Source organism: Lactuca sativa, chromosome 4 (assembly GCF_002870075.4).
Source record: "Lactuca sativa cultivar Salinas chromosome 4, Lsat_Salinas_v11, whole genome shotgun sequence".
Classification (NCBI taxonomy): Eukaryota; Viridiplantae; Streptophyta; class Magnoliopsida; order Asterales; family Asteraceae; genus Lactuca; species Lactuca sativa.
In genome coordinates, this window is record NC_056626.2 from 30,511,566 (window position 1) to 30,583,654 (window position 72,089).

A 72,089-nucleotide genomic window follows, 5' to 3' on the forward strand; every position below is an offset into this window, starting at 1 on the left:
AATAGGGGTCGAAAACGACTTTTCGACAAAAGATTATTTAGAATAAATAATCTAAACCAAGTTGTAGAATATGTAACAAGGTTTCCGTACATATAAAGAACGCCGAAATCCGAGTTATAACGAAGAAGTTATGACCCGTCGAAGTTTTACGGCAAAACCGACACGACACCAGGAAGCGTAAAAAATCAATTTATGACAAAATACTTTTTAGCCTTAGAAATCTAAACGAAAGTTGTAGTATATGTTAAACCAAGAACATACAAAAAAAGAACGCCCAAATCTGACTTCGTATGAGGAAGTTATGAATTTTCTAAGATTTTAGCTTAGCAGTGCACGGCCGGAAACTCAAATTTTAGTTCGAGCGGTTTTTGGCTTACGCGACCTAAATGAGAGTTGAAGATCTCATTAACAGGAACTCAACGGTAAAAAGATAGACGAAAACGGAGTCCGTATGAAGAAGTTACGAATTCTTCGCGGTCATTTTAACAGTCTAAAAACCTCCTACTGTTAAATTTGAAATCGGTCGAGAATTAGCCGACGGAGTCTAAATGAAAGTTGTAGATCCTGATTTTACCTACGTGTTGAAAAAAAAGAACGTCGAAAACGGAGCTCTTATGCGAGAGTTATGATTTTTCTAAGTTTGAAGGCTGATACGTGATATTGGGTGACGTGGCGCGATCACAACCATTGCTTTCTCTCCAAGGAAAGCCATCAGATGATGACACGTGGCACCAACTCGGCGATTAGGTCCTCCTACTCGGCGAGTTCGTCAGGATTTCACCCTATAAATAGAAGTGTCGGGTTTCTCTCATTTCTCACACATTTCCCCACTTCTTTCTCTCTCTACACTCTCTCTAGCCTACCTTAAGCCCCTAAAGCCTAGGTAAACCCCTAGCACCCGAAGGAAGCCCCGAGAAAAGAGCCTTTTGGCTCGGAAACGCTGCTCCAGCGAAGCCTGGTTTTTGAGAAAACCCGCTGTAAGTGAGCTATGCCTACCCTATCTTTAGTATTACTTATGTTTTAATATAGTAATGTTATTAGGACCTTATAATAAGTATTTGGGCTATTATTATGAGTTATATTGAGTGTTATTTAATGCTTATATAATAATAATAATATCTGTACAATTAATTAGTCGCGGTTAACGCCGGACTAAACCCTAGTCATATTGATACTAGGTTTTGTCGAGGAAATTGTTTTAAGAGTAACGAAGTGTTGTCCGAGTGACGAGTCACCACCTAATTAGGTGAGTGCATGGTCCCTTTCATCTTACACATAGATATGAAATATTTTATATAAATTACGTGCTATGTGTGCATATTATCCGAATACTTGTTGTCTATGATGGATGAATGATTTTACACATGTTTTAAATGATTTAAACTGTATATTTTATTTATATCTAAATAATATGTTGGGATAAAACATGGGTAGATGAAATAGTTGATGTGTGAAGAAATAAAATGATGAGAGATAGGTGACGATAATTAGGTGATGATAGATAGGTGATGATAGATAGGTGATGATGAATCGGTGATGTAGGATGAAAGATACTATAACCTTGTCTGACAATTTGGAGATGTAGTCATCTACCAGAGTATAGATGGCGACCACAGACTATTATAGACAACCCTGTGGAAACACCAGCAGGCTCATAACCTGTAGGTGATGAATTACGAGTTCAGGCAATGTTGTAACTACGTATTCATGTGATGATACTCTAACACCCTTACTATGAATTACGAGTTTAGGCGATGTTGTAACTACGTATTCATGAGATGATACTCTAACACCCTTACTATGAATTATGAGTTCAGGCGATCTTGTAACTACGTATTCATGCGATGATACCCTAACCCTTGGTGGTCACGTATTGAGGGAGTAATCCCTAAATCAATACTGTCCATGCGATGTAGGCGATGATCCTTAGGGAGAGTCCTTAGGAACAAACATATAAGGAAATGCGATGTAAGGAGATGAGAGGTAAATATGATGTAGAAGACAACCCTTAGGGAAGGTACTTAGGAATAAAGAAGATAATGAGGATGGGTAATTGGGTTAATTGTTTGATGATTGAACATAATAATTATATTATTGTGGGTTGAAAACCCTATGTACTCACCAGGTTTCCCAACCTGACCCACTCCAACTTATTTATATCACAGTTGTCGATATGAAGTGACATTACACTGAGAAATTAAAAAGATGTAGATCACTAGTGTAAATAAATGTAAGTTCTATTTATGCTTATGTTCCTGTATTGACAATGACATCCCAAATGTTTTAAAATGAATAAAATACGTTTCTTCGAAAATGTTTTGATAACGTATTTATCGTATTTTTCTGGGAACAAATTCCGCAACATTTTTATGAAAAGTACTCTGATTTTTATAAAGCATAAACAACATAGGTCTTTTCTGGCCGTGAAAATGGGGATGTCACAGTTGGTATCAGAGCATTAGTTTAAGCGAACTAGGAATTTGTAGGAAATTTCTAGACTTAAACTTAGAATGCTAAGTGATGATTGTGAGGTGTGAGCACTAGCTTATTTTAGGAATTATGCCTAAAATGCTTTTATGTGCTAAATGCTTTATGCCTTATATGCTGTTATTTATTCGGATCGATGGTCTGTTGCCGACCGAATCTGGAAACCTTATGTGTTTAGGATTCTAAATGTACGACTACGATATTAGAGCTAGCATGTAAACGTTTCGGAGTGATAATGATGATTTAAATGTCTATCCTAAATAAAGATCTGGATTCACCTTATTCGGTGTATAGATCAAGATGGCAAGGACCCGTAGCGGAAACGTGAATGCAAATGAGAATAGGAATCAACCCCTGGTGATTCAGCAATTACATGTCGTAGTAGAAGATGTACCCGAGCCAATCACCATGGCTAGAGTTCAAGCCATGATTCAAGCTATACTAGCTGAACAAAGGGAAGAAATGAGACAGATGTTCCACAAAAATAGGGATGAACCTACCATACATGCTGAGCCGACCGAGCCAATTCCCGAGCAATCTGAGGAAGGGAACTACAGTCGCCAAGTGAGTCAAGTAGGGACTCAAGGTGAACGAAGGGATGGCCCGGAGAGGAGAAACGACTAGGATGAGCGAATGTACAAAAATTTCTTAAGTGCAAGACCACCAAGAATCTCAGGGATCCCGAAGCCTGTGGAAATTATGGACTGGATCTCCGAGATGGAGATGGTGTTTGAGAGTTGCGACTGTAGCAACAAGCCGAAAATCGTCTTTGCGGTCAGACAACTAAAGACCGGAGTCTTGAGCTGGTGGAAGTTATTGGCAGATACGATGCCCAAGGGAGAAGCAAGCAAGATGTCTTGGGAAGATTTCCTGAAGCAACTGAAAATGTAGTACTGCTCTGAGCAGGATCTACTAGAGATCAACAACGAGTTTCAGAACCTAAAGAAAGGAAAAATGAGTGTCACCGAGTACGCTGCAAGTTTTAGAAGATGAAGCTTGTTCCTTACCTACTTCTAACGGAACTTTCCAAGGTCAACAGGTTTGCCAATGGATTACCAGCGGACTTTGATCCAATGGTCAAACAAGCAACCACTTTGAAAGTCGCCATCTGGGCAGCCAAGAATGTTGAGACCCAAATAAGGGAAAAGGGTCTAGAGAAAGCTGAAGTTGGTGAAAAGAGGAAGTTTGAAGGATCCTCTAGACCTGATAATAAGGGAAAGTTCACGAAGTCTAACCTGGACGACTGAAGGAATGGAGCCAAGTTGTGTGAGAAGTGCAAGAAGAAGCACTTCGGAAGATGCGATGGAGAAGTGACGTGCTATAAGTGTGGTAGGACCGGTCACTATTCCAGAGATTGTACATTTGATAGCAAGAAGTGCTACGAATGTGGAAGTAATGGACATATTTCAAAGGACTGTCCAAAAAAAAAAAGGAACCACAAAAACCAAATGCACCGCCAAAACCAAGGGCATTCCACATGATCCTCGACGAAGCAGAAAACCATGCGAGGAATCAAGGATGAGGACTTCATATCCGAAGATCAAGTTATGAAGTAGCCATTGTATCGTATGATGTAGCCTATTAGAGGCATAGTCTAGGGCGAAGTTTAACACCTATGTAATAATTTCGAGAAATAATAAAGCCCTCATTTTGTTATGTGATGTGTTAAACTGTTATGTGATTTTCCTGTATGTTGACTTGGAAAACTGTGAGACAATACTTGGAACGAGTATGAGTAGGTGTGAATGGTAGTAGAGGCCTATACTACCGGAAGCACATGACTCACACTTGGATCAGGGAAAGTCACAAGGTTACCAAGAAGCTAGTAATTGATTTCGTTTTATTCAAGTATGTCGTTACCATTGTTTCGGTAACAACTAAGAAGATTGTTGTTATCCCGACCCTAGTGGTCATATCACATTGAGTCCGACTACGATGAGTAGGTTACGTGGTTCAGAGAACCAAGTTTGATGTAGCGTCCGACTTAAACCAAACTATTAAAATCAAAGCGATCAATAGAAGTATCGCGCTCGTTGTTAAAGAAGTTGGTAGCTAGAAATGCTACATGTTAAAATGTGATTATATAACATTAGACGATGTAGGAAGGCATATTCCATTCCGGAATTTGACTCTAGGAGACCTGAGTCTAAGCGTTGCTATATACGATGATAGGTCATTAGAATATGACACATCGGTCAATTGTAGTAATCAAATTAACTTATCCTAAGTTTGTTAAGAATAAGAAGGAGTCTCTGATAAAGAATGAGGTTGTGACACGAAGGTCATGATTGAAAGTTTAACGAGCAAGTGCAAGATCGAGCACCGCCTACAGTCAAGGAGTCCAAGAGATAGATACTCATTCGAAGAAACAACGAAGTTACGATTATTACCTAGGATGAAGAGATAACGTATGGAGTCATTATACTATCATGTTTCGTTGATGATTCCGGGACGTAATCATCCTAAGGGGGAGATAATTGTAACGCCCGCAGATCCGGGCTAGTCAATTTATAGGCAATAGGGGTCGAAAATGACTTTTCGACAAAAGATTATAAAGAACGCCGAAATCCGAGTTATAACGAAGAAGTTATGACCCGTCGAAGTTTTACGGCAAAACCGACACGACACCAGGAAGCGTAAAAAATCAATTTATGACAAAATACTTTTTAGCCTTAGAAATCTAAACGAAAGTTGTAGTATATGTTAAACCAAGAACATACAAAAAAAGAACGCCCAAATCTGACTTCGTATGAGGAAGTTATGAATTTTCTAAGATTTTGGCTTAGCAGTGCACGGCCGGAAACTCAAATTTTAGTTCGAGCGGTTTTTGGCTTATGCGACCTAAATGAGAGTTGAAGATCTCATTAACAGGAACTCAACGGTAAAAAGATAGACGAAAACGGAGTCCGTATGAAGAAGTTACGAATTCTTCGCGGTCATTTTAACAGTCTAAATACCTCCTACTGTTAAATTTGAGATCGGTCGAGAATTAGCCGACGGAGTCTAAATGAAAGTTGTAGATCATGATTTTACCTACGTGTTGAAAAAAATAACGTCGAAAACGGAGCTCGTATGCGAGAGTTATGATTTTTCTAAGTTTGAAGGCTGATACGCGATATTGGGTGACGTGGCGCGATCACAACCATTGCTTTCTCTCCAAGGAAAGCCATCAGATGATGACACGTGGCACCAACTCGGCGAGTAGGTCCTCCTACTCGGCGAGTTCGTCAGGATTTCACCCTATAAATAGAAGTGTCGGGTTTCTCTCATTTCTCACACCTTTCCCCACTTCTTTCTCTCTCTACACTCTCTCTCTCTAGCCTACCTTAAGCCCCCTAAAGCCTAGGTAAACCCCTAGCACCCGAAGGAAGCCCCGAGGCTACTGAAGCCCCGATAAAAGAGCCTTTCGGCTCGAAACGCTGCTCTAGCGAAGCCCGGTTTTCGAGAAAACCCGCTGTAAGTGAGCTATGCCTACCCTATCTTTAGTATAACTTATGTTTTAATATAGTAATGTTATTAGGACCTTATAATAAGTATTTGGGCTATTATTATGAGTTATATTGAGTGTTATTTAATGCTTATATAATAATAATAATAATAATATCTGGACAATTAATTAGTCGCGGTTAACGTCAGACTAAACCCTAGTCATATTGATACTAGGTTTTGTCGAGGAAATTGTTTTAAGAGTAACGAAGTGTTGTCCGAGTGACGAGTCACCACCTAATTAGGTGAGTGCATGGTCCCTTTCATCTTACACATAGATATGAAATATTTTATATAAATTACGTGCTATGTGTGCATATTATCCGAATACTTGTTGTCTATGATGGATGAATGATTTTACACATGTTTTAAATGATTTAAACTGTATATTTTATTTATATCTAAATAATATGTTGGGATAAAACATGGGTAGATGAAATAGTTGATGTGTGAAGAAATAAAATGATGAGAGATAGGTGACGATAATTAGGTGAGGATAGATAGGTGATGATGAATCGGTGATGTAGGATGAAAGATACTATAACCTTGCCTGACAATTTGGAGATGTAGTCATCTACCAGAGTATAGATGGCGACCATGGACTATTATAGACAACCCTGTGGAAACACCAGCAGGCTCATAAGGTGATGAATTACGAGTTTAGGTGATGTTGTAACTACGTATTCATGCGATGATACTCTAACACCCTTACTATGAATTACGAGTTCAGGCGATGTTGTAACTACGTATTCATGCGATGATACTCTAACACCCTTACTATGAATTATGAGTTCAGGCGATGTTGTAACTACGTATTCATGCGATGATACCCTAACCCTTGGTGGGCACGTATTCAGGGAGTAATACCTAAATCAATACTGTCCAGGCGATGTAGGCGATGATCCTTAGGGAGAGTCCTTAGGAACAAACATATAAGGAAATGTGATGTAAGGAGATGAGAGGTAAATATGATGTAGGAGACGACCCTTAGGATAAATCCTTAGGGAAGGTACTTAGGAATAAAGAAGATAATGGGGATGGGTAATTGGGTTAATTGTTTGATGATTGAACATAATAATTATATTATTGTGGGTTGAAAACTCTGTGTACTCACCAGGTTTCCCAACCTGACCCACTCCAACTTATTTATATCACAGGTGTCGATATGAAGTGACATTACACTGAGAGATTAAATAGATGTAGATCACTAGTGTAAATAAATGTAAGTTCCGTTTATGCTTATGTTCTTGTATTAACAATGACATCCCAAACGTTTTAAAATGAATAAAATACGTTTCTTCGAAAATGTTTTGATAACGTATTTATCGTATTTTTCTGGGAACAAATTCCGCAACATTTTTATGAAAAGAAGTACTCTGATTTTTATAAAGCATAAACAACATCGGTCTTTTCTGGCCGTGAAAAAGGGGATGTCACAGTTGTCTTGGTGCTTTCCTTCGTGACTACCTTCGGTTGTTCCTCAACTCTCGATAGGATGCTAGGGCTTTATCAGGTATGAGATTGAATCTATTGAGGAGGAAGACACACTTACGAATTTATTTAATTAGGTTAAAAGTCAAAGCTAGCAACATTATAGGGAGTAATTATGGAATTCATTTACCAAATTACTAAATAACCCTTATTCATTTATTTAATTATTTAATTATTTATTTAATTTTGATTGGCTCACAATCATTCTCACATCTACACAATACTTAGTTAGAATACCTGAACTCTCTCTCTCTCTCTCTCTCTATATATATATATATATATATATATATATATATATATATATATATATATATATATATATGTATATATATATATATATATATATATATATATATATATATATATATATATATATATATGGTCCGGTTCCGATGATGACTCTTTTTTTTGGTGTGGACTCATGATGACACCTTAAAAAATTGAAAAAAAATATAAAAAAATACAAATCATAAAATCGAGCATAGTACTATATCGGAGATAAAACAAAATTTGGATCATTAAAATTGAATAATGGATCATAAAACGTGAATCATTGATCATAAAAATGATCCATACTTCAATTTTATTGATCCAAAAAAAAATTTTCATTTTTTTTTCTCTTTGATATAGTACTATGCTCGATTTTATGACTTGTATTTTTTTTTTCAATATTTTTAAGGTGTTTTCACCGAAAAAAAAGTCATCACCCGATCTTATATATATATATATATATATATATATATATATATATATATATATATATATATATATATATATATATATATATATATATATATATATATATATATATACATATATATAAGTTCGTCGGTTGCTCTAGAATCTAACGTAAGTGGGTTTGGAAGGGAAGTTTAGGAATTATGTTTTGATTTTTTTGGAATTCTAAGGATTTTTCAACCAATTTTGTGGGATTTTAGAGTGCGCGTGTAAAAATATCGGTGCACGTCTTTAAAGTAGATGGATCCTGGCTTCCGGCGTGACGTTCAGTTGCATGTATCCACTGCTTCGCCATCTATACATGTCTTTTGTACAACTACCCATGTGGCTTTCTTACTGCAGTCACTTGGGAATAGCTGTCCTCCACCACCACCGATGCTCCCATCTCCTAAGAAACCATTTGACCTTCAAAAACACGCTTCTCCTAAGATACGACCACAAATAGTACCTCAACATTTGACCGAAGATTCACAAAGCACCGCTTTTCTCTCTTTCTACTAGCTTCCTGCTCTACCTCCTTCCACCTCTATTTCTCAGACTCTCACACCTTACTTGCTTTGGAACTTCAACCCCAAGTTCGTTTTTCATATTCATTTTCGATTTCTCTTTCACTTTTATTAATCGTTTTCTTTATTTTTTTGATTTTATTTTGCAGAAGGTTTTTGAAATTCGACAGTTATGGTTGTGACTTGTGGGAACATCAATAGGGTTATTGGATCTTTTGTGTCTCATGATTGATGTTCCCTTCTCCTCTTTTGACGATGTAGCAGCAGGTCATGGCGATTATATGGTCGATGTACTCACACAACGGTTAGAGGTGTTGGAACTTTGTTAAATGGAAAATACTATCTATGGGACTTGTCCCACATTGGAAGAAAGAGGAACTTTATACTCCCTTAAAAAGCCTCCTACTAGTTGTTTACTAATTAGATCAAAGGCTTGGACTAGAGGGATTGGGTTGGATTTGGTGATTGGGCTAGTAAAAATGGTTAGATTAATATATATATATATATATATATATATATATATATATATATATATATATATAATGGTCAAAAGATTGGCCTTGGGCCTTGGGGGTCTTGGGGTCTCATTGACTAGTTACATTATTTTATATATATTAATTCCGATTTTGACTTTTATTATTTATTAAAAAAATATGTTAAATTCATTTTAACTGTTTTGACAGTTATTTTCGGTTAGCAGTTTTTGGAGGGAAAACCTGTCACTCTATACCTATAAATAGATCACCAAAGAAAAGATTTCGGGTTCAGAAAAACCATTCAATTATTCCTCATATAAATTCGTATTCCTCATACAATGAAGGGAACATAGTGAATTTCTTCAGAATCAAGAGAAGATCTTGGTTGGTTGTTGTATCCTCTTGACAGATCCCTACCAGGAAAATTTCTGTCTTAGGACACTACAAGGGAGGCCTCAATCTCTACATTTTCGTGATTATATTTCTGTGTAATCATCAAACAAGTATGTTTTCTGTAAATTGATTCTTGTATATTAAATATATCTGAATTTAGTTCATTTTATTTCAGTTACTTTGTTGATTGTATACTTCTGTAATAACAATCTAAGATAGAAATCAAAGACTGAAGAATGGATCAAAATTCCATCATCAAAACACATGTGGAAAAGCCTGAGAAATTCAAAGGCTCAGATTTCCGGAGATGGCAACAGAAGATGTTGTTTTATCTAACAACTCTTCATGTTTCCAATGTTCTCACTGATGATTCTCCCTCTCCTCCTATTGGTATAACCACTGCAGAAGGAACAACACCACCCAGTGAAGCCCAATTGGCAGAACATCAAAGGGCAGTGGAAACTTGGAACACAAAGGAATATAATTGCAGAATTTATATTCTTAATGCCCTGGATGATTCTCTCTATGATATCTACTCTACCATGACTACTGCAAGAGAGATATGAGAATCACTAGAAAAGAAATACAAAACAGAAGTTGCATGTTCCAAGAAATTTGTGATTGGAAAGTTCATGAATTTCAAGATGGTGGATACCAAATCTGTCATCAAACAAGTGGAGGAAATTCAAGTCATTGCACATGATCTTGAAGTTGAAGGTATGGGTATAAACTCTAAATTTCTTGTTGGTTCAATCATTGAAAAACTTCATCCTTCTTGGAAGAATTTCAAATTATATCTTAAGCACTTAACTGATGACATGAGGTTTGAGCAACTTGTGTTGAGAATTCGTGTGGAAAAAGATAACATATTGAATGAGAAGGCAGATGCAAATTCCTTAGAACCAAGTGCAAACTTTGTTGGAGAAGCAAGTACTTCAAGGACAAAGCACAACAACAAGAAAGGCAAGCAAGGCTCCAAAAACTCTTCCAAAGATGGCAAAAATCATGGCCCTAACAAGAAGAATGTCAAGAAGAATTCTGGTCCATGCTATGTTTTTGGCAAAATTGGACACAAGGCCAAAGATTGAAGATTCAGGAGGGGTCAAAGAGGAAACAATGGAGGAAATAATGGAGGGAACAATGGAGGAAAAAATGGAAACAATTGTGGCAATTCTGGTGGAGGAAATTCTGGTCAAGCCAACATGATTGAATCACCAAATCATTTTGTTGATGTGATTCAACCCAACATGGTTAGCAATTGTGTGGATTGGTGGATTGATACTGGAGCCACAAGGCACATTTGCAACTCCCGAACCATGTTTTCTACATACCAGAAAGTCTCGGATTCTGAACCAATGTTTATGGGGAATGGGTCTACTGCAAAAGTTGAAGGAAAAGGAAAAGTAAAGCTGCAACTGACTTCTGAAAAAGAACTCATTTTAAGTGATGTTTTGCAAGTTCCTGAAATTACTAAGAATTTGATTTCTGGTCCTATTCTTAGTAACAAAAGTTTCAAACTTGTATTTGAGTCTGATAAGTTTGTTCTCACCAAGGGTGGGGTGTATGTTGGAAAGGGATACCTTAGTGAGGGTCTCTACAAAGTCAGTGTCTTACCTTTGTACTATGGTGTTGAAACACCAAACAATGATGTAACCAATGTTAATGCTAATGCAATAATGGGCACTACTGGCCCCTCTTCTATGTATATGCATGATCCTTCAATTTTGTGGCATTCTCGTTTGGGACATGCCAATTTTCGTTCTATTCAAAGAATGGAAAAACTTGGCATGTTACCAAAATGTTCATTAGATAAAAACATAAAATGTGAGGTTTGTGTAGAATCAAAATTTTCACAACATCCTCATAAATCAGTTGAAAAATCTAATGAAATACTTGGCTTAATCCACTCTGATTTATGTGATTTTAGAGCAACACCTACAAGAGGAGGAAAGAATTATTATATATCTTTTATTGATGATTGCAGCAAGTATTGTTATATTTATTTATTAAATACCAAAGATGAAGCCTTGAATTATTTTAAGAACTACAAGGCTGAAGTTGAAAATCAACTTGAAAAAAAGATCAAAATTCTAAGGTCTGATCGAGGAGGAGAATATGAATCTAAAGACTTTGCTGAATTTTGTTCTTTAAATGGTATTATACATCAAACAACTGCTCCATATACCCCTCAACAAAATGGAGTGGCAGAAAGAAAGAATAGAGCACTGAAAAACATGATTAATTCAATGTTAATTACTTCTGGAGCACTACATAATCTGTGGGGAGAAGCATGTCTTGCAGCAAATTCAATACTTAATAGAATTCCTCATAAAAAGAGTGATAAATCACCATATCATCTATGGAAAGGGAGGTTACCCTCTTATAAAAGGATGAATGTGTGGGGTTGCCTTGCTAAGGTACAAGTACCTATTCCTAAGAGGACTAAACTTGGACCAAAAACCATAGATTGCATCTATCTTGTCCATGCCATGAATAGTGCAGCCTATAGGTTTCTTGTGTTTAAATCACATGTTGATGATATCCATAACCAAACCATCATGGAATTAGCAGAGGCTGAATTCTTTGAAAATATTTTTCCTTTTAAGGATAAAGGGAAAGAGGTTACCTGCTCTAGGAAAAGACCTCTAGATGATGGACTAAATGATACCATTCCAGACAAAAGTTTACAATCAAATGAAGAGAGTTCTTCTAAGGTTCAAGAAGAGAACTTAGAACCCAGAAGAAGCAAACGGGGAAAAATAGCCAAAGATTTTGGACCTGATTACATGACCTATGTAGTGAATAAGGAACCACAAACCTACAAGGATGCTATGGATTCATCTGAAGCTCCCTTTTGGAAAGAGGCAATAAAAAGTGAGATTGATTCCATTGTGCAGAATAACACTTGGAAATTGGTAGATTTGCCACCCAGGCAAAAACCAATTCGGCACAAATGGATATTCAAGAAGAAGTTTAGACATGATGGTACCATTGAGAAGTACAAAGCTCGTTTAGTAACTAAAGGGTATCGTCAAAAAGAGGGTCAAGACTTCTTTGACACCTATTCACCTGTTACAAGAATTACATCAATTCGCACATTAGTAGCAATTGCAGCCATTCACAATTTGGAAATACACCAAATAGATGTGAAAACTACCTTCTTGTATGGTGAACTAGATGAAGAGATATATATGAACCAACCTGAAGGGTTTGTGGTTAAGGGTCAAGAAAACAAAGTTTGTAAGTTAGTTAGATTACTTTATGGACTAAAACATGCTCCAAAGCAATGGCATGAGAAGTTTGACAACACATTACTCTCTAATGGATTTAGAGTTAATGAATGTGATAAATGTGTTTATGTCAAACAATACAAGAATGCTTGTGTCATCATATGCTTGTATGTGGATGATATGCTTATAATGGGTACTAATTTGGATGTGATCAATCAAAAAAAGAAAATGCTACACTCCTCCTTCTCCATGAAAGACTTGGGAGTAGTAGATGTGATCCTTGGTGTGAGAGTTCAAAGAAGATCAGATGGTTATACTCTTACTCAGTCCCATTATACTGAAAGTGTACTTAAGAAGTTTGGACACTATGATGACAAGCTGGTAGTCACCCCTTTTGATACTTCAAGTCATCTTAAGAAGAATAAAGGTGATAGTGTAGCTTAGTTATAATATACTCAAGTTCTTGGTAGCTTAATGTATATTATGAATTGTACTAGACCGGACTTGGCTTATAGTGTAAGTAGATTGAGTCGTTACTCCCACAATCCTGGGAAAGATCATTGGTATGCATTAGTGAGAGTTCTTAGATATTTAAAGCATACAATGAATTATGGACTGCATTACACGAAATATCCTCCTGTTCTTGAAGGGTATTGTGATGCAAATTGGATTTCCAGTACTTCAGAGGCAAAATCCACAAATGGATATGTTTTCACTCTTGGTGGAGCTGTTATCTCTTGGAAATCATCTAAGCAAACTGTGAATACTCGTTCTACAATGGAAGCAGAGTTTGTTGCTTTAGACAAAGATGTTGAAGAAGCTGAATGGCTTAAAAGCTTCCTAGAAGGTATTCCTCTGTGGCCTCAACCTGTTACTGCCATTGGCATACATTGTGATAGTATGGCTGCTCTTACTAGAGCACAAAGTCATATATACAATGGCAAGTCAAGACACATTAGGCACATACATATTACCACAAGAGACTTATTGAAGAATGGAATCATTTCCATTAGTTACATAAAGTCAAAGGAAAATATAGCTGATCCCTTGACAAAAGGCCTTAGTAGAGAGCAAGTTCTCTTCACATCGAGGGGAATGGGCTTAAAGCCAACACAATGAGTCACCACCTGGTGGAAACCTAACCTAGAAACACTGGTGATCCCATGGTCTAGGTTCAATAGGAAAACTAGTTGGGGAAGACTCAAAGAAGCACTAACACAAAGGTATGCTCACTCCTATGATATTTATTTTGTGTTTTTCCGTTGATGATATAGGGATGAATTCTTTATTCTTAATAATGTTGATAGCTCTTATAGTGGAATAGTACGGATTGTTCCAGATTAGCATTACCTATGTGAGATGGATGTGAGGTCGCATCTTTGGGAGCTAATATGGCTAAGCTCTCTAAAAGTCTCATGAAGAAAGGATTGTTCACGACCGAAATGAACACAACAGTAAGAAATGATCTATGCTTAGCTATGATATGTGTGATACTTCTTGTTTTTTATTCTACTATAAAAAGTGGTTAGTTAAAGAATCTAGTTCACTACCCACAAAGTAGATCCAAGTAGTACTCACTATGAAAGGTTCAAGTTTTACAACACCTATTCAGATGCATGTCATATCTTACTTCCCTTATTTGAATATCAAAGTTCACTTATTTTCTATTCAAATGTGGGGTATTCTTGGAGTTTGAATAGAAAATGTGGGGTATTGTTGGAACTTTGTTAAATGGAAAATTCTCTCTATGGGACTTGTCCCACATTGGAAGAAAGAGGAACTTTATACTCCCTTAAAAAGCCTCCTACTAGTTGTTTACTAATTAGATCAAAGGCTTGGACTAGAGGGATTAGGTTGGATTTGGTGATTAGGCTTGTCAAAATGGTTAGATTAATATATATATATATATATATATATATATATATATATATATATATATATATATATAATGGTCAAAAGATTGACCTTGCACCTTGGGGCTCTTGGGGTCTCATTGACTAGTTACATTATTTTATATATATTAATTCTGATTTTGACTTTTATTATTTATTAAAAAATCTGTTAAATTCGTTTTAACTGTTTTGACAGTTATTTTCGGTTAGCAGTTTTTGGAGGGAAAACCTGTCACTCTATACCTATAAATAGATCACCAAAGAACAGATTTCGGGTTCAGAAAAACCATTCAATTATTCCTCATATAAATTCGTATTCCTCATACAATGAAGGGAACATAGTGAATTTCGTCAGAATCAAGAGAAGATCTTGGTTGGTTGTTGTATCCTCTTGACAGATCCCTACCAGGGAAATTTCTGTCTTAGGACACTGCAAGGCAGACCTCAATCTCTACATTTTCGTGATTATATTTCTGTGTAATCATCAAACAAGTATGTTTTCTGTCAATTGATTATTGTATATTAAATATATCTGAATTTAGTTCATTTTATTTCAATTACTTTGTTGATTGTATACTTCTATAATAACAAAAGGTTAACAGACACTACATATCGTGACCACGCTCTTTCCCTATCTCTCTTTTTCACAAACACACAACCACTTGTCGCCACAAAGATAATGGAAGACACTTTGTGTGTTCCACCACCTGTAGCATCTTCTCTCTTGTACTGATCAATCTCTCTGTTTCCTCTTTTTTCTCTCTACAAACTTAGAAAACCTAACTCCAAATCGTTTCTTCATCTCCTTCATTTTGAAGCTTTAATTTATCTTTGAAATTTATCTTCTCTGTTTAGGTTTCAGATTAATAGCCAAGGATTTGAAGGTTCAGTGGAAGAGGTATGTTTATTTCTCGAATGATTTTGGTATGGTAAACTCTTATTTTATGATTTGATTTATAATTGTTTTGCTTACTTTTGAAAATGAGTTTTTGTATTTTGGGTTATGCATATAAGATGTTTGATGAAAATCATGTTAGACATTTGATTGTAATGGACTGGGCTGAGTAAGCAGTTACTTATTATGTTGTTTTCTTAAATTATGGAAAGCATATATGGATATGCTTCAAATCTTGAAAAATATGTTTGTTACAATACTTCTACTATTTTTGTATTGTTTCAGGATTTGAAACCCCTTCCAACACTTGGAAAAACAAAGGATGGTTTACTTCTTTTTATCAAGTTGTACTACTCTTAAAAGGAAGAACTAAGGTAGGCTAAAACATCTGTTTTTCTTGCCATGCTTCTTTAGAAATTATGTATTATAATATGTGATGATGGGATTTCAAGTAAATGATATATTTCTGTTTTGCATCTCTTTTCTTTACTCTTTTGTGAAGAGTTTTGGTAATCCAATTGAAATTATACCAAAGTTGAAAGAAATGGATGGATTTAATCCTAAAAAAGAATTGAACTTCATGAGATTTGTTTTCTTCTACTTCCACAAACTGAGTCTTATATACTTATATAAATGATTTTGAGTTTTTATCTGTCATTCAACCAGAAATATGGTTTGAGCTATTTGTCACATGTGAGAGTCTGGACAAGAGTGCTTCAACAAGAGTGACTCCCAAAATATTTATTAACAAATTTTGTTGATCTATATGTGAAGTGGAACTTATAAAAAAAAGCTAAACATTTCATATTTTTATTCGGACTGAAAATGGATACATCATTTGTTGTGAGAAACTCCATCAGACTCTTGGTGTAGAGAATATCGACATCTTGATGTTTCTTCATTTTTGGAATATGTGATAAACCATCAGGTTTATTAAGCTATTAAATCTGCAATCAGAATAATATTCAAATTATAATTTCATATGAAAAGCCTCTGATTTTGATTCAGGTGTATAGCTTTTCCTTTCAATTAAGCCATCAAATTTGTGTTAGTGTTGTTGGGTATTCGCCTGTGCTTCATTATATAGAGTGGAGATCATCATATTTGATGTAGAAGATGCTGAGGTAACCAATCGATTTCTACAAACCCCCGTTCGTTTTGATCATTTAAACTTTCCATTTTGTTCATTATAAAGAGTCATTATTTCTCTTTTTGTTCTTTCATAGGGGTTCATTCTAGAATAATTTTACAGGAACAATGCCATATTTTCTTGCATCTCTAGATTTCACAAGTAATTTGTAACTTGTCTTGTTTTACATATTTTTCTATCATGTGTTACCTGACCATTTCTAATAAAAGCGATTTAAAGGATAACCGTGTTAGTCTACCTAATTTTTGTAGCTTAATGGACTTTATGGAGATAAAAGTGTAAAATGGTTATTTATTTTCATTTAGTCGGATCATTCAATTCCAAAAAATAAGTATTTGGTGAAAACAACACTTACTTTGGATAAATAGTAATTTATCTTTGCAATAATTGATGAGAAAAAAATTGGATTTAATTTAGTAAGTTGTAAGCAATATATTGGTGTTTTTAAGGCAATAGAACAAATTAATTGAAATGTTTCCGAAAATAAGTTTTTTTTCACTAAGCTCTTTACAAATTTCACTTCAATTCTCCAAGTTTGTCATGATTTTCTTAAATGTTTTTTTTCCACTTATCTTGATAGTGATCACTTGTAACAAAACTTGCAGACATTAGGTTATCCTCCAGGATTCAATGGTTGTGCCTACCAAAACAAGGCTTCTACTCTGGGTTTGAACAGAGGCTAAAATTTATGATGCTTGAGTAAACAGAAGAGAAAGTAGAATATCTTTGGGTTGAACATAGCAATCTACTTTCATATATTATCCTTATATGGCATCCTATGAAGATATTTAATACTTTTGTAACATCTTTTATTTTAAAAAGTGAAAAGAAATAACTAAATCACGCTTCCTGTTGATGTTCCCAAAATTTTTTAAAAGAAATACCGATATTACCCTCGTGGGTCGTGATTATCACGACCCTTAAAATTTACCTAGTATATATATATATATATATATATATATATATATATATATATATATATATATATATATATATATATATATATATATATATATATATATATGTATATAAAAGTTTATTATTATACCATGTGGTAGCTTAGGATGATCTAACCATACCTTCTTACTTTCAGACTTTCTATATATAAATTCTCTTATCGTGTTTACTAAAAGACAACAAAGTGTATACATACTTGCTTGAGATTTTGCCATTACTAGACATTTTTTTTGGGGAAATTTCAAAAAATAGACACAAAAAATCAAAATTTTCAGATATAGACATGGATTTCATGGAGCTGAGCTCTTAGGGCTCTGCGAAATCAACTTAATCTTTGAGGTATCAATATGGCAAAAAAAATTGAAGATCCATTCTCGGAGCTACCTCCGAGGAATGAACTCATTCTGCGGAGGTAGCTCCGTGGAATGGATCTTTAAAAAAAATCACATCAATTCCTTGAGCTCATACTCATTCCCCATCTAATTATTTTCGAGAAAAGATTTGATGATATGGAATTTTCTATCTATTTTTAGATAGCCGATTAATGGTTTGGAGAAGATAAAGATCATTAAAAAGAAATTGGTCTTGTAATTGGAGATGATTTCATAAAAGAAGCATGAGAGGTGAAAAAACTTGAAGATCCACTCCTCAAAGCTACCTCCGCGGAATGAGTTCATTCTTCGGAGCTAGCTCCGCAGAATGGATCTTCAGATTTTTTTTGACACATCGATTCCGTGGGGATTAAGTTGATTCGGAGTTCACCTCCGTGGAATCCATGTCTATACCTAGAAATTTGATTTTTTGTTTCTATTTTTTGAAATTCTCCACCAAAAAATGTCTATTAGTGGCAAAATCTCTACTTACTTTTTGATATGTCTGCAAAGAAATAGCTAATATCAAACAAATAAATTAGTATCATTGTAGATAATAAAAATTTTAGATAAATTTTCAAACTTGAATCTTACATGTTTTTTGATATTTACATAATCATTTTTAATTTTCTTTTTATTTTAGTAGTTGGAAATATCATGTTCTTCAAAATAAAAAGAAATTACAAAAAAAAAATTATAGTAAAATAACAATAATTTAGAAAAGTCTATATTTTAAATAAACACTAAACACTTATTAACTGATGTTTTTGGAAGCTAGAAATTAACCTTGATAATAACATAAAAAAAGGCAAAAATGGATAGGGATTTTAATTTTATCAATGTTTTAAAATCTGGTTTTTATTTGAACCGGTACATTGACCGGTTCCCGGTTCAACCGGTTTGACCATCGGGTCAACCGATTTTTATAATCAGGGTCAGTCTTGAGGATTCAAATGTCCCGGGACGAACCAGAAAAATTCCCTTAGGACTTAACATGTAACCGAAGACCCGTGAATCTCTTCTAGCTTTCTTGATAGCAAATTGGTTGATCGTCCACTGTTAAGTGTGTTCTTGTTCACAATTAACCTGAAGTAGCTATTAATTACAACTTGTTTCTTCTTAGTGGAAATATGAAAATAACTCACATCACATGGAAGACATAATTACACCTGATAGGCACAAGATGATGCATATGTGGACAATACAAAATAGTCATATGCACACCTTAAATGTATTTACATAATTTTTGGAGAAATGACGGGAAATAGTTTCAAATTGATCAAAAAACATAAATTTTGGTTCCAATCCATTAAATATCTTAGAAAACTACAACAGTGTGATCCTTAATACCTAATGACTAATGCCTTCATTAACTGTATGGTCCTAACTATTGCAAGACTGAAACTAGAAAGATTCAAATGGAACTTTTGAAAACTCGCTTTAATTTGTTATCGAATTAGGGCTAACTGTTTACCAAAATTTAGCACGAGTTCTATTATTTGCTCATAGAATCATACTCAAGTAGATTCATGAAAAAAAAAACGAACTAAAAACCTAGCAAAACATATTAAAACTTAATCATAGTATCATACTTGTAGATATCAAAACTGAATCTCTATAAAACAACTCTGGGAACTCCTCTCGTACATCTGAATCTCATGTACAGTGTTCACATAATCATTCTACTTCTCTTTGTCCTCTTCACTCGGCTTCAGAGTGGACGATCGAATGATCGAATGATCGAGTGATTTCCTTAATCTATTAATCGAGTAATCGACCTTCACTGAATGATCTGCTGCTGCCTTAGTGTGTGGAATACGACTTCACATTTGGGCCGGTTGAGTATAGTATAAAAAATCGAGCCCCTTAAAAAGGCGGGCCCGTGTGCATATGCATATGCCCACCTGGCCTGCTCATAACCGGACCTGTCGATAATTTTCATTTTTTTCATATTTTTCTACACATATATACATATATAAATCATTAATTTGATGTTTACAAGTCCAAACCTTAAAAATATACATAAATATAAGTTGTAGATCAATCCAAATACATTAAAATAATACATAACCATAAGTTTTAGTGTTTTACATCAATCCATATACGTCAAAAAGAAAATAAAATATAATACCGAAACAAAATATATTTTTAGATGAATACAAACACATCAAAAAACTTTATAATATTTACCATATGTTTTTATTTAGAGAAAACTAAATAAATTTGAAAAAAAACACCAAAGTTTATTATGTAAATGGTTCTTTTCTATGTGTTTTTATTCGGTTTGACCGATTTATTTTCACCGGTTTAACCAGTTTTTTCCAAAAACCGGCCGGTTAAATCCAGTTAAAAAATCAACGTAAAACTGGTGATAGTTGAACCGCTCCTTCCCCCGATTTCCGATCCAACCGGTTCGACTGGTCGGTTCAAACCAGTTTTTAAAACATTGAATTTTATACGAGGAAGAGCTTTATCTTAGTCTTAGTTTAAATATGAATAACGTTACAAAAAATTACTAAACTAGCCAAAAACATTAATTACATACACTTTTTTAACCAAAAATTAGTAATTGTCCCAAAATAGCCCTGAAACCATAAACTTTTAGGTTTGTCCGCTGTTTTGCTTTTTCGCCTACTCTTTCAGTTTTTTTACCTACGGTATTCTTTTGGTTGGGCTACGGTTTCCCTCTTTTTTTTGTTATTTTTTTGAAGAAAAAAGCATCAAATGTGAACCATAATACATTTATATACAACTTACAAGCAAAAAAAATATACGTAGGCTTCATATAAAATCTACGGTGTACAAGTACACAATGCACAATCTATGCATTGTATACTTGTACACCGTATGTTTCGTATGAAGCCTATGGTTTCATATTTTTTTTTCCGGTTCTTTTTGAAAGAAAAAAAAAACTATACATATAAAAACTACTCCTAACCAATAATGCGGTAAAATTTCGGCAAAAAATGATACATACTTCGTTGTTATTTGAAGACTTGATTGAGAGAAAATAGTAGGCTAAACCAAGAAAAAAATAGGTAAAATGACATAATCAAATAAATCATACCGAAAAGCTCTGAAAGAATAGACAACGGATCACCAAAGAATAGCCCATTGTATGAAACACAAGTCAAACTTCAAAATTTTATATTGACCGTAGTCAAACTCTGTTTGATTTTAAAGGAACCTAATCGTCTATGGTTTCATAATTAGGGGTGTAAACGAGACAAGCCAACTCGTGAGAAACTCGAGACCGACTCGAAAAATACTCGAAATCGACTCGACCTTAATCGAGCCGAGCTCGAGCTCGAGCTACTCGAGTACCTTATCGAGCCGAGCTCGAGTACTAAAATACTCATCTTGTACGGCTCGCGAGCTTAGTCGAGCTTATTGTAATTTACATATATGCCATTTTTTTTAATTTATTAATTCTTAATCATTAATAACATAATAAAAAAAACTAAAAAAAATGCCTGATAAGTGATATCCCTATCCGTCGATCCATGATCCATCTAAAGTCCTAATTCCCAAACCCAAAAAAAACCCTTAAACCTTCATTCCCTTAGCTATCGGTATCGACTATCACTAATTCGCTATTCGCCTTATCCCCTGAGACCCTGACCCCTATCGTTCGTTCAGACCTTCAATCCTTCACAATTCGAAAAACACAGATCGCCGTTTGCAGATCGCCGACACCTCATCCGTTGCTCCACATATCGGTTGCCGCCTGTCGGTGCACTATCTGTGCTCGTCGCCGCTAGTCCACCATTCATAATCGTCGGCCTTTAGTTCATCGATTGTTGCTGACTGCTGAGTAAGAACGTAGAACGACACATACATACATACGATTGAATGTAAGTCCGTATTTCTTTCTTTTTCTTACAGCAATATTCGATTTCTTTTTCTTACAGTAATATTCGATTTCCAGCTTTTAGTTCCTTTTGTGTCTTACAGTAATAGTCCATGTGTATGTAAGTGATAGTCTCTTACAGTAATCATTTGATTTTTAATCTGTAATCTATAAAACATGATAATTGTTAGATCTTATTATGTGATTTAAGAATTCAAAAGGGAAAAATTGAGTATGGGAATTCAAATTACATACCGAATAAGATATATTGCAGATGTAATAACAGAAATCTTGTTTGGATCTTGTCATTATTAAGCCATTAGTACTTTCATATCAGTTTTATTACCATTTAGGCTTACACAAAAAAAATTAATTTATTGTTTCAGTATCATGCAAGCTTGCTGAACACTGTTTATGATTCTGATTCTGGATTTCTGTTGTTAAATTTTAAGATAGAACAGCTCAATTCTTTTCTTTTTGTTGGCTGAAATATTAATGTTTTTTTGTTGGCTGAAGTATTAATGTATTTATTTGTGTGGTAACTTTTCTGATTTGCAGATGGAATCAAACACACCTTCTGATATTTCATCAGCTCCAAACTCGCAACAAGAGAATGATGGTTTGGTAAATGACAGAAACACCCATTCTACAAACAATGAAGAAAATGCAGATGAAGGGAGTTCCCATTTTCAAAAGAAGAAAAGACCAAAGACTTCTCCAGTATGGGCAGATTTTACTGAAGTTAAGATGCCTGATGGGACTATGAAAGCACAGTGTAGATTTTGTAAAGGTCGACTCGCCATAATATCAAGCTCGAGTACTAGTCATTTGAAACGACACTTGAAGACATGTGGCCCAAAAGCAGCTCATGACTTGAAACAACAAAAGATCACTTTGCAAGCAGCTGATTCAGGATGCAATCAAGAAAAACATGTCACTCCCGCCCTTACTGATGGAAAGTTTGATATGATGAAAATGAGAGAGTCTGTTGCGCATTGGATACTTATGCACGAGCATCCTTTCACAATTGTTGAAGAAGAAGGATTTAACATGATGCAAAAGCGTGGAATGCTTGAATGGGAAAATGTCTCACGTGTTTCCATTAAAAAAGACTGTGAAAAAGTTTTTGAGATAGAAAAGAACAAGCTGAAGAATTTATTAAAGTCTATTTCAAAGATTAGTGTGACCACGGATATGTGGAAGTCTACCAATCAGAAAATCGAGTATATGGTTCTTACAGGCCATTTTGTTGATTCTAATTGGCAATTACAAAAACGTGTTCTTAGCTTTATTCACTTACCTCCTCCTCATCGCGGGCTTGAGATTGCTGACAATCTTTACAAGTGTTTTAAGGATTGGGGTATAGAGAATAAGGTGTTCACTATTTCCGTTGACAATGCCTCAAATAACGATTCGGCTGTTAGGATCCTAAGTGAAACTTTTTCAAGGGTTAAAAAGTTGCCTTGTGGAGGAAAGTTGTTTCATGTACGTTGTTGTGCACACATCTTGAATCTTATGGTTCAAGATGGACTTTCTAGAATTAGCTATATTATTGAGGATATTCACGAAACTGTCACGTTTATCAATCAAAATGAAGGGAGACTTAATTTGTTTTCTGAGATTGTGCAACAGTTGCAATTGCCACATAGAAAACTTATTCTTGAATGCAAGACAAGATGGAATTCAACATATCAAATGTTGTCGGCTGCAATCAAATTTAAAGAGGTGTTTCCAATGTACAAAGAAAGAGAGCCACGCTATCTTTGTTGTCCTAGCAATGATGATTGGTTGAAGGTGGAAAAGGTATGTGAAATCTTAGAAGTTTTTGACTCTGCGACTAATATCATCTCTGGGAGTGAGTATCCGACTTCAAACTTATTTCTTAATGAAATTTTTAGAGTGAAAGTTTTGTTGGATAAGAAGTTTGAAGATTCTAACGAAGATGAGTTTGTTCATGACATGGTTAAGTGCATGAAACTAAAATTTGATAAATATTGGGGAGATTGCAACTTAATGATGTCTATTGGTGCTATTTTAGATCCTAAGTGCAAAATGAGGGTTATTGAGTTTTGCTTTCCTAGGATGTATCCTGGAAATGAAGCTTGTGAAAATATAGACAAAGTGAAAAAAGCTTTATATGAATTGTATAAAGAATATGCAGATGAGTATTACTCTAGTAGTGGTGAAGGAAATGGCGAAAGTGATGGTTTAAGAGGAAACAATGTGACTATTCAAGCTTCATCTTCTGGTTGGTCTGAGTTCGCTCAATTTGTAAGAACAGTTGAAAATATACAACCACAAAAATCCGATTTAGATAATTATCTTGAAGAGAGTTGTTACATTTGTGAAGAGGATCCAATACCATTTGATGTTTTACAATGGTGGCGGTCAAATTCGTTAAAGTATCGTATATTGTCACGCATGGCTCGAGATATACTTGCAATTCCTATCACCACTGTTGCATCGGAAGCTACTTTTAGTGTGGGTAGTAGAGTTATTGACACATATAGAGCATCCTTGGCTACTGAAACGGTAGAAGTCTTACTTTGTGGTGGAGATTGGTGTCGAAGCCTCTATGGTTTAAAAAGAAAGAAAAAGGCATGATTATTTGTTTTTCATCACCTTTAATGTGTTTTTATAATTTCAATTATATTTATTATTCTTGTGTTTATACATTTCAGAAAGAGAAGCAACAAATGGAGATCAATCTTCCCATTCCATAATAAGTAAGTTTATTTAAAATGTTGAAAACAAATTTTTTTTTTGCTGTTTTTTTTTCTTTTTTGCAGCTTTTTGTAGTTTTTTTTACTGTTTTTATGGTTTTTGGTTGTTTTTTATTGTTTCTTTTGCAGTTTTTTTTGTTGTTTTTACTGATTTTTATGCTGTTTTTAGGTTAAATAGTTGTTAAATAATTGTTGTTTGCTGTTAAATATTTTTTTTGCTGTTTTTTTCTTCTTTTTTTTTTTTGCAGCTTTTTGTGGTTTTTTTTTTCTGTTTTTTCTGGTTTTGGCAGTTTTTTTGTTGTGTATTTTGCATTTATTTTGTTGTTTTTTATTGATTCTTGTGTTGTTTTTAGGTTACATAGCTGTTAAATAATTGTTGTTTGTTGTTATTTCATCAGGTAGAAGCTGAAGAAGTTGTTTTGATGCTGAGTTGGTATATTTCTGAAGTATTAAAAGCTGTTTTGCATTGAAAAATGTTTATTTTTTGTATTTTGAAAGTATGCAAAAACGTGGTTGATGCTATTTTGCATTAAAGATTGTTTATTTTTGGTATTTTGAAAATATGTAAAACTTATGACATATATGGACTATGGGTGATGTTTTATTGATATTAGACGTTTAATTGTGATTTTTTTTGGTAGTTTGGACATTAGAATATGGAATGTTTTAATAGTTATTACTTAATTTAGTGATTTTAAAATATATATACATATATTAGTCGAGCCGAGCCGAGCCGAGCTCGAGACTGTCGAGTATTTCACGAGCCCGAGCTCGAGTTTAAAATCAAGGCTCGAGTCGAGTTCGAGCCGAGCTTCGAGCTCGAGTATTTTTGTCGAGTCGAGCTTCGAGCTTTATAGTGTTCGGCTCGACTCGGCTCGTTTACACCCCTATTCATAATAGGTTATTTTGGGATAAATAAATTTTTTTTTTCTAAAAATGGATAAGCCGTTAAGAATTTGAACTATTTTAATAATTTTCTAGTTATATATAGACTTTGTAAAGCTGGTCAAATGTCAAAATTCAAATATCACAATTAAAAAAAAAAAAAAAGATTAATATAGGTATCTCAAAAGAATTGCAAGCTTCAAAATTTGTGTTAAAAAAGAAACCTATTTGGGTTTGAGGTAATGGGAGGAACACAACGCAAAGCAAGTACCAATGGTTGTCACTTATTGCTTTGATTTTTGAGTTCATCTTTATTTAAAATAAATAAATAAATAAATTGATTTTAATATATATAACAAATAATGTATAAGAAAAAAGTTTAAATTAAAAAAAATGAAAATACATAAATCAATGTTAGTTACTCATTTTAGAATGTTATGAATTTTTGAAAAAAAATCAAAATATTTCAAAATTTATAAGTTTTTTATATTTTATTAATGGACATACAATTTATGTTTTTTATGTAAAATTTGTATTTTTTATTTTTTTCTACGTCAGTTCTCGTCATACGAATAAATGTGTATCAGATTGACTTTTAAATTCATATTTATTCACATGAATAAGGAACGAGATAAAATATAAATATGATACATGGTCTATGTATATTTGGATAAAATATATGAAAATAAATGAAATGAAAAATTAAAAAATTATTCTTATATCAAAAAAACTAATATCATATAGATATAAATGTTTATTTATAAAGAATATAAACTCATGAAGTTTAATATATTCCTTTTTTTTCAATAAAATAAAATATAAAAAAATAGTAATTGAGGTTTAATCTCAAATCTTTTTTTTTTCTTTTTTTCTTTTTCATTTTCGTTTAAACATTCTCCTATCATAAGATATCCATATCCTATATACCTTAACTAGATTGTTTTGTTGAATTGTCAAAGCATCGCATTTCAAGGCAATGTTGTGTGTCATATTAAACTCAATTTGAGAATAATGATTTCTAGGAGGCATTTGTTTTGCGATGTGACATTCAATTGTGAAGGACTCTTCGATTAGTTGCGATTTTAGATTGTATTTGACCCTTTAATGACAACTTTTGATCTTTTGTGCTTATTAAGTTCCTATATAACTGACGATTTTTGTGCATGTAAATGAGACATAAGCACTGTTTTGTTAGTCATTTGAGTCTTTGTTATATTGATCTTGGTTTGTATTCTTGAGTTTAATATGCATTATATTTATTATTATGAAAAAAATATCTATTTTTGTTATGATCCATATAATTTTGAGCACATCATTTGTTATTTGTTGTTGTTGAAAGGTAACGAAGAAGATAAAGGCAAACAAAATCGCATCAGCCCAAAAATAGAATTCAGATGGCCCAACAAAGCCCTAGACTCCTAAGGTCCAACATAGGCCCAATACCGAAAAGCCCAAACTTCCAAAGCACACTTGTAACAACCACGAAAATTTACCAAAAAATTAAACTTTTCAAAACCAATCCAGGTAGATAAAATTATTCAAACACCAACATAGTTCACAAATTGTTTTCAAAACAGTTTCCTATCAGAGTTCCCAGAAATCCCAAGTCATAAAGTGTGAGGATGTGTACGTCACGCCTTCGTCTTTCCATGGTCACCTGATGTACTTGAAACAATAATCAATAAATGTAAGCTCGAAGGCTTAGTGAGCCCCCAAAATACCAACATATACAAACCAAACAATATAATAATAAACAGTATGCATAATGAGCCTTCAGCATGATTGGACCGCCTCGCAAGTCCTACAGCCTATCTGGACCGCTCCCGAGCCTTTGGCATGACTGGACCGCCTGGCAGGGCCTAAAGCATATCCGACCCGCCCTGGGTATGTTGGCCTTTGTAACAACGTAAATTTTCAAAACAATTTTTCATTTTTCAAACATAACATGTCTCGTACAAATCATCTCAAAACTCAAGTGTATCAAATGTTGTCACGGTAAAACATATCCCAGAATCACAAATACAAAATCCTCTATCGGTGTGTACAAATCATGATGGCGCCTTCTCGCGATCCTCGCTAGTACCTGAAACACATATCACATAACACGGTAAGCATAAATGCTTATTGAGCTCCCCAATATACACATACAACACATAAGCCATTCGAGGTTATAACTCGGTATGACCCTTCGGTTAATGTGTCTCAGCGGGACCCTCCAGTCCCTTAGCTCTTTGGACATTATGGTCCGGTCTAGCTCGTTGGACCCTTCGGTCCGGTCTGATCGAGGACCCTCTGGCCTCATGAGTCGTTGGACCCTCTGGTCCGGTCTATATAACGCATAGCATACACATACACGATGCACATAAATCTCAAACATACACATACACATACACATAAGACCATCCGGTCTGCACATAGATACCATTCAAGGTAATGTATAGTGAGAAGACCCACCTCGTAAGATGTCTAGAATACTCTCATGCTCGAATCCCTGATCTAGCCTCCGCCTATCAAAATGATAACATCTCTAATCAATACACTGCTTACATCCTTCCTCTCTAAGAATGGGTAGAAGGCTGTTCTACCCCTCCCTGACCTCTCTTAAATCAGTTTGACCAACCCTAAGGTCAACTGAAGTCAACTCAGTCAACGGTCCAACTTTGACCATACTCGCTGAGTGCACTTGGGTGACTCGGCAAGTCCATACGTGTCTTCTGACTCCTTCTAAGGCCTCACTCGACTCGTCGAGTTAACCTCTCAACTCAACGGGTTACCACTGGTCATGAATCGCGAGGCAACCCGGTCCGAATCGTCGAGTTCTCTCATGGACTCGACGAGTTTCCTCCATGGCATTACTCATTTGATCCTCCGAGTTCAGATCTGTTTCTCTAACTTATAGATCTGGCCTTCTAATACCCAAACATCACGTAAAGGTCTGAACTTGGTGTTTATGCATGGTGTATCTTGCATTATATACCATAGAAACCCCATTATTGCTTCCTAGTTTCAAACCCTAAGGTTTACTCTACTAAGGCTTCATACTTTCGGGCTCATTGGACCTAGAAGGGTCCAGATCTATAACACAAACTTGCAAGAGGGGTTTGAGGCATTCCAAACCCCCAAAATGAAGTGATTAAGCTCTAATCCCAAAAATGGAATCCACACAATAGGGAAGAAAAGGGGTTCGATTTGGTACCTCAAAATGAAGCTCCTTGCTTGAATAACTCAAAACAAAAACCTCCTCTGGTCCCTCTTACTGGAACTCTTCTCCTTCCTTGCAAAATACACCAAATAGCTAAAGATAGCTCTTTCTCTCACTCTCTATGCTCTCTGGCTCGCTAGGGTTTATCAATGTGTGTGTGGCCGCCAATGAAGGTTATAAGGTCCTTTATATAGGGCATAGGCCCAAAGATTTAGGGTTTTTGTCCACGGTGCAGACTCGTCGAGTCCATTCATTAATCTGAGTCATCATTCGCGACCTTACTCGACGAGTTGACGCGTCAACTCGTCGAGTTACTCCTCATATCTCAAAAATAATGTCACACCCCCAAACCAGAACGGTGGAAACGTTCGGGGGCGGAGGACGTCATGTTCAGTATCATAACAGTTTATAGAAAGGAAAGTACACACCACCATATATAAAGGTTTTAAAAATGTTTACATCATTGTATTCATTACATGTCCAAAAGATAAATGCATAAACATCTTTCAAAAGAAGTAATAATGCCAGCGCATTATTCACCAAAAGTTGATTTCCAAACCTGCTTAACGATTCCCTGAGAATACAAGTTATTTCAAAGAAAAAGTGTCAACAATTAAGTTGGTGAGTTCATAAGTGATTTAGAAACATTGAATGCCATTCCAAAATGAGTGTATATATTTTCCAAGAAAACCCCATATTTCCTTATAAAAGTGTGAAATGCATGAGAATGTTGGTATTGAAAAACGTAGATAGTTGAACCAAGAAAATCCCTTATTTTCCTAATAGTTGTTTGTTTAATGTCCAAGACTAACATTTTGAAGCAATCCACATGCTTTAGAAAAGTTTTAAACATAGATTTCTATAATACACCCATTAGAAGATTTCAGTTTGTTAGATAATGATTAACCGTAGTAACTACTTATTCATTATTCAAAAGTACTATAATAGTTGTATATCCGATGAGTTTTATAACCATACTGAACATAATATGCCTGTAGCGACGTTCTTCAGGCGTCGTAGCGTTATGACAAACTGTCACCCCAAAAGACGGATTGTAGCTAACAGTCAGGGCGCGGGATCATGGCTTCCCGTATAGATCTATACACATTTGACACGTTCTCCGAACGGGAGACTCTGGTTATAGACAAGACTTGTAGCGATACCTTTTATCTAAAAGGCAGTGTTTGAAGATATACACGTCTCATGGATTCTCAACTAAGTCTGTATTAAAGTGATAGTTTTGTATGCAAAGTTTATCCCTTTTCACAATGTTTGACCAACATAAATTATAAGTTTTTAGAATATATGAAACGGTTTTAACAACGAAAGATGCTTTGGTGTTACTAAAAACTTTCTATAAAACTATTGCATGCAAAGTATAACAAGAGTTTCCGCATAATAGAACTAAATCACAAGTGATTCATTTGATAGAAATGAGTAAATGAGATTTTACACGATAATAACAGTATGTTTACTTGTATTCCTCCCCTAAAAGAGTATAAAAGCATTTAAAAGGTATTTAAAGAGTGTTCGAAGGGGGATATAAACTCACTTGATAGTTTGAAGATAGCAAGATGGAAAACCGGACAGAGTTTCGCCTCGGGAAACGGACTTTTCTCGGGATTCTCGGGAATCTCGGGAGTAAAATCGACCCTCGGGACTTGAGCAAAAATGACCAGGGCTTCGGGTTTGAACGGGCACGGAAATCGAGGCAAGATCGTGAGAGAAAGGAGAGAATTGAGCATTTTTTTCGGAAAGCCTCGCATTCTATTTATAGGGGGTCTGAGAAGCCTCGTACGCGGGGCGTACGCTCGTACGCAGTGCATACGCGTACGTCATGCATTACCGAAGCCTCGACTGCCTCGGCTTCGGATGGGACGGCGGGTCGGACGGGCGGGTCGGACGGGTCAGTAGCCTCGCATAGGGCGACGTGGACGATTCGAGGCCAATACCCTCGGGTACGCAAGGCGTACAGGGGTACGCGGCGCGTACCTCGGATGAGGACGCTGACTCCTCTTCGGATAATACTTGATTTTTGAATTAAATAAATATATAATTTATTTAATAAACTTCAAAAATTCATATCTTCTTCATACGAACTCTGTTTTCGATGGTCTTTATATCCACGCGTAGGTGAGACGACGCTCTACAACTTTCGTTTAGACTCCGTTGGCAAATTCCAAAATTATTTTTATTATTTATTTTATAACTCATCGTGTTTAAGGAATTTCTTCAAAAATTCATAACTTCTTTATCTGACGTCGGTTTTTGCCAGACTTTTTACTGCTGAAATACCATTGTCGAGACCTTCGATTCTTGTTTAGGTCATTCCGGCCAAAAGTCGATCGATCTACGATTCGAGTTTTTAGCTGTCTGCTGCTAAGCCGAACTTGGAAAAATCTAAATTTCAATATACGAAGCCGGATTTGAGCATTCTCTTTAAGTATGATCCCGGTTTAATGATATTACACATAATAGGAAATTAAATAGATACTTTTTGGGCATCTTATTATCAAAGTAAATTTTATTACCCCAAGAGGGTTACAATACTTGACTTTTTAGGTTATTACAAAGAGTTGAAATATCGGGTTGTTACATCATCCCCCCGTTAGAGGGAATTTCGTCCCGAAATTTTAATACAAAATAGAAGTCTTAGGGACTGAGGAAGAGGTGCGGATACTTTTGTTGCATTTGGTCTTTCCGTTCCCATGTGAATTCGGGTCCTCTCTTAGCATTCCATCGAACTTTTACTATTGGAATGCGACTCTGCTTCGTCCTTTTAACTTCCCTATCCATGATCTCGACGGGTTCTTCCACAAAGTTAAGATTTTCGTTTAGCTCGATTTCATCGAGTGGAATTACAAGTGTTTCGTCGGAAAAACACTTTTTCAGGTTCGATACGTGGAATACTGGATGTACTTTGTTAAGGTCGACTGGAAGTTGGAGTTTGTAGGCCACTGGACCAACTCTCGAAATGATTTCGAAGGGTCCAATGTACCTAGGATTTAGCTTTCCACTCTTCCCAAAGCGTATCATGCCCTTACAGGGTGAGACCTTCAGTAGAACACGGTCGCCAATCTGGAATTCCAAGGGTTTACGTCTCCTGTCGGCATAGCTCTTTTGCCTATCCCTTGAGGACTTCAGTCGTTCTCGTATTTGCATGATCTTTTCAGTCGTTTCTCTGATGATCTCCGGACCGGTGAGGGTGCTATTAGGGACTAGACCTTTTGCCAATTGTGTGTCGCCCACTTCCGTCCAATACAGGGGTGATCTGCACTTACGGCCGTAAAGGGCTTCGAATGGAGCGGTCTTGATACTAGTATGGTAACTATTGTTATAAGAGAACTCGACCAAAGGCAAGTGAACATCTCCTGCCTTGCCAAAGTCGATTACACATGCTCTCAACATGTCTTCCAAGGTTTGGATCGTCCTCTCACTCTGTCCGTCAGTTTGTGGGTGGTATGTCGTACTCATATCCAACCTTGTTCCCATGGATTTTTGCAGTGATTGCCAGAATCTGGAAGTGAATCTGCTGTCTCTATCTGAGATGATGGACATCGGTACGCCATGAAGTCGTACGATCTCCCGGATGTAGGTTCTTGATAGTTTTTCCATCCTATCAGTTTCCTTGATCGGTAAGAAATGGGCTGACTTGGTTAATTTGTCGACGATTACCCAAATAGTATCTTGGCCACTCTGAGTTTTGGGCAGTTTGGTTATGAAGTCCATGGAAATCTGCTCCAATTTCCACTCAGGTATTTCAGGTTGCTGGAGTAGACCTGAGGGTTTCTGGTGTTCTATTTTTATCTTGGCGCAAGTTAAACACTTGCTCACATAAGTAGCAATCTCCGCTTTCATGTTTGGCCACCAGTAGAGTTGCTTGAGATCTAGATACATCTTTTCCGACCCTGGGTGTACGGAGTATGGGGTCCTGTGTGCTTCGCTCATAACTACCTCTCTGAATCCACCAAACTTGGGTGTCCAGATCTGGTTCATGAGGTAGCGTGCTCCGTCACTCTTGATTTCTAAGTTCTTGTCCATTCCCCTAAGGGCCTCACCTGCCACGTTTTTGGGTTTCAAGGCCTCTAATTGAGCCTCCTTGACTTGCGCTGACAGGTGCGAATGGATCGACATGGCTAATGACTTCACTCTTCGGCCAGAGTACTCCTTTCGACTAAGGGCAACGGCTACGACGTTTGCCTTTCCCGGATGATAGCGAATCTCACATTCGTAGTCGTTGAGCAATTCGACCCAACGTCGTTGTCTCATGTTTAACTCCTTCTGGTCGAAGATGTGTTGGAGGCTCTTGTGGTCTGTAAAGACAGTGCACTTGGTACCGTAAAGGTAGTGCCTCTAGATTTTAAGGGCGAAGACCACTGCTCCAAGTTCTAAGTCATGAGTGGTGTAATTGACCTCATGTGTTTTCAGTTGTCGTGAGGCATATGCAATAACCTTTCCCTTCTACATTAGCACACAACCCAGCCCTTTCTTCGAAGCGTTGCAATACACCACAAAGTCTTCGGTCCCTTCCGGAAGAGAAAGGATAGGTGCACTGCAAAGGGCTTGTTTCAAAGTCTGAAATGCAGCATCTTGCTTTTGTCCCCAGTTATAGGTCACACCTTTCTGGGTTAAAGCGGTAAGAGGCTTTGTGATGCTTGAGAAATTCTGGATGAACCTTCGGTAATAACCGGCAAGACCTAGAAACTGGCGAATTTCGGTTGGTGTAGTTGGTGCAGACTAGTTTTCGATAGCCTTGATCTTTGAGGGGTCCACGTGGATTCCTTCCTTGCTGACCACGTGACCGAGGAAGTCCACCTTTCTAATCCAAAACTCACATTTTGAGAATTTTGCATAAAGTCTCTCAGTTCGCAACGTCTCTAAGACTTGTCTCAGGTGTTGACTATGTTCCCCTTTATTCTTTGAATAAATGAGTATATCGTCTATGAATACTATCACAAATTTGTCTAAGAATGGACGACATACCCTATTCATTAGATCCATAAATACGGCCGGGGCATTGGTTAGTCTGAACGGCATCACTACGAACTCATAATGTCCGTATCTCGTTCGGAAGGTCGTCTTGGGAACATCACTCTCTAGGACACGCAGCTGGTGATATCCCGACCTTAGATCGATCTTGGAGAAGTAGTTGGCTCCTTGGAGTTGATCGAATAAGTCGTCGATTCGGGGCAGGGGGTATCGGTTCTTGATGGTAAGTTTGTTGAGTTCTCGGTTGTCGATGCACATCCTGAACGATCCATCTTTCTTTTTCACGAACAACACGGGTGCTCCCCATGGCGAGAAGCTCGGCCTGATGAATCCTTTTCCAAGTAGTTCATTCAGTTGGCTGGATAGCTCCTGCATCTCTGTCGGGGCTAACCGATAGGGTGCTTTGGCTACTGGGGTAGCTCCGGGGATTAGATCGATTCTGAATTCGACTTGTCTTGCGGGTGGTATTCCTAGAAGGTCCTCGGGAAACACGTCGGGAAAATCGCATATGTCGGGCACATCATTGTTGTCCTGGATTTCTCGTTTCACATCTACAACATGTGCTAAAAATGCATGACACTCCTTGCGTAGGTACTTCTGAGCTTGGATACTTGATATAATACTAAGAGTGGTACTAGGTTTGTCGCCTAAGACAAGGAAGGTTTCGCCGGTTGGCAGATTAAGGCGAACGGCCTTTTCGTAACATAAAATGTCCGCACGATGTGAACTCAGCCAATCCATGCCAATGATGACTTTCTAATCATCTTTCCATGGATTCGATCTTCTTTTGGTTAAACTCATTCCCTTGGAGAAGTGGTCAATGGAAAGCTTTTGATGCGGTGATCATAACTGCTTCTTGGCGTATTTGGAATTTCCGTAATTTCATTATCTTTGAAACGGTGTTGCCTAGGAAATCGATCATTTTTTATGATGTCGTAAAAAATTCTTATTTTTGGGTCACGAATAGATGTAGTAAAGCTAATATCTCTTGGAATTCATGGCTTCGTGATCCTGCATTTGCTTGTAATTTATTATAATTTTCTTTTTCTAGCTTCTTGCTAGTTTTTTTTAACAAAATTCCGTCGTTCCAAAAAATAAATATAAGTTGAAAAATAAATATTTTATTTAAAAGCGGTAATTTTTTATAACTTAATAACTAATAATAAAATATATAATTTCTATGTAAGAAACTATTCGCAGGAAGAGTTATTTGTCGTCACCGTTTTACACGGACATGTCTGATTTTGAAAATACGTATTTCTCTTTGATGAAATTTCAGAAAATAATTTGTTTTGGATTAGACTTAAATAAATAAATAAAATATCTACGGAAAGTTTGAAAATACATATTCAAGTGAATTTAATACAATGGGACCCATCTAACGTCATTTACGAGTTTCACTTGGCCATTTACAAACTGTGACTAATGGTACAATAGTTGTGATAAAAAATTGATATTAATATTAAAAAATATTAGTTGAGGTAAAATTACAAATAGATGTTTGTAAAAAATACAAATTGTTGTAGAAAATAAGTTATACATGGCTACTTGCTAACATTTGGTTGCTTAAAACCAATGAACTTGTTAGATAAAACCCCAATGAATAATTTCCATCTCTTTACCTTGTCTTTAAATTCGTACTCGATTTTATTTTTTTTATCATTTAACTCTTTTACATCTATTGAACAATTTCCGTCTTACACTTCATCTTTGTATTAATTGACATCATATAGATTCAGATTAGTGAGGCATGAAGATGGATTAATAGCATATGTTTATATATACCTAAGCCATCTAAATTATTGGTGCCAATGTGTCATACAACGATCATTTTCAGATATTAGGGTTATTTTCACATTAAAGAAAAAATAAACATGGTTTGGGAAGGACCACACAAGGATTCATGTCATGAAAGATTTGTCCCATCACATAAATTTCATATTAATACATTCTATACAAATCATAATCATATGATGACACGATTATAACCAATGCAACAACTGATCAATTGGCTTATTAAAATTGTTAGAACTTGAAACATACTCAAATTCATTTGAAACTATAAATATATCATATGCATATTATCTACGAAATGATCAACGTTGTGCTGACAACAAAACAACAAAACTCTGATCTTTTCGGATCTGATTTTCAGATATTCTCAAATAAAGAATAGAAGACCCTAGAGATGGTACATATTTCACACATAAGGAAATATATGAGTAAATGCACACACATGAAGAAGACCATAAAACCAATGATAACCTCAAGACGAACAAGTTGAAGATGGGGGGCTCATAAATTATATGTGGATGCTACCTCATTGAGGTAATGCTTGACCCATCATGTTTGTGGGTGATGCCCACACCTATCATCATTTGAACATGACATGTATACAATATGTTACCTATACATATGTACATACTATCTTGTCCTAAATCAAATATACTATTCTTTTATTCAAAATATACATTTCCAAGAAAAAAGAAATACCAAGTGGGAAGTGAACCCCACAAAGAAAATTTGTAATGACCCAAGGACCCCTACCCACCCTACTCTAAAACTACCTCATGTCCAAACATCCTCTATATAAAGAAACCCATCCACCATTCTCTGCCACAATATTCTTCAAACTCAACCACTTGTTTTTGCCAATCACTTCAGAAAACTCACTAATCTTTTCTCTAAATCATCACTTATCAAGTTCTTGTAGAAGAGAAACACATTTTCGGGTTTAATTTTGTTAGTAAAACAATGAAGATGATGGGAAGCAATAGCATGGGAAGATCAAAGAGAAGGGTATCAAGTAAGCTTGGAGGAGTTCTTAAAGAGCAAAAAGCAAGGCTTTACATAATTAGGAGGTGTGTGGTGATGCTTCTTTGTTACCAAGATTGATTTGTTAATTCACTACATCTTCCTTAGATTTGTTCTTAAAAGAATGTGTAAATAGAGACATATATGTGTAAGGAACTTCACAATTTTGTAATCCTACATATTAGCCTTTACATGGCTTCATTGTATATTATTAGCCTTGTGTTTTTTAACCCTATCATTTTGTTTTTACTTTAATTGTTAGATGTATTAGTTCGATCCAAAACTAAGGGTTAAATTTTCTTTCTAGCTTTATATTTGAAATCCAGCGCAAACCAACCATTTGTTTTTGGGAAAAGGCTCTACTAAAACATTATACTTTGCAATAATAAATAATTTTGGACAAATTGTGAGGATTTAATTGTAGTTTTTTACTTTTTTTTTTCTTTTCATAACTATGGTTTTTTTTTTCTTAGGGAAGACCAAGCAAAAATGATTTAAAATTTTAAAACTTGTTCAAAATATCTGAACTATATATCATCATCCTGAATTAACTCAGTGTCATGAATATTATAACAAGTTCTTTTTGGATCTGACAAAGACTACAACATTCTTCTTTGAAAAGTTTAATGTTAGAGTTAGAGTAATAGATTTATTAAGCGTGATAGTGATAAATGATATCAATTTAAACTATCCCATTTCTTGATTTATATATGTAAAGTGAATTTATATATCTGAAAATCTGGCAAAGTTTTTAAAAATTATGTCGACTGAAATGTTTTACGTTTTATAAAAACACAACTAATATTTTAATGAAAATGTTGTAAGTTCACTAATTAATACTTTATACTATGTTTTGATCATGATCCACATATTTATTTATTTAAAATATGTTTTTAGACAAATTTATCTAATTCTTATTCCACAAGGTCAAGTGTAGAAGACACTCAAATATTGATTACAAAAGAGCTTGATTCTTCACATTCTTTATGATGATGCCATATCATCAGGTTTATATCTTAGATACTTGAAAATAATTAATTATCTATATCAAATCTATTAGAACTATCATTGGGCCATGATTAGGCCTAAATGGGGTAATAAACTCATTGTTAATTAGGGAAGATTGGTATAAAATAATAAGTGGTGATATTTTGGTATTTGTAGGCCCATTAAGCATTAAAAGTGGTCTAATCTCCAATTCTTCATTATTACAATTTTGGTCAAATCTTAATTATTTTACCAACTTTTCCTAAGTTCCATTTTTGAAATCATGACAATTAGTGCCTTAATCAGCCCAACATCATCACAAGAAACGCTTTTTTTTCTTAATACATATTTCTAGCTTCAGTTAATGTAAATTTAATAATATTACTTCAACTGTGAAGATAAATATGTATTATGCCCAAAAAGATATCGTCAAATCTAATATAGATGTATATGATATCAAATTAAAACGTAAAATAAAAAGATAAACAACTCCACCATAGAAGCATAATAGTTGATGTGCATAATTCTATATAAAATGTTCAAGTTTCAAACACTACCAAACTAAAATATTGCTAATATTATACAATTGATCCACCATGTGGATTTGAAAAGGGTTTACATAGGTTATTCGGATGGTGCAATTTATTTATTTTTTAAAACACATGTTTAGATAGTGCAGTTTATTTACTTTTTAAAACACATAAGTTCAGATGATGTATTTTATTTATTTTATAAAACACATACAAATACATGTCTTATATATATTTTGAGTTTTATATTTTTCAATTTTTAAAATCCACATTTCCTTTGTATTGTAGTAAATTATGTTATGAATTTGGATTTAATAAATAAATGGTTTTTAAATTACTAAGCCATTAATAAAGAAACATAATGCATCCAACATTACCTTAAGTAGATACTTCGTGGTCAAAACACAAAAAAAATAAAGACTATGGGGCCATTGTATTATTGTTGTCCAACCGGCACACCACGTGTGCCACGTAGGTGGGCCTCCGATAAATAGTGTTTTTTTTTGTTTGGATCCTATACGTGGTTTTAATAGGTAATTACTTTGATTTTGTTTTTGGATTATATTAAGCCGTTAATTGTTTGTGAATGGTGCCAAATAGTTATATTTGAAGTAATGGATATTTTATATTTGTATAATGGGAGAGGATATTTTCATTTATGTTTGTGATTTATCTATTTAAAATAATGTAATTAATTTACATATATTTTCTATTATAATTGAAAAAAATCATCAGAATAAGATATAAAAATCAAAATACATTTACTTTAAATTGATTGATAAAAAACGCATATAATTGATACTTTTCTAGTTTTTAAAAAATAATTATTCCGCTTGAAATGTCTATTTTATATTCATGATATGATATTTGAGATTTCAAACTACTTATGGTAAGAATTACTATATATTAAATAAAGAAGAAAGTTTTACGTAAACATAGTAGGTAAACGAGCAATTGTGTCGCAATCATTTTTTGGATAACAAAACTAATTCTTTAAAAACAATATCTATAGATCTTGGAGGATAACGGTATTTGATATTTCCTGTTGAACTTCAAATGGATTTTTAGACAAAATAACTTATTGAATTATGGTGGTGAAAAAATAAATTTTTTAAAAAATATCTGAATTAGCTTTTGTGGTGGGAAAAAGTAAAGAACTTAATAAGTTTATTTTGAAAAAAATATATATTTGTCTTAGTTTATACATGCTTTAAGGGGTATTTGCTTTTTATAACACAAAAAGTCATCAAAAGTTTTGAAAAGTTATAAATCTTAACTTATTGAAATCTCATTTTTGAAGGGTTGATGAAAAATTATTTTAAAAGTCTTTTTATATTGTCAAACTTTTTTGTTTGATATTGACTTTTTTGAAAATCAAATAAGTCTATAAATTATTTCTAGATGAAATCTCAAACACCTTTTAAGACTACTATCATTAGTAAACCTATTAATCCCAATCTTTTATTCTTATTTTTTTTAAACAACCAATCATATATTAAGAATAAACTAGCAAGGAGCTAGAAAAATAATTACAAAAAGTTTAGAAGGTTTTAAAGTCAATTTAACCAACTAAATGAACATCTATGATTCATATTTGCAAACCACAAAAACGAATACTCTTTAATAGAGTCAACAAATTCACTCTTCCTTAACTTTCCCAATTTGAACACCGCATCATTCCTGAACCTCCAAATGTACCATATAGTGGTACAAAGAATTGCATCAACCACCATTTTCTTCCTTGACGACATCGTACTATTGTTAATTGAAAGAAATAATCCTTAAATCGAAACAATTTTAAGAAAATCAATATCAAGCTAAAGGAATATTGCCTAAGTTCTAGCCATTACTTCATACCTAATGAAAAGATGATCAAGTTGTTTTATGTCAGGATCACAGATCGGGCACAACACTGAGGTACCATCCATATTTCTATTTGCTAGGTTTATCCAAGTTGGAATTCTATTTCGCAACACCTTCTAAAGCTTGGTGTTTACCTTTTTAGGTACAAAAGGATTCCATCTAGTTTTCAAGTCCGAAGAAGGTAAGACCATTTAGTCAATCCACCTCCTAATGTCTCAAAATTTAAGAAACCTATCTTCACTAATCTCACAGCACCACCTATCCGTTGGAAGATTAAAAGAAACATTTTGAATTAATTCCATAAGAAAAGATGATTGAACACCTTCTTCACCCATATGATTAGAATGTCTCCACAACCAGTTCTAATCTCTATTAACTCTTCTATCAGCAATCATATAATCTTTATGTTGCTCCAACTCGAAAAGTCTTGGGAATCTCGATTCCGAAGGATAACTAATCCATCTGTCAGTCTAAAATTTTGTAGACATACCATTTCCAACAACTTTCTTAAAAATAGAATTAACCTCTAACCCTCAGTTTAAAAGTTGAGAATTAGAAACCAAAAAGCAAGACCAATGGTCAGATCTAGTATATCCAGAACTACGAAAACCCCATTGGGACCATACAACCATTTAATTACTTTAACCTAAAGTAGATTGTCAGTATTTAGAAATCTCTACTTCCATTTCTGGAGAGGAGCAAGATTCAAAGCAGCTAGACTACCAATATCCAGGCCACCATTTGTTCTAGAAGCAAGAACAACATCCGATTTAATCCATTCCATTAAACAATTATTCTCGTCCTCTCGCTCAAAAAAATTACACGTGAAGCTTCAAGTATTTTTCCAACTCCAACAAGCATAAGAAATAAAGACATAAAGTAAATACAAAGAAACCGAATGTCAAATTTCGTGAGCATTGATCTACCTTTAATAAAAAGGGTTGAAACTTTCCATCTAGAAAGCTTCTTTTGGAACCAATCAATAATAACTTTCTATTTTCTAGGTTTATCCAAGTTGGAATTCTATTTCGCAACACCTTCTAAAGCTTGGTGTTTACCTTTTTAGGTACAAAAGGATTCCATCTAGTTTTCAAGTCCGAAGAAGGCAAGACCATTTAGTCAATCCACCTCCTAATGTCTCAAAATTTAAGAAACCTATCTTCACTAATCTCACAGCACCACCTATCCGTTAGAAGATTAAAAGAAACATTTTGAATTAATTCCATAAGAGAAGATAATTGAACACCTTCTTCACCCATATGATTAGAATGTCTCCACAACCAGTTCTAATCTCTATTAACTCTTCTATCAGCAATCATATAATCTTTATGTTGCTCCAACTCGAAAAGTCTTGGGAATCTCGATTCCAAAGGATAACTAATCCATCTGTCAGTCTAAAATTTTGTAGACATACCATTTCCAACAACTTTCTTAAAAATAGAATTAACCTCTAACCCTCGGTTTAAAAGTTGAGAATTAGAAACCAAAAAGCAAGACCAATGGTCGGATCTAGTATATCCAGAACTACGAAAACCCCATTAGGACCATACAACCATTTAATTACTTTAACCCAAAGTAGATTGTCAGTATTTAGAAATCTCTACTTCCATTTCTGGAGAGGAGCAAGATTCAAAGCAGCTAGACTACCAATATCCAGGCCACCATTCTTTCTAGAAGCAAGAACAACATCCGATTTAATCCATTCCATTCAATAATTATTGTCGTCCTCTCGCTCAAAAAAATTGCACGTGAAGCTTCAAGTATTTTTCCAACTCCAACAAGCATAAGAAATAAAGACATAAAGTAAATACAAAGAAACCGAATGTCAACATGAGCATTGATCTACCCTTAATAAAAAGGGTTGAAACTTTCCATCTAGAAAGCTTCTTTTGGAACCAATCAATAATAACTTTCCAGCCGTCCACCATAAACATGTTCTGCCCCAAAGGAAGACCCAGATATTTGTGACACACACTCCATAAATATTATATTTCCGAATGTTTATTTTCAGACAAAAAACCATATAAAACACTACAACACTCTACCTAAGTGTGTAATTGTAACACCCCAAACCGAGATGGCGAAAACATTTGGGGGTGGAGAACGTCATGTAAAATATCATAACAATGCACAATGGTAAAACAAGCAACAACATCCATTATATTAATAATATAGTTAATACATGTGTGTTCTTTGTATAAATGTATGACACCAAAAATGTAAAGAATAAAAAGAAGAGCCTTGAGTAAGCTCCATCTTCTCAAAAACCTGCATGAATGTACATGTCTACTAGTTCCCTGAGAATACAAGTTATTTTGAAAATGAGAGTATCAACATTTATGTTAGTGAGTTCATAAGCATTTAGTATTTGATGTTTGTACTTATTCCATGAAAATGATAGTATGTTCCTCAGAAAATCCCATATTTTCTCTATTTAAATGAAAAGTAGTCTTAGGCCTTAAGACCAAAATGTTTTGTATGTTATTGTACTCTGAAATAGTGTGAGTGTGTGTGTTTTCCATAAATGTATGTTTTTTTTTATAGAAAATAATGTACTGCACTAGTATGAACTCCATAGCGTATTAGTACTTGGAAAATAATGGTAGGTAGTCTTATTACTTAAAATAAAACCACTGAAGTAATGTTTGTTTTGTAAACCGAAGTGGTTAGTTAATGTTTAATGTGAATGAGATTATAACCATACTTAATTGACTAGCATTCTACACAACGTTCTTCAGGCATCGAAAAGTTATGATATTTGTCACCCTTAGACCTGCCGGTCCCAACTGTAGCTAACAACCAAGGTGCGGGATTGTCAGTCCCGTATAGATCTATACAGAAACTCACGCTCTCCCTCCAGGAGACTCTGGTTATAAAACATGACTCAGCAAGAATATTACTAAGCACCATGAAGTAGTATCTCACATTCTACTATTAACTCGTTTACATATAGTATGTATATGTTCTCTTGTTCTTGTAAACGAATAATGTACTCGCAATGAAAGTAGTTTGTAATTATGTATTGATTCATGTAATGTACTTTGAACTAGTAGTAGTGTGAATAGAGCTCAAAACTATACCTATTATAGTTTCCAAATGTTATTTTTGTATTGAACTAATTGACAGTGTTATTGAAATAAGTTTAATACTCATATATATACTTGGCATGTATAATTAAAGTTTAACTGACAGTCGGACAGGTGATCCTACCCTAATCCCACAACCAAACAAGGAACAAGAGTCAAAGTAAAAGCACTAGTCCTAAGTCTGTTAAATTCTAATTATACATAAGGATATATATATATATATATATATATATATATATATATATATATATATATATATATATATATATATATGAATATGATTTGATAAAAAGGACAATTTAAGAGTTTGAAAACAGTTTAATAAGTTTATAAAAGCATTAGTATCTTAAGAATGGTTTGTAATCGCATGTGAGTGTTAACACAAATATGTTGTGTTCTACTTGTATTCACCCCCTGAAAACATTTAAAAATGGTAAAACATAGGGGTATGAATTCACCTTATGTGAGTGATCGAGTGAAGATGCAGTGTAGTAGTAATGATCCTCTAGTTTAGAAACCCGTGCGAGAATTCGTTATAATAATAATTATGCACGATATCGAAGCTAAATTAATAAATATATTAATTTAAATTGTTAGACAACACTAACTCATGTAAGAAATACTTACAAAATTTTCTTAGAATATTCAAAGGCGTTCTTGGCGTTCTTGGCGTTCTTGGTGTGTTCTTAGTGTTTGTGTGAATCTTCAAAGGGGATCTGAGAAATGATAGGAAGATTTGATGATTTTGGATGATACTTGAGAGAAAATGAAGGGAATTCGGATGATATTTGAGATCTGAATGAAGGAGTGTTCAGTGAGAAATGATTTGTGTTCTCGGTTTTTCCCTTATATATAAAGGTTGTGTTCGGTCTTAATGGGCTTCCAAATGAATTGATTTTGGTTACATAAGGTGGAAATCATGGGGATTTTGGTTTCTAGTCAAAGAATGAAGAAAGGAAATTGGTTTCAAGACAAAGAAAAGGGAATTCGGCCAAGCCTAAAGCTTATGAGGTAAATTCGGTTTCTAGTCAAACCAAGGAAGGGAATTCGGTTTTGTTTAAGGGATTTGATTCCCTTGACCGAAATCACATTAAGCCTATGTATTTTTGTGATTTATGTTAAGTATTAGGCTAGTATATCTTCATATTAACAAAGGCTTTACATAAATACCTACTCAAAAGTTATATAAGCATGCACACTAGGCATTCAAACTTCTTATTGCAACAATTTATGTTGTAAGTTTACTTGTACATGGTTGTAGTTTAGACATCATTTGAATTAGTTTGACCTACATTGACTCTAAACAACTGGTTGTCACATCATCCCACCGTTATAGGGAATTTTGTCCCGAAATTAAATCTAAAGTGAAGACTCATGGACTAGGGAAAAGATGCGGGTATTTTTGTTGCATCTGGTCTTCCCGCTCCCATGTGAACTCAGGTCCCCGCTTGGCATTCCAGTAAACCTTCACTATGGGTATACGGCTTTGTTTGGTTTGTTTGACCTCCCTATCCATGATTTCAATTGGTTCTTCCACAAAGTTAAGGCTCTCATTGATCTCGATTTCATTGTGTGGGATCACAAGAGTCTCGTTGGATAGACACTTCCTTAGATTAGATATGTGGAAGGTAGGGTGTACGTTGCTAAGTTCTTTTGGCAGTTTGAGTTTTTAAGCTACTGGGCCGATCCTAGCGATAATCTCGAAAGGCCCAATGTACCTTGAATTCAGTTTTTCATGCTTCCCGGAGTGTTTCATGCCCTTCCAAGGTGAGACCTTCATTAGCACATGGTCACCAACCTGGAATTCCAAGGGTTTTCATCTTTTGTCTGCATAGCTCTTCTGTCTGTCTCTAGAGGCTTTCAATCGTTCACAAATCTGAACAATCTTTTTAGTCATCTCTCTGATGATTTCCGGACTAGTGAGTGTGCTGTCAGGAACTTGTCCTTTAGCTAGTTGTGTGTCACCCACTTCAGCCCAACACAGAGGGGATCTGTAGTTCCAGCCATAGAGGGCTTTGAATGGAGCAACTTTGATATGGTTATGGTAGCTGTTGTTGTATGAAAACTCAAATAATGGTAAATGGATATCCCACGCTTTACCAAAGTCAATCACACAAGCTCTCAACATGTCTTCTAATGTTTGAATTGTTATCTCACTTTGTCCGTCAGTTTGTGGATGGTAGGCTGTACTCATGTGTAGCCTAGTTCCCAGGGATTTTTGTAGCAACTGCCAGAACCTTGAGGTGAATCTATCAGAGATAATAGATGGGGGCACACCATGCAGTCGTACGATCTCCCTGATGTATGTTCTAGTAAGTTTCTCTATTTTATCAGTCTCTTTAATTGGTAGGAAGTGCATGGATTTGGTTAACCTCTCCACGATCACCCAAATGGTATCGAGACCACCCGTTGAATTGGGTAACTTGGTTATGAAATCCATTGTAATCCGCTCCCACTTCCACTCAGGTATCTCCGGTTGTTGTAGTAAACTTGAGGGCTTTTGATATTCTACCTTGACTTTGGCGCAAGTAAGACACTTTCCCACGAAGGTAGCAATCTCTACTTTCATGTTCGGCCACCAATATAACTTCTTAAGGTCCAGATATAGCTTGTCTGAACCTGGATGAACAGAGTATCAAGTATTGTCAGCTTCATTCATGACAACGTCTCTGAACCCACCGAACTTCGGTGTCCAGATTCGATTCATGAGATAACGGACTTCGTCACCCTTGACTACTAAGTTCTTATCCATCCCACTTAAAGCTTCACCTGCCACATTCTCTGATTTCAAGGCTTCCTGCTGAGCCTTTTTGATTTGTGTGGACATATGTGAATGGATTGTCATAGTCAATGCTTTGACTCTACGACCTATGTACTCCTTCTGACTAAGGGCGTCAGCTACTACATTGGCTTTACCAGGATGATAACGAATTTCACATTCATAGTCATTTAGTAGCTCTACCCACTGTTGTTGTCTCATGTTGAGCTTCTTCTGATCAAATATATGTTGAAGACTTTTTTGGTCTGTAAAGATAGTGCTCATACAGGTAGTGTCTCCAGATCTTCAGAGCAAATACCAATGCTCCAAGCTCAAGATCATGAGTAGTGTAGTTGACTTCTTGTGTCTTAAGTTGTCTTGAGGAATAGGTGATGACCTTTACCCGTTGAATAAGAACACAACCAAACCCTTGGTTAGATGCATCGCAATATACTATGAAATCCCTTTTAGGAGGGACAATATCGGTGTGTTGCATAAGGTTTGCTTAAGCGTTTGGAATGCCTTTTCTTGTTTCTCTTCCCAGTCGAAGGTCACACCTTTTCTGGGTCAAGGTGGTAAGTGGTTTCGCGATCTTTGAGAAGTTCTGAATGAATCTGCGATAGTAGCCAGCGAGGCCTAAGAATTGATGGATTTCCGTAGGCGTCTTGGTGCTAACCAGTTCTCGATGGATTTGATTTTGGAAGGTTCCACATAAATTCCCTCTTCGCTGACCACGTGACCTAGGAATTCAACTCTCCGAATCCAAAATTCACACTTCGAGAACTTCATATAAAGTTTCTCTACTCGTAGTGTTTCGAAGATCTGTCATAAATGTTGACTATGTTCCTTCTTATTGCGTGAGTAGATAAGTATGTCATCAATGAATACTATCACGAACTTATCTAAGTAAGGACGACACACCCTATTCATTAAATCCATAAACACCGCAGGTGCATTGGTTAATCTGAAAGGCATCAGTACTTAATTCTCGTAGTGACCATAATGAGTTCGGAAGGCTGTTTTGGGAACATCTTCCTCTAAAACTTGTAATTGGTGATACCCGAATCTTAAGTCAATCATTGAAAAGTAGCTTGCTCCTTGAATTTGGTCAAACAAGTTGTCTATCCATGGTAAATGGTATCAGTTCTTAATGGTCAATTTGTTTAGCTCGCGGTAGTCGATGCACATACGGAATGATCCATACTTCTTCTTCACGAACAAGACCAATGCTCCCTAGGGTGAGAAGCTCGGTTTAATGAATCCCTTGTTGAGCAGTTTATTTAGTTGATTGGATAGTTCCTGCATCTCTGTTGATGCTAGATGATAGGGCGATTTGGCTACATCTACCCAGAGATCAAGTTGATTCTGAACTCAACTTGGCATTCTGGTGGCACACCAGTAAGATCTTCGAGAAAGATGTTGGGAAAATCACGGACCTCAGGAATGCTCTTTATGTCTTTCACTTCCTTTGTTCTGTCAACCAGGTGAGCTAAGAACGCGTGGTATTCCTTCAGTAAGTATTTTTGGGCTTTGATGCACGATATGATTCGAAGGTTCGAGCCCGGTTTGTCACCATAAATGACTAAAGTTTCACCACCCAGTAGGCTAAGGCGAACGACATTCTCATAACGTAGGATATCTGCAAGATAGGGACTCAACTAATCCATGTCGATGATGACGTCAAAACTTTTTATTGAGATCGACAAAAGGTGGATTTGAAAAGAATAGGTATCTAGAGTGAGGGTGCATCCTATATATATATATATATATATATATATATATATATATATATATATATATATATATATATATATTGTTAGTGCTCTCAGTCTTGTCGTTAGCCATTTCTACGACGAATTATTCTGTTAGTGTTTGTGGTTGTTGTTTGAGTAACTGTCTAAGTTTGTGGCTCACGGAACTCCTCTCCGCTACACTATCAAAGAGTATGCATGCATAAGAGTTATTGAGGAGAAACGTACCTGTGACCACCGAGGGATCTGCCATAGCTACCCCAAGGCCTATATCCAAAACTCTCCCTACTCCACCAGTATTCCCTGCCTTTGGACTGTTCCTATTGAAGTGTCCAAATTCACCACACCCGTAGCAGGCTTGACTTACTCCAATACCAGGGACCTGGGTGATTGGTCTAGTCAGTGCTTTACAGAAACGGGCAGTGTGCCCCTTCCTGTTACAACTAGCATAGTGCATCTCCTAAAAGGTTCCGTTGTGATGGAAATTGTACTTGCTGCATTTTGGCAGACTTCCAACATACTACTTTGCTGGTGCAGGGACAACATGGTTCGTTGCAGTATGAACAGCCACGATCTACTGTTTCTTGGCGGGGTTTTGTGCCAATTAGTTCTTATTTCTATCCCAAAACTCCCTCTTGTTGTTGATCACTTTGGCTTGTTCGGGGACAGGGGTTGTTACTTTTGAACAGACTCCATGGTCAATGAGTCTATGTGCCAAGCGTTTGGCACTGTCGAATGTAGAGGGGTTTGAAGACAATACGTTCCCCTGCAATGGATATAACAGTCCCCTGATGTACCTCTCAATCTTCTTGCTTTCCGTGGGGACCATCCTCGGACATAGATCCGCTAGATCACTAAACCTAGTAGTTTAAGCTACTATGTCAGAGCCTTTCATAGTAAGGCCCCAAAGTTATGGCTCTAGTTTCTATACTTCGCCCTCAGGCAGTACTCCCCCATCATCAAATCTTTCAGTGTCTCCCAGCCCATTGAGCTTGCCACTATGAGTGTAAGTGACTTGACATGGCTATTCCACCATGTGACGAACCTGTCGTAGAAGGGTCAGGCAGCAAATTTTACTTTGCTTCTGTCAAGGAAGGAGCAAATCTCGAAGATAGAATTTGTTTTCTCGAACCATTGGGATATTGCAATGATTCCTCCACTCCCATTAAAAGTCCTGAGTTTGCAGTTGGTGTAGTCCTTGTATGAACACTCCGTAGGGTGTCCATGACTTTCTCCTTGGGTAGAGTTGATACCCGTTCCACCCCCACTAGTATCGCTAGTGTTGACTTGAGTTAAGGCGGATGTCACAGTCGCAATCATTGCAGCTTGAAAAACTACAGGATCGAATTGTGGTGGAGGTGTTAGTGCTTGAAAAACTACAAGATTGAATTGTGGTAGAGGTGAATGGTCCTTGAACTAATTTACCCTAGTTCAATATGCATTAGTTTAAGTTTTTGTAATAGAGGTCTATCATAAGAAAATGAAAAAATTCAGATAGAAACCTTTCAAGAGAATTAGATGACTATCAAATCCATTGGTATTATAGATGTACAGAGTTCGGGAAAATTTGACCTTGAAATAGGTCTACAACATACCAACATAGAGAAAACTGTGATAGCATAAAGACCTAGCGAAATTGAAATTTCGAGGTCTAATCATAAACACAAAAATAACACCAGATTCTAAAAGTAGACTTAATCTATGTCCAAAAGGGTGAGTAGGGTCTGCCTACTCGCAAGAAGTGTGGTTCTGCTTATTACTAGTTTCAGCCCTGGATTCAGCCAACAGGTGTTCTATTTCCCACACACGCCTTTCCAATGCTACTTGGCGCTGCCAAAGTTCTCTAACATCGGATCGGCTAGTAGTTAGTTCCCTTTGTAGTGCATCAGTGTGAGTCCTTGTTAACTCCTGGTCTCCGCTCAGGTGGTGGAGGCGAACTGTGTTGACTCCCGAGTTAGCACCAACCTCCATGACTTGGTTGATGGACGCTCTTCCTTGTTCATCCTTACAGGCAACATGATGAACCAAGATAGGGAGGATTCTGTCAGCCGAGCCTCCCTCACTCAGGTTTTAGAAGCTTCGGCCCCCAATATAAGGAGGGGGTTGTCCCTGTTCGTGACTCCACCTTCCCAAGTTTACTGCTCATATAGGCGTCGGGCCTTGAAAAGCCTATCGAGGGTTAGGATTATGGGCAACTTGAGGTGGATTATAGACCTCTAGTTCTGAGTCAGAATCTTCTTAAACTTCCTCTTCGTTCTCTTCTTCAGAAATCTCCTCGGGGTCTTCTTCCACTGGGACCGTAGGGTTATCTTCTTCTGGTTCATCTTCGAGCCATCCAACGTTCCCTTGATTGGAAAGTACGGGTCTCCCGCTAGATGAAATACAACCATATTATCTATGTAAGAATAGGGGTGTAAGAGATGTATACTAGATGTATTTCTAAAGAGATTTATAGGGTGATCCTTACCAGTTACTCCTATACTTACGTAGTTCATACCAGCAAAATATAACTAAGATATAATAGACCTTCGAATAAGTGACCCAACTCTAAGACAACAACCAAATAAGGAACATGAAGTAAAACGAAGATCACAGATTCTAAGTCTATACATAAGGAAACTAGCAGTGTTGGTTGAGATTCTTAGTATTGTAGAGGCAGTCAAATTGAAAATTCCTACGAGAGCCTAGGAAATGTCATAGTAGGATTTGTGTTCTATTTACCATAAGATAGGTGTAGGGATTTAGTATGGTGACTTAGAGGATTTAGGATGGTTCTTGAGGAAAGTACAGATAAGTGTGGAAGTGAGTATTAGGCCCGTATTACTGAAGGCACAGGATATGTTCTCAAGGCAAGGACGGTCTTGGAGATTGTAAGGGGGTCTATAGAATGGAAGTTCCCCCGAGTTTATGTCGATTGTTTATATGTTTAAATTTTAGTTGAGTACGGTGACCAGTTGAGGAGGAGCTTCTGGATCCGGTTCTAAATCTGGTGCTGACCCGTTGTATTAGTGATTACGCAAGTTTATCACATCAGAGATTACCCGTGATATCATTGAGGTCACCCCTGTGATTATCGGTATTATCAAGGAGGAGTTTATGGAGCTTATGGATAAGCTATTCGTGGATCTTCGGGCAGAGATCGTTGTAGGGAAGACAAGGCTATGGACTCCCTCATGTTGAGAGTTCAATTCATGTGGAGCTCCAGAGTTCTTTAGGGCTAAGGACACCATTTCTAGCCAATGTTGGATCGTTGACATGGAGAATGCTCATCGGATGAAATTTTTCCCTAAGGGGGAAAAGGTAGGACTTGCATCCTACCTTCTGAGAGACCGAGAATGTGCCTGGTGGGATGAGGTTGGTTAAGATTTGGGATCTACGATAGTGATGTCCATGACTTGGGAAGAGTTTTTTACGAGATTCCAGGAGGAGTTTGCACCAGCGATCGAGGTGTAACAGCTAACGAGGGCGTTTTAGGACCTTCGTCAGACTACTGAGACTGTGGCAGAGATCACTGCCAAGTTCTGTGAGAGGGCTCTGCTAGTACCGTGGTACATGGTGGATGAGGAAATGAAGAAGACAAGATATCATGACATGTTGAGGGATGAGATTAGAGAGTGTGTGAGCTTTTCAGGGTGCGGGACCCTGCATGATATGATGGGGAGGGCCCTCAAGCAGGAGATTGAGCTAGAGCTTCGGACGATGCACAAGAGCGAGCAGGTGCACACAACAGTGGGACAGGCTAAGAAACCCAAGACTTTTAATTCTCTTACTAGGTGTCAGCAGGTTTGGAGTCATTTTCGCAAGTGCAGCAACTCGCACGGTGGGCATGTCGAGTAGTGGGTTCGGGTTGTTATAGATGCGGGCAGACCTATCATATGAATAGGGATTGACCCCAGAGTGCACTGATTTGTTTTCACTGCAACCAAATAGGCCATAAAAGGCCAATTGTCCAAGGTTGTCAGTAGGAGTAGTCGTGGCGCCTGCACCAACCCCCTTGAGGATTATCGATGGTCGTCAGGTCAAGGCAGAGGTTCATGTAGTGAAGAGCAGGGAGTTTCAGTTGACAACTGAGGAGGCGAGGGCAGTGCCTGATTTGGTTGCGGGTATGTCTCTTTATCTTATTTATTATTATTTCCTTTGTTTATGCATATTTTTTATATGATCATGTATGGGGACTTTCTTAGTCAATAGTATGACAGCTCATGTATTGTTCAATTCGGGTGCTACCCGATCTTTTGTGTCTCTTACACTTAGCAAGAAGTTTAGTGATGTAACATCCTAATTTTCGAGGCCAAAAATTTTGTTTTTAATTAAGTGATTTATAAATTAGTTTATCAAAACATTTCCAAGATTATGTCAATACATAAAACCATAATATCATGTCTCAAAACCAAATCATCTTGAAGTAACAAAATATCAGAGTACAATCACAGAAAACTCTAAGCGGAAATCATGTGTGTCGGTATGATGCGATGCTATACCGTCGGCTCCTTCCCCTTAGACGAAGAGGTACTTGAAACCAAAAAACTAAAACTGTAAGCACGAAGTTTAGTGAGTTCCCCCATCATACCACATACCATACAATCACATAGCATACATACTGTCAGGCAATACTGGGGCGCCCGTCCTACCCATGTTGAGCCATTCTGGGGTGCCGACCTACCCATGTCAAGCCATTCTGGGGTGCGAAACTACCCATGTCAAGCCCTTCTGGGGTGCTGACCTACCCATGTCATGTCATTCCGGGGTGCTGACCTACCCATGTGAAGCCATTCTGGGGTGCCGACCTACCCTTCGGTCTATCTCAACCAAACACGGGGACTACTTCACCCCTACAACTAACACATAATATCATATCATAATCATGCTGTCAGACATATCTGAGGTGTCCAACCTACCCATTGGTCCTAGCGACCGAATCGAGGACTAGTCCCCCTTCTATTGATACTATCTCACATAACCTAGCAACTAGCAAACTAGCATACTCACATATCTAGCAATCTACCATACTCACCTATCCAACAATAACAGAACAGACGATTATCACAAAGATAATCATCCTAACCACCAATTACTAGTGGGCCCACCTTGGTGCCTTAGACCCACTTCTACTAGGAGGTAACTCACCTCGACGTCGTGTAGTGTCTGAACTGTCCTAGGCGTGAATGTCAGCTCTCCTCGACTCCTCAATCCCTACACAACAACCCTCAAGTAATCAAACAGAACATACAGCCCTAACCCGGGTCAAAACCAAAACCAGGCAAAGTCAATATTGGTCAAAGTCAACACCCAGTTGACCTGACTCGCCGAGTTGGTCTACCAACTCGTCGAGTCCATACTCCATTATCCCGATCCAACCACGACTTCACTCGTCAAGTCTACCAAGAACTCGACGGGTTCTCCTTCATTCAAACCATCGGGACCATCTTCATCCGACTCGCCGAGTTGTAAGAACAACTCGTTGACTTCATCTTCAAAGATGGGAGATTGCCTTGGACTCGCCGAGTCTGCTCATATACTCGTCGAGTCCCATGATTCTCAGGTCCCTTTTCGCATCTAAACATCTACGAGACTTTCCTCCCTAACAACTGGTCCATCCACAGAAAGGATTTGGTGGGCCTTACACCGAGACTCGCTAAGTCCCAAGAGCTACTCGTCGAGTCCATCCTTGACCAACACTATACAGTCGATTTAAATGGGTCTTAACACACCAAAACCATAGAGCTGGCCTCCTAATGTCCATTTTACACATAAAGTTCCAAACTTGGTACACATGCAAGGGGTCTTTGGCCCAAAAAGCGATAAAAGATGGCCTCCAAGGTGCATGGGGTGTTCATGGCAACAAAATGGGCACCTTTGTGCCGTAAAACCCAAATAGACCTGGATCTAAAGCATACACTAACTTCCAACACTAAATCCCGAATACAACCTCTCTAGGGATTAGAAAGATGAAGGAAAAGGCCTAAACATTAAGATCTATAGATAAAGGTTCAGCTTCATACCTCCAATAAGCTGAAAATGAGCTCCAAACTCTGGATCTTCTTGTTTCCCCTTGGTCTCACAAGCCCCTTTCCTCTTCTTAAGCTTCACAACCCACCAAAAAGCACCAAAATGGCCTTAGAAGTCACAAAAACGGCCAGGGTTTCGAAATGATGTCTTCTGGGAGTATAAGGGACATTGGAGGCTGAGATAAGGCGTTTAAATAGGGTGCAAACCCTCAATTTAGGGTTTTACCCAAACAACACCTACTCACCAAGTCCGTCTTTGGACTCGTCGAGTAGGTCACTTAAACTGTCCATGGATCTCGACTCTACCCGACGAGTTGGACCTCCAACTCGTCGAGTCCCAGAGAAAAACACAAGAAATGCTTGAATTAATTGCGTACCGGGAATCGGGTGAGACAAATATCCCCTACTTATCTTAGACTTCGTCCTCGAAGTTTGCTGCACGTTTCCGAATAAGCTTGGGGTAATGCTCCCTGATCTTGTCCTCCGGCTCCCAGGTCCATTATGAGCCCTTTCGGTGCTGGCAATGCACCTTTACTGGCTCCACTCTCTTGTTCCTTAGATCCTTTGACTTCCTGTCAAGGATTGCCACTGGCCGCTCGATGTAGTTCAGGCTGTCATCAACCTGAATATCCTCCAAAGGCACCACCGCCAAATCGTCTACCAGGCATTTCCATAACTGGGAGACATGAAAAATACTATGAATCTGACTGAGTTCGGCTGGCAGATCCAACCTATATGCCACCTTGTCCACCCAGGCTATAACCCTGAAAGGTCCAATATACCTAGGGCCCAGCTTGCCCCGCTTCCTGAATCGAATGATGCCCTTCCATGGCGACACCTTCAGGAGCACCATATCCCCAACCTGAAACTCCAGGTCTGACCGACGCTTGTCGGCATAAATTTTCTGCTGACTCTGAGCAGTCGGAAGCCTGCTCCGAACCTGCTGGATCCTCTCCGTAGTCTTGAGCACCACTTAGGTACTCCCCATGACCCTCTGCCCAGCCTCTCCCCAACATATTGGTGTCCTGCACTTCGTCCCATACAACATCTCGAAAGGAGGACGGTCGATACTCGCATGATAGCTATTGTTATAGGAGAACTTAGCCAACGGAAGGTAAGTATCCCAACTACCTCCGAAGTCTAAAACGCACGCCCGCAGAATATCCTTAAGAGTCTGGATGGTCCGCTCACTCGGGCCATCCGTCTGCGGGTGAAGGGGAGTGTTAAAATGCAGTCGAGTATGCAACTCGTGATGAAACTTCTTCCAAAACATGGAAGTGAACCGCATGTCCCTGTCCGAAATGACTGAAACTGGCACCCTGTGCCACACCACTACCTCCCTGATATAGATATCGGCCAACTTTTCGGCCGAAATACTCTCCTGAATCGGAATAAAATGGGCGCTCTTGGTCAATCAATCCACGATGACCCAAATCGAATCCACTCCTCGCTTGGTCCTAGGAAGCTTCGTAATGAAGTCCATAGTAATATCCTCCCACTTCCACAGCAGGATATCCAACGGTTGGACCTTGTCGTGAGGTCTCTGGTTCTTAGCCTTGACCTTCTTGCAGGTTAGACACCTTTCCACAAACCAAGTTATGTCCCTCTTCATACAGGGACACCAATAATCAAGACGAAGATCCCTGTACATCTTCGTCGCCCCATGATGGATAGAGAACCTGGATTTGTGCGCCCCTGCCATCAATACCTGGCGCACACCCCCATGATAAGGGACCCACACCCTATGATGAAGAGTCAACAATACTCGGCAATCATAGTCGAAGGAGGAAACCTGACCCACAATTTGCTCGCTCTTCTGATGTTCCTCATTCATGGCCTCCTGCTGGGCATCCCGAATCTACTCCAACAATGGAGTCACGATTGTCATCCTCAGACAGATGTCCCTGATCAGTGCTACCTTGCGGCTAATCACATCGGCCACGACATTGGCCTTCCCCGGGTGGTAGAGGATCTCGCAATCATAATCCTTCACCACATCAAGCCACATACGCTGTCTCATATTCAGATTCAGCTGGTCAATGAGATACCTCAGACTTTTATGGTCCATGTTAATGGTACAAAGAATCCCATAGAGGTAATGGCACCAAATCTTGAGGGCGAAAACAACAGCCCCAGCTCCAAATCCTGTGTCGGATTATTTGCTTCGTCAGGCTTCAGCTGCCTCGAAGCGTAAGCTATAACATGTCCCCTCTGCATCAATACCGCGCCCAACCCCGAGATGGACGCATCGCAATATACAACAAAATCCTCCATGCCCTCCGGCAGGGCTAAGATTGGCGCCTCACACAATCGTTGTCTCAATGTCTCAAACGCAGCCTGTTGCTCAGGCCCCCAGCGAAAGACCACGTCTTTCCTCGTCAATTGGGTCGGGCGCACGGCTATTTTGGAGAAGTCCTGAATGAATCTACGATAATAGCCTGCCAGTCCCAGGAAGCTCCGAATCTCAGATGGAGACCTCGAAACCTCCCACCTCATCACGGCCTCCACCTTGGCCGGATCAACCGAAATCCAGTCCTTTTTGACAAGGTGCCCAAGAAACTGCACCTCGCACAACCAGAACTCACACTTGGAGAACTTAGCATACAAGCTCTCCCTCCTCAAAATATCCAGAACCTCCCGCAAGTGCTTCTCATGCTGCTCTCGCATCTTGGAATAAACCAAGATGTCATCGATGAAAACTATCACAGACCCATCTAACATCGGTCTGCACACGCGGTTCAAGAGATCCATGAATACGGCAGGATCATTGGTGAGCCCAAAAGGCATCACCACGAACTCTTAGTGGCCATAACATGTCTGAAACACAGTCTTCTGCATATCCTCCTCTCTGACCCTCATCTGATGATATCCTGAACGTAGATCAATCTTCGAGAACCAAGACACTCCCTGTAGATGGTTAAAGAGGTCATCAATCCTCGGGAGTGGGTAACGATTCTTCACCGTTACCTTATTCAGCTCCCGATAGTCTATATACATCCGATGCGACCCATCCTTCTTCTCTACAAACAGAATCAGGGCTCCCTAGGGTGAACTGCTCGGTCTAATGAATCCCTTGTTTAACAGCTCCTATAGCTGTGTAGACAACTCCTGCATCTCAAGAGGAGCCAACCGATACGTTGCCTTGGCTATCAGAGCTGACCAGGGACTAGGTCGATCCTGAACTCTACCTGCCTCCTCGGAGGTATCCCAGGCAACTCCTCGGGGAATACATCGCCCATCGTCACCTTACCCACCTCCCGGGTGTCCATAACATAGGCGACAAATCCTGTGCAACCCTGCTAAAGGTAGCACGTAGCTCTCGCTGCTGAAGCTGGTCCTTGCTGTGGCCTCTCGCCCTGAATCACCAGCTCTCCCCCACTTGGGGTCCTGATCTGCACCAACTGCTACGCGCAGTTAATCACTGCCCTATTGGGGCTTAGCCAATCCATACCAATAATAACCTTGTTCCCCCGCAAAGGTATGGGAACAAGATCTACCAGGTAATACTCCTCGAACAGCCTCTAAACACAATCTTGGTAGACCTCTGATGCTCGCACTGACCGGTCGTCCGCAATCTTGACCTCTAGAGGGAAATCCAACATGCCCGAAGACTCAGGAAACTTCTTGCTAAGCGTAATAGAGACAAACGATTGGGTAGCACCCGAATCAAAAAATACCTAAATTGGGATATCGTTCACATGGAACGATCCTAAACAGAGCACATACATAACATATCAGAATCACAGCGACATAACATAAAAGCATAAGAAAGAAATTGTACCCGTCACCACATCGGGTGCAACGCGTGCCTCCTCAGCTGTCAACTGAAAAGCTCGGATCCGCACCACTGGAGCCTCTACCTTGGCCTTCCGGCCATTCGTAACCCGCGTTGATACTGGGGTCGGTGCCGCCGCTGGTGCTGCTGCTGTCGCTGCTGTCAATCTAGGGTAGTTGGCCTTCTTATGGCCCCTTTGATTGCAATGGAAGAAAATAAGTTCTGACATATGCACTGTGGGGTGGGGGCAGTATAATCCTTGCCAAAGTGCCCCATCTTGCCGCACTTGTAGCAGCCCGATGATCCCGCTCTACAAGCTTCCTCATGCGGCCTGCCGCATTTCCTGCAACGGTTCTGGTCCGGCTGGCCCTTCGACCTAATGTCGGATCCCTTAGGTTTCTTCCCCGAAACCCCTGTCACCTGCTTAGTCTCTTCTTTCCTCTTCCTGACGTGCTCCAAATCGAGCTCCCTCTCCCGTGCTCTAGCAATCATGGACTCCAAGGTCGGGCAGGCTGAATAGCTGACATGCTCCCGAATATCAGCCCTCAACATATCATGGTAGCGGGTCTTCTACATCTCCTCATCCCCCGCATACTGGGGTACCAATAGGGCCCTCTCCTTGAACTTGGCGATGATCTCCGCCATTGTCTCAATCGTCTTCCTCATATCTAAAAACTCCCTTGCTAGCTGCTGAAGCTCCACAGCCGGTGCAAACAGCCCTGATCTGGTCACGAAATCTGACCACGTCATAGCCTCGATGGTTGGGGCTCCCAACGAGTCACCAACCGACACTACTAGAAAAACAGGCTTTTACGACGCTCATTGCGCGTCGTAAAAGGCTCAGATGACGCGCAAATACGCGTCAAGGAAGGCCCTATCATAAAGAGAGACGACGCGCATTTACGACGCTCATTTACGACACGCAATTACGACGCGCGTTTACGACATGCAATGCGTATCAAGGAAAGCCCTGTCATAAAGGAAGACGACGCGCATTCGCGTGTCATAACCTTACGACGCGCGTATTGATGACACGGATTGCATATCAAGAAAGCCCCTGTCAAGAAAGGCCATGTCATAAATGAAGATGACACACATTTTTGCGTATCGTAAATTTAAATGTTTAAAAAAATAAATTTATATATTTATTAAATTTTAAATTAAATTTGCATTTAATTTCTCATAATGGAAATAAAATACCATATACAAAAAATACAATCCATTGCATAATATAAAATAAAATTTCGTACTCAAAATATAAAATAAATTGCACAAATTATAATGTCATACAAAGAATCATTCAAATGTTAAACAAAAATAATACATTGCTAACATGGGTTATACATTCCTATAAAGCTAACAAATAATCATACAACTCTGTTTCTTACTGGAAAGGAATGCCAAACATGATTACAAGTCTCCCTTAATCTTGATTACTCACCTGCTTAAGTAGAATGTTGTTGTTGAGAAGGTTACCTAGCAACAGAGAAAAATACAACACCTCTCCCACAATCACAACATCATTTACAGAAAAAGGGTTGTCAATTACTTTCATTAATACTTTCATTCAATCACAAAAATATTAAATAAAAGGGTGAAAAAATAACTTACTTATGATAAGTTGATCTCCTTTAGAGCAAACACAGCTAAAGCATTGAACAAGACCCTATTTCAAAATTTTGTAAATACACAAATCATGATACCTAATATTGGAATACACACTTTGAGACAAGAATACGAGTAGATTAACCTGGATACATAGGAAGTAAAGATGGAAGGTGCCAAAACTCCGGGGGCATTGGGTTGGTTCCTTCCCACCTGCACACACCAACTATCTAAAAACAAATAAAATTTTCTAAGTTTTTTTCAAATATAAACTAAAGCATATATTCTATATAATACACTCACACAAAGGAAAAAAGAAAAAAAGAAAAATTTGATGTATTACAGAAAGCCATGTTTTGCCCCATGATGGGATGGTGGTGACACTGCCATGATCCAAAATCCATTTGTGGGCTTTGGTGCATGCACCATTCAGACCACCATCCAGAGCTTCACCCAAACACATGACCAGTGATATACAAACACATGACCAAGGGCTGCATGATAACAAGATCTTCTAGAGCTTCTACTTGTCTAGTGATAAGGTGTTATATAACATATCAACATCCTCAAACTCATCAAAATCCTCTTGCAGATGAAATGGTTTGTGGTGGTTTTAGTTTTAGATGCTTTGTCAAAAGTGAAAACCACAAGATTCTTTTATCCTGAATTTGACAAGATGGTATAGTGGAGAGAACCTCAAAGAAACTATTGAGAAAATGTGAAAAGGAAAAAAGTATATGATGAACTGATTTCGTTCCATATAGTCATCAATGAAGTCCTTAACATCATTGACTTGTTCAGGGCTCAATTCATCATTATCCAACCTCGATTTGAGATTCCAGCTCAGACACCTAACCAATAATAAGCATTGTCATATATAATGTCTAAATAGGTAACCAACGACTAAGACATGCTTGCGAGGGAAAAGTAAGAAGAAAGGAATACAAATGGAAACATAAATGACCTTCTTACCCTTCGAAAAAGATTTGTTTAATAATATATTAACTCTTAACATATTAAATAAAAACAATAAAAAAATAAAACAAAATAAAATAAAATAGAGCTCACCTTTTTGTTCAACAACTTCAATAAATTGATGAGCTTCTTCAATGATCTGACTGATGTCTGCTTCTTCTTCATCACCTATATGTTCATGTTCATCATCACAACCCGTTTTTTATTAATAAAAAAAGGAAAGATTAATTAATCACTTACAAAAAAGTTTTGATACTCAAACAAATCTGCCCGTTGAGATTCAGCCAGCCCGATTCCATTAGAACACAAACACAATATATATGTGTAATCCCTAAATGTTGCAGTGTTTAAACAGATCTTGCAGCTAGTGCCCCTCCAATGAATAGGGTATTTGTCATCAGTGAAGGTTTTTCTGTGTTTCCAGCATCAAATATTAATGATATCCTCTCAAGAATATGCTCAAGCCTGAGCTGTAAGTTGCACAAGCAAAGTTAATAATAATAATTTAGATGCTTCTTGTTAATATGGAAATGCTGATATTTTTACCTTCAATTCATAAGCATCAACAACAGAATTACTCTCACTGCCCTTAAAAAACCCTGAAGTGAATTTATTCACTTGGCACCACCACGATAACCACCACGTCCACGGTAATCGCCACAACCTCTTCCTCGTCCCCACCCTCTTCCACCAAAACCACGCCCGTCATCCCATCCGCCACCATATCCTTGCCCATCTTCCCACCTACCATCTCCATTGTACTCAATCCCTCCATTGTTATAACTTCCTACAAAAAAGTACAATTCTATAAAATATGTGGGAACAGAAAATGTGTAAATTTTTAAGAAAAATAAAATAAAAATTATAGATATGATTATTCATAAAGCTAATATATTTTGTCTCGATTTGGATAACAAATTGACATATATGGTCCAAGTCACAGAAACTTTATGTATGACTGTTTGCATCTATATATAAAGAGAATAATTATTAATTAACATTACAGTCAACACGAAGTATGTGATATCCTTCACGGATCTATAATCCCCTTCTGAAACCGAACTAGCAATCAACATCTAAAACAAAACAAAAAAAATGGTTAAGTCAACTATCTGACAAATAGTCATATATTTTCCTTAAACTATTTGTTAAGTAAACATTTGGTCAATTTATACCTTACCAGATGTTGCCAATGCATCTGTAATAAGAGAAACAGCCAACCAAACTTGCAAAAATATCTGATGAGCAGCCATGGCTATAGGACCTTGCCTAGCAACCATTGATTTTGCTAAGGTTGTTGTTGTAAGTACTGCAAAATAAAAAAATAAATGCAAATTCAAAAGTGAAAAATAATAAAACAAATAAGTTACTCACCAGATTTCTTATAGCAACACTAGAATCAGTAGTGTAATTTGGATATTGATGAGCATAACTTGGATGACTTCCTTGACTCCATGAATTTGTCTGAGTATTGTAATTTGTAGTTGGGTAACCACCAGATGTCTGATAATCACCAGGATTGTAATAAGCTGTTGAATAAATTACAGGCCCAGGATAGGACCCTGTATTCTGAAATGAGGAAATAGGTTGATGAGGAGCACCTGTACTTTGATAGGCTCTTTCTGGCTAAACATATGTTTGACTAGGTTGAACATACATTTGACTTGACAGATTTGGCTGCTGTTGAGGGTATGATTGATTTGGCTGCTGCTGCTGACAGCTACTACTATATTAACCTGCATATCCTGCTGCTGAAACAGTGCCAGTAGTTGCCACACTCAATCCATCTTGATGGTTTCTTGATTGAGGTTCTGAACGTTGATCATGGCTGAAGTTGGCACTAGGATAAGTTGTGTACCTTGACAATTCCCCTGTGTAAGTTAGTAAATAAATATCTGTCAGCTCAATCCACCAACCATAATTTTGAAAAATTACACATACTAGTCGGGAAGATCTGGTCAGGTGTATAACCTGTATGAGTATTATACAAACATTCTCCTCAAATTGACCAATCCCAAGCAATAAATAAACACCATTAGCAATATCATAAACCATAAGCCCAATCCTTCCACCAATCCAACTTCAATATTCACTTCCAACCAAATACCCAAAACGCCCATACCTTTCTTCCCCTAAATACCCAACAAAATAAGTCCCAGAGAATGTTCCTGTACCCTTAAGAAACCCTTCAGTTATAGTTACTCCATAATAAATGGCTTCAAAGAAATCCCACCCGGAAGAAATAATCGGGCCAATGATCCGTTTAGCTTTCCGGGTTGCCATTTTTGCAGCTTTGGCTCCATCTTTTTGGGCTTGTTTTGCAGCAGCTTTGGCTTCCATGCCTTGTGAAATTGCATCTGCTAGTGATGCTTCGATTGCTTTGTTTCTTGCTGGTAAAACAAGGGTTTTCAATGAAAAATAAGCTGAACAACTAATTAGAATGATATGTCATGCAGGAAAACTAATAATAAGACAGATGTAGAATTACTTAACTATCCTAATTTTAATCATCTAGTTATCATATTCCACTTTTTTTTGTGACAACCAACCTAGAAACACAAGTCAAAATTTCCTAAAACGAATTACTTCTTTAGTTATATTTCACCTAGGAATAAAGGAAAAGACAATTGGCAAAAATAGAGTTTAGCTTACCAAATGACATCCCTGTATTTAAAGGTGTATATATATATATATATATATATATATATATATATATATATATATATATATATATCATTCTCTGAAGCTTCAATTTCAAGCGAATTTCACTCAATCAGGAAGAAGAAGGAATAGAAAAACCAAAAAAAAAAAAAGAAAAAAAAAATCAGAAGAAGATGCTCGGTTTCTTTGAATATGAGAAGTTTTCAAGTAAATCCATGTTAGTGATTTTCCTTCAAATAAAAGTATAAACAAACCAGAATTTTGGAGGAATCAAGCCAGTTTAAGAAGATGAAGGTTCCTTTCTTTAATGGTCGTTCCTTTCTTCAATGATCTGCAGCAATTTTCACGTGTACTAGAAAAATAGCCCCCAATGAACAAACAACTAGTCCACCAAGTATAATGATTATATATATTATACTTGTAGAGCTATAATAGTTGTGTTGTTTGGCAAGCTATAGGATGCATCAATCATTGAGAAGGATGATACATGATCATTTTTCCAATCACCTCCATCCTGCAATAAATATATATGTATATAATAAAGATAAGGGTTGTATTTTTTTTTCAAAAAAAAAAAGAATTAACCTGTTGTGCGAGTATTCCAAGGCTCCTTCATCACTAATATTGTCTGATGTCAACACTGTTGACATTGTTAACCTTGTATCTGTTGATCATAAGTAAATGTGTCATATGATATGATCTTTAATGTTTGTGACCTTAAGATTTTCAAATTTGAACAAAACATTCAAAGAGTTGACCTGTATGTTTTGCATTGGAGAAAAACAGCCTAGAAGGATTGTACAAGAAATCAAGAAATGGGAAAGATTACTAACAGGGTAGTCTTCTAGCTTCCTCACAAGACTGGCATAAACAGGAGCTCTTCCTTTTGCAGGCCTAAGCTGTTCTGGACATTCTGACTTCCTTATGCTCTGTTAAAGAAAATTAGAGGACACATCATGTAAGGGTAAAATATTTTACCCTCACATGATGTGTTCTCTAATTTTCTTTAACAGAGCATAAGGAAGTCAGAATGTCCAGCTTTAGCATTTAACAATAAAGCAATCCTTAATTTATATTCAGGTCAATATCATTTGCTCCTTTTTTATATGAATTTCTTAGTAAACTTTTATATTATTATAATATATATGTACTTACGTTAAATATAATTATGAAACCATTTAAAAACAATGATAATAACAATATTAGTTTTTTTGTGAATAGAGAATGCAAAATATGCAGAGGCGCTGAAGGTATATTTGTTGTCCAGGGACCACTTTAATCTCAAAACAGAATTTCTAGTGGGAATTAACGAGGTAGGTTTCTCTTCAAAAACAAAAACATGTTATTTTATTTTATTTTTATCAAATTCAAAATGGCGTGGAGGTCCAACTTATCTAACATCTGTGAATCTTTTTTAGCTGGTGGGTCACCTTTTTCATCTGTTGTTTTCATAATGTTGTTATTTACTAGACAAGGCTGAAGAATAAGCCTTCGGTTAAAACACCAACAACAAAAAATAATATAACAAAATTAGAAATGAATATCAATACCTAAGGCTGGATCCAAAGTATCAGGTGCATAGAGGTCCATATTATCCGTCATCTGTGAACCTTTATGAACTGGTGGGTCTCCCTTTTCATCTGCTCTTTTCGAGTAAGTTGGCTATCGTGTGCAGGTATATATCAATACATCAAGCTGTGAAAAAGCATTTATGTGCAACATTAACTAACTACCAATGAAATTATGTATAATCCACCAAATTAGAGCAGAGATAACTGGTTAGGATGACACTTACATTTTCTTGGTTTTTGAACAAGTTGATGCCTTCTTCGCTGGACATAAGATCTTTGGAACCAATAGAATTGCATTAATCTGTGTAGAATGGGAAACCAGGACCTTTTACTCTGCAATTCATTTTTTTTCACAATAAATAAAATATTAATGTTAATTTTCCCTCTTACTCTAAAATTAACAAGAATATGCTAATTTCTAGAACATAATCGAATTCACTTAAGATTGAACAAGAAACAAGATGCGTTCTCACACAAAAAGATAAGAAAAATAGATGAGTTATGTTATTATGAAAAAAAAACTCATGTATAGGAAGAAGCCCTAAAATCAATGTTAAAACAGAGTGAAAAATAGAGATTTGAGGACGAATAACTACTTGAAAAAAACATAGAAACGATCCAAAGATCTAAATGATAGAAAATATAGTTTTTTAGTCCAACTGGGTATTTCATTTTCGTTCTTTCCTTCGATCGGACTCGGTTAGTGTATTTCTTTGTCATCTCTACCCATTCATGCCTAAGAGAATCCGATTTGAACTGTGTTTTCTCATAGTTCTTTGTGTTGTTGGCCTCCATAGTTGGCTTACTGAAGATGGTAAAGATTTTGTCCTAATTCGTCGGTATGAGAGGAAGAAGAAGAAGAGACGTATAGTGTTAACGGATCCAAATACAAAAAGGTACCGAGTCTGGATGGAGAAAAGGTAGATGAACGATGGTAAGCACAACATACCTTTGTGTAACCAGAAGAGGAGAATCGAACCCGTCAATCGGATGTTGGGCTTGTAAGGAGAAACGATTTTCGATCAGTGGAGAGAAAGGAGGGAGAAAATGAAGGTCTTTGTCGGATGGTAGCTCTAATTGATAAAGAGATCTCATTCATCATGGCGTGGTAGAGAGGGGAGAAGCGGATCGGAGAAGAGGGAGAAAGAGGCAGAGGGTAGAATTGATTGCGAATATGAAAGATAGAAATTAAAGAAGGTAGAAAAGAGGGTTTTCAAAATTTTTGGGATTTCGTTTTCCCAGTATCTAAATGCGCCTTACATTAAAATTATAAAGTGACACTTATAGAGGACGCCCAATTAACGCCCTCCGTGTTTTTTATTTTTTTTCTTATAACACTAATTTAAGGGCGTGCAATAAAGCGTGACCTAAATCCTTCAATTTTTTGAACAGATGACACTTTTTTAACGTCACTCTCGTTTCCTTAACATAAATCAGTGAGTGTCGTGGTTTGCACGTCATAAAAGGGTCTTTTTCTTGTAGTGCGACTTTTACCAGTCTCTAGCTCTATCCCTCAGACATCCCGCAGTAAAGCGGACCTTTGACCCTTCTGGGTAGAAGCTCGTCAACTGCGCAGACTCAATGTCTGCGATCCATCTCCTGGCAGCAATGGGGTCCTTTACCCCGTGAAAATCTGGCGCACCACTCCCTCTAAAGTCCTTGAAGGACAGTATGCATGTACCCGCCTGTCCAGACGCCAAATCACTTATGAATGATCAGAGGCGATCCTCCATCAGCTCGATAATCCCCTCCTTGATCGACCTGAAAATAACCGGGTTCGACTCAAGGATACCTCTTGTGATCTCGGACGTGATGAACTCGTGTAATCCATCATCAACCTGCTCTGATCCTCCCCCCGAGCCTGATCCAGATCCTGAGCCTCCTGCTCCATGTCGTGTGACCACCATACTGAAAATAAACATGTAAACTTTAGGATCATACATACTCCCAAGAGGTCTCACACACTTCCCCGCTTTCCTGGTTCCATCTTGACCCTCCTTGACTCGAGTATGGATCCTCTACTTTCAATAGTACGGGTCCATACTACCTTCCACATATATCCGTACTTTCCTCAAGGATTGCCTCAACTTCACCAAGTCCCCTTACCAATATCCCTTTCCAACTGATCTCATCCTAGGCTTTCCTAGGGCACCTCCGACCTACTCTCCACCATCAGCTGCACTAGGAGTCCCTACTTTCCTTCCCTAACTAGCTCGCGAATACTGTTACATATCCGCTCACTAGTTAGTTAAAGTTAGCCGGGACCCCTTTAGCACAAAGCAAGCAGCATTCGTGCATTGAGTAGCCATATCAGGCATAAACTAATCAGGTTATCCTACCGCTGGCTAAACAGCCCTAACATACAACTCATACTACAGGCATTCAAGGCATCCTCCTAGATCTTCAGCCCTAATCTAGCATGCAGTTCTCAAAATCATATATCAGGCATACAAGGCATCCTCCTAGATCCTTAGCCCTAATCTATCATGTAGTTCTCAGAATCATATATCATACACATAACATAACAAGTATGGGTATCTTGGGGAAAACGTACTTGAGCTCGGCCGGTTGCACGCATCACACAACTTGTCCTTTCTCAAAATTCTTTAACTTAAAATTTTAGAAACTGTTTTCTTTGTGGAAAATCTCTTAGTACCTCGGTTTGAGTCCAGACACCCCTGACGGTGTGTCCGAATCCCTCAAACCAGGGCTCTAATACCAACTTGTAACATTCCAATTTTCGAGGCCAAAAATTTTGTTTTTAATTAAGTGATTTATAAATTAGTTTATCAAAACATTTCCAAGATCATGTCAATACATACAACCATAATATCATGTCTCAAAACCAAATCATCTTGAAGTAACAAAATATCAGAGTACAATCCCAGAAAACTCTAAGCGGAAATCATGTGTGTGGGTGTGATGCGCTGATACTATCTCACATAACATAGCAACTAGCAAACTAGCATACTCACATATCTAGCAATCTAGCATACTCACATATCCAACAATAACAGACAAGACAATTATCACAAAGATAATCATCCCAACTAACAATTACTAGTAGGCCGACCTTGGTGCCTTAGACCCACTTATATTGGGAGGTAACTCACCTCGATGTCGTGTAGTGTCTGAACTGTCCTTGGTGTGAAGATTGGCTCTCCTCAACTCCTCAATCCCTACATGACAACCCTCAAGTAAAAACCAAAACCAGGCAAAGTCAACACCCAGTTGACCTGACTCGACGAGTTGGTCTACCAACTCGTCGAGTCCATACTCCATTATCCCGATACAACCTCGACTTCACTAGTCAAGTCTAGCAAGAACTCAATGGGTTCTCCTTCATTCAAACCATTGGAACCATCTTCATCCGACTCTCCAAGTTGTATGAACAACTCATCGGGTCCGTCTTCAAAGATTGGGAGATTGCCTTGGACTCGCCGAGTCTGCTCATACACTCGTCGACTCCCATGATTCCCAGGTCCCTTTTTGCGTCTAAACATCTATGGGACTTTCCTCCCTAACAATTGGTCCATCCACAGAAAGGATTTGGTGTTCCTTACACCGAGACTCGCCAAGTCCTAAGAACAACTCGTCGAGTCCATCCTTGACCAACACTATACAGTCGATTTAAATGGGTCTTAACACACCAAAACCATAGATTTTGCCTCCTAATGTCCATTTTACACGTAAAGTTCCAAACTTGGTACACATGCAAGGGATCTTTGGCCCAAAAAGGGATAAAGGACGGCCTCTAAGGTGCATGGGGTGTTCATGGCAACAAAATGGGCACCTTTGTGCCGTAACCCCCCCCCCCCCCCCCCCAATAGACCTGGATCTAAAGCATCCACTAACTTCCAACACTAAATCCTGAATACAACCTCTCTTGCGCTTAGAAAGATGAAGGAAAAGGCCCAAACATCAAGATCTATAGATAAAGGTTCAGCTTCATACCTCCAATAATTTGAAAATGAGCTCCAAACTCTAAATCTTCTTGTTTCCCCTTGGTCTCACAAGCCCCTTTTCTCTTCTCAAGCTTCACAACCCACCAAAAAGCACCAAAATGGCCTTATAACTCACAAAAACGGCTAGGGTTTCGATATGATGTCTTCTGGGAGTATAAGGGACGATGGAGGCTGAGATAAGGCGTTTAAATAGGGTGCAAACCCTCAATTTAGGGTATTACCCAAACATCACCTACTCGCCGAGTCCATCTTCGGACTTGTCGAGTAGGTTACTTAAACTGTCCATGAATCTCGACTCTACTCGACGAGTTGGGCCTCCAACTCGTCGAGTCCCAGAGAAAAACACAAGAAATGCTTGAATTAACTACGTACCAGGAATCGGGTGTTACAAGTGATGTTCTTGGAATTTCCAATTACCCATTGGAGGTAGAGATTGTTGATGACTGCTCAGTGAGTGCTTCGAGGGTCCATCGAGGGTGTCTTTTGAATCTACTCAGCTAGAGATATTCAATTGATTTGGTTCCGATTCTATTGCGAGGGTCGAAGGTGATTATACCTAAAGGTGATTTCCCTATTACTATAAGGATGCAAAGATGGATTGAGAAACCCTATGTGGTTGAATCCTCAAATTCTGAATAGGATGGTGAGGATGATGGTAAAGAAGAAAATGATGAAGGAAAAAGTGAGGGCGATTGTGCAGAAGGCATTGGTAATAAAGAAGGGGATGATGAAGAAGAAGACACTGATAAAGATGAAGAAGAATCAGCCACTGATAAGGGAGAAGACTTTGCTCATGGAATGAACTCCCCTCCAAGGATGATGTGACATCCCCATTTTCACGGCCAGAAAAGACCGATTTTTTTATGCTTTATAAAAATAAAAGTATTTTTTTTAATAAAAACGTTGCGGAATTTGTTCTCAGAAAAACATGATAATTACATTATCAAAGCATTTCTGAAGAAATGTATTTTTATTCATTTTAAAAACATTTGGGATGTCATCATCAATACAGAAACATAAGCATAAACATAACTTACATTCATTATCACTAGTGATTTACATCTCCTTAATCTCTTAGTGTAATGTAACTTCATATCGACACCTGTGATAAAAATAAGCTAGAGTGGGCCAGGTTGGGGAACCTGATGAGTACATAGGGTTTGCAACCCACAATAATATTATGTTTAAACATCAAACAATCAACCCAATTACCCATCCCCATTATCTTCTTTACTCTTAAGGATCTACCGTAAGAATTAGCTATTCCTTGTTCATTCATTCCTAAGGATCATCCTAAGGAATCGACACGTAATTCATCGTTGTCAGGGTTTACTCAATAGACACTAAGTCACATAGTCGCCAGGGTTTAGGCACTAAGTCTCATAGTCGCTAGGGTCTTTCAGGGTACATCTGGTGAACACGCAGTTCAAAATATCTGGTGAACACGTAGTTGAATGCATCTGGTGAACACGCAGTTCAAAATATCTGGTGAACACGTAGTTCAAAACATCTGGTGAACACTTAGTTCAAAACATGTGGTGAACACTTAGTTCAAGATTACTTAGTGAATACGTAGTTCAAAAACACCTACAAGTTATGAGTCTGCTAGTGTTCCACTGGACTGTCTAGAATAGTCTGTGGTCGTCATCTATACTCTGTTAGATGGCTAGATCATCTTAAACATTGAGGCCTCTTATCATTTTGTTTTTTGTCACACATCAACTATTTCATCTACCCATGTTTTACGCAACACATTTTGTAGATATAAAATACATATACAATTTAAATCATTTAAAACATGTATAAAAATCTTTCACCCAGCATAGACGGAAAGTATACAAACAATATGCACACATAGCATGTAATTTATATTAAATACTTCATATCTATGTGTAAGATGAAAGTAACTATGCACTCACTTGTTAAGGTGATGATTCTGAATTCAGACAGCGCTTCGTTACTCTTAAAACAATTTACCTCGACAAAACCTAGTATCACTACCACTAGGGTTTAGTTTAACATTCACTGAGACTAATTAATAGTCTAGCTATTATTAGTATTATATAAGCATTAAACAATACTTATATAACCCATAATAATAGCCAAGTATTATAAGTTCCTAATAACGTTACTATAATTAAATAAAAGCTATATTAAAAATAGCCTAGGCGTAGCTCACTTACAGTCGGTTTTACGGTAAACCGGGCTTCGCTTGGAGCAGCTTTTCCGAACTGAAAGACCCTTTTTCTTGGGACTCCGGGAGCCACGGAGCTTCCTTCGGGTGCTAGGGGGTTCTCTAGGGTTTAGGAGGGGTTAGGGCTAGAGAGAGAATGTAGAGAAAGAAAGAGGGGTTGAAAAAGTGTGAGAAATCAACTGGCCTCGCTGCCCTTTTATAGGCCGGAGGCTGCTGGCTACGCGCTGCGCACCTTGGTTCTACGCGAGGCGTTCCTCGGACGCAGGGCGTTCCTCAGTTACGCTTAGTGTTCGTACAAAGACGTGTTTGAGGCCTGTAGGTGCAACGTGGTCCTTCCGAGTCCAAGCGATTCCGAACGCGAGGAGTTCCTTGTACGCGTTGCGTAGTGAGGCCATGTGTCTCCATCTTAAGCGAGTCCGTGATCAGCAAGCGATGACCCAGATCGAACCACGTCATCAACCCCTCGAAAATTTCTCAATTTTCCTTTCCGACTTCTAAAATTCTTAACTTTTGGATACGAGCTCTATTTTCAACGTTCTTTATATCTACGCGTAGGCGGGAACGTACTCTACAACTTTCGTTTAAATTCCGTCGGCTAATTTTGAATTATTTTTAAATGTTATATTTTTAACAGGCCGGGACACAATTGGTCCATTAAAAATTCATAACTTTTTCATCTGACATCCGTTTTCGTCTGCCTTTTTATCATTACACTACTATTTGTTGGGTTTTGGTCCTAAGAACATCCTATGTGCTCATACAAACCCTAATGCTTGTATCTAGGTTTCTCTATTGTACATGCAAGTTATCCAAGACTATAAACCCGAATTCTATCATTCAAGTAATCATATTGATCATGAGAATAGGTTTATAATATTACCTTGATTGTTATGTAGCAATAACAATCCCAAATCTCCTTGTATTCACTTTAGAAGGCTTAGAGTCACAAGTGTCACTCCTCTAATGGTTCACAAACACCATAAGCAAGAGGATGAAGAGGAGAGAGGATGAGGCTGCCCAAAACGTGTTCTAACCCTAGAAGAGAAGTTCCCCACGTTTTTGAGCCTTAAGGGTTCTATATATAGTGAGACTATTAGGGTTATCTAACAAGGAAACCCTAATTTGGTTGCTTAAGCCCTAAGCAACCCATAGACTCCTTTAACCAAGCCCTTAGACGATTTCCTTATGGGTTTCCCATTAGAATTCGTCCACCCCTTGATTCAAGACAATCCATGGCCCAAATTGCAATTATCTTATAATTACAATTCCAGTCCCTTAAGTTTAATTAATCTCTTTTAGTCACAAAACTAATTACCAATTAATTCTTGACTAATATTAATTAAACAATATGATTTCTCCTTTAATATATTATTCTCATAATATATTAATAAATCATATTTAATCATTTCTCTCCATAATTCATCCTATCAAGTTGCTTTGGTGAAGGCAACCCAAAAGGACCATGCACCATCGGGTCAAGTACATACCAAAATAGTTATGGACTTAGACACTAATCCAACAGTCTCCCACTTGGATAAGTCTAATAACTATTCTGCGTATGACTTCAGATCCTGATCTGCAATCGTAGCTTTCCAAAGCCGCTGTCAACTTTGATCCTATCAGATACGCGTGTCCTTAGATAAGGGATCATATATTCCTCCATTCTAGATATCATATGAGATATGATTTCAAATCATTCTCTTTGTACTATATCTCGATTCCCAATTTATGACGACTAACTAATTGAACAAATCAAATTAGTCCTAGCCCGGCCGAGCATTTACGTTTGTCATCACAAAATCATCGAGGGGCCCAAAGATATCGC

The 72,089-nt window shown here is 37.4% G+C and overlaps 2 protein-coding genes across 2 annotated transcripts; both read left to right on the top strand.

Moving 5' to 3' along the window:
* The first annotated feature begins 21,015 nt into the window (after window positions 1-21,015).
* LOC111877636 (zinc finger BED domain-containing protein RICESLEEPER 2-like) lies at window positions 21,016-25,115 on the top strand. Its single transcript, XM_052770810.1, has 9 exons — window positions 21,016-21,020; window positions 21,958-22,025; window positions 22,134-22,198; window positions 22,309-22,401; window positions 22,481-24,500; window positions 24,604-24,648; window positions 24,775-24,806; window positions 24,936-24,947; window positions 25,044-25,115. The coding sequence occupies exons 1-9, from the start codon at window positions 21,016-21,018 to the stop codon at window positions 25,113-25,115; spliced, it is 2,412 nt and encodes an 803-aa protein (XP_052626770.1).
* An 11,212-nt stretch (window positions 25,116-36,327) lies between these two features.
* Window positions 36,328-36,765, top strand: LOC111894477 (small polypeptide DEVIL 4-like). The gene has a single exon (XM_023890553.3). The coding sequence runs from the start codon at window positions 36,476-36,478 to the stop codon at window positions 36,614-36,616; it is 141 nt and encodes a 46-aa protein (XP_023746321.1). The 5' UTR covers window positions 36,328-36,475; the 3' UTR covers window positions 36,617-36,765.
* The last annotated feature ends 35,324 nt before the right edge of the window (window positions 36,766-72,089 follow it).

What these genes read in the sequence shown, in the direction of transcription:
- LOC111894477 (XM_023890553.3), top strand. Translation starts at nt 36,476, where the DNA reads ATGAAGATGATGGGAAGCAATAGCATGGGAAGATCAAAGAGAAGGGTA.
- LOC111877636 (XM_052770810.1), top strand. An exon ending in AGCTCAATTCTTTTCTTTTT is followed by an intron (nt 22,402 to 22,480) that starts GTTGGCTGAAAT and finishes TCTGATTTGCAG; the next exon opens with ATGGAATCAAACACACCTTC. An exon ending in ATCTTCCCATTCCATAATAA is followed by an intron (nt 24,649 to 24,774) that starts GTAAGTTTATTT and finishes TTTCTTTTGCAG; the next exon opens with TTTTTTTTGTTGTTTTTACT.